Genomic DNA, 72,089 nt, shown 5'->3' on the forward strand with positions numbered 1-72,089 from the left:
TTAGCATAGGTCTAAGCATAGAGGTGCCTCTAGAGCTAGACTAGGCTTACCCTAGTTCAGAGTCTGAACCAAAATCCATCGAGTCTAGCAAGTCTAGGTTCCAGTCTAGTCTTAGTTAAGGTTTTTGCCCCTAGAGTCAGACTAGGTCTACCATAAGGCGCCGAGTCTAGATCTCACCGAGTCTAGGAATCATGACCCAAGATCATGGCAGAGCAAGGTCAAACCCTATGGCCGCAACTTAGTCTAGATCCAGAGAACCTAGTCAATCCGAGTGGCACCATCACAGTGCTCCCTCACAAATCATCAATAGCACCGGTGTCAGTGAGCTGACTTTCGACCCACATAGAACGAAATCTAGCTGTTTAAGCCACCTTCAAGACCACCATTTAGAAGTCACGAGCCAACAGGTTGATAAGGTTCGCAATACCCTGAATAGTCAAGGCATCTGACCGGGGCAATCCTCCAAGACAGGGGTTAACCTCAAATCCCGTTGGTACAACAAGAATAAGGCCCCGACCCAAATCTCTGAGTCAACAGATCTCAGCCATGTGAACCTCGATGATCAATTAGCAGCCCAGCATTCCAGTCTTGACAATCAGCCAGTTAGTAGGCGAGCGGGTTCACATACAACTAGGGAAAGTCTACCTAAGCAATCATCACCAGTGACGATCATGGTTTTGACCTAACTCGATATAAAGACAATCCTAAAGTGCATGCTTACTTTCAAGACCTACTCAATAGAGGTTACACTATCCAACGCATCAATCCATGAAAATCAGGTCAGAAGCTCAAGCATTAGGCCAAGTCCAACATTTTGGCTCAAACCAGGATAATCCTAAGGCTGTTAGCTTGCCAATCTAATGCACTACCGGCCAGACGTCTAGTTCTAATCATCACTCGAGCCCAAGACTACCTAGAGGGCAAGCTTCATTTAGCAGTAGCTATGGCATTCCTTCACTCCTTCAGTCCAATGTTGAGGCAAGAGAATACCCTAACCATAAGGATAGATCATCCAAACAAGGTCAGAGTCAGGTAGACCTAGCCACCCGAGGTCAGAGGTCCAGTCGTCATAGCAGCTTGAGTCGTCCATCCCAGTTAAGTGGTGATCCTATCCCGAAGGCCTCCTTGCGTGGCCAAGTTGTGTAACCTCCAAGTAATGTGTATGCTCTAACCCAACTCAGCTCGGGTGAGTCTACAAGCTGACAATTGGCACTTCAAGTTCAACCTCAGGCTCAGTCCTTAGGGCAACCCACTACATGGGCCCAACAGCCAGTTTATATGAGCCACATACCACAAAGTCAGGTTCAACATACCATACAACCAAGCTAGCTCACAGCCATAACGACGGCTCAATTCGCTTGTATGAAACACCTTCAAGACTCTTTAGAGAAATGGGAATATGGAATTTCTCAACTCCTAAAGCTTATGTACAAGAAATTCTAGGACACCTAGAAGATCTACTAGTGGAATTTGTGATGCCACAATTCAGAAACAAATTTTCAGGGAAAGAGGATCCTGAGGCACACATCAACGCCTACTTATTGATGGTCCACACACTGCAAGACCGACCCAACCAACTTAAGGTCATGTTCTCGCATAGCTTATCAGAAGAACCCTTGATGTGGCACCGAAGATTTATGAAGGAGGAACCTCAAACAACTCCTAACGAAATGTTCAGGCAATTTACCTCTCTCTATAGCGGAGGAAGACCAAGACCTGTCACCCTTGTTGAGTTAACTTCCACTAAATAGAAGTGAGGCGAGTCTCATTCCCTGTTTATAACCAGATTCAGAGAAGCCGTTACGCGGGTTATTGAAACTCCACTCCGTGAAGCCACGAGGTAAGCCTGGCACTAGAGAACATGACTAATGCCATAAAGAAGTTGCTTAAAGTAAGGCTCATAGAATTACCGACAGAAGCCAAGATTCCTCCTTTCTATGGAGGCAATACATCTCAATAGTGCAATTGCATCAAAACTATGCCCATAACACTAATGAATGTCGAGCTTTCAGACATAGAATTCAGGACCTCATTGATAATGACAAGATAAGTGTCAAAAAGAAATAGGCTGATGACATAGAAAAACCAAAAACTCTAGATGCTTCAACAAACAAATCTGATGTCAACCTGATTAACTCTAGAGAATCACAAGTTGTGCCCAAACCTAAAGACCTTCCACAAAGGACTTGGAGTACAAGAAGTAATCAACTTGACAGTCCAGTAGATGAAGAACAAAATGAGCATAGTCTCACCCAGGAGTTAATGACTAAAGATTAAAGCAGCGAGGATGATTTTAGCTCCAAGCCCATATCCGAAGAAAGGGATATCGCATATGGAATTCCACTCTAATATACAGTCTCAAAAGTAGCACAATAAATCCCCATCATCAAGAGCCACACTAGGGCATATGAACCCTTCAACACATACTTCCAAGTTAACACAATAAAGGGTTCATACGTGTGTGGCAATGAATCAAACTCACAAGAGCAATATGAACTCGAGCATAAGCTCAACCAAGGTTTTGAAGCTATGGATTCCCAAACCCATGACGACTGGGACAATAACTCGTGAGGGGACAAATGAGCAAGTATTAAAAGGAAGCCCTTCACCCTACAACCTTGACGACCCACCTAAGAGGGATCAATATGATGAGGACGACATGTTAAAATTGATGTGATCCAGATCGACGAGAAGGGATCATCTTCCAAACAAGGGGTCGACACCCCAAAGTCTCTCATTACGCTTCCAAACAAGGGGTTAACACCTCAAATATCAAAAGAAGACGAACCTTTGGAAATTCTAAGGGGCCCACCTGAGCCACCTTCACCAGACTTATTCGCCAACCCACCTATATGGGATGAAGAGCCAATCTTAGAAGATTTAACCAAGTCACCTCTTACGGTGAACCTAGTTATAGATAATGGAGAAGCACAGAGCCCAAATTTGATTATTCACAAAGATTTTGCATCATCACTAGAGTTGATAGAACTCAAACCTTTGGAAATTCTAAGGAGTCCACCTGGACTACCTGCACAAGATTTCTTGAATGATCCACCAATCTGGGATCAAGAATTGGATATCAGAAATCCGACCATGTTACCTCCTCAAGAGGTAGGCTCTCTAAAAGTCATTAACAACATGAGCACAACTCTGATATCCAGAGCACCACCATGTCAAGAGACTTCATCATGTGAAGAACAAGTTCGCAAATTCCTCTCACGAAGAGGATACAATAGGGGCAACTAATGAGATTGACTGTCAACATGCGGTAAGGCCATCTGATACCAACTTAATCACTCTTCTGGTGCGAGAGTCTCACCTAAGCTCGAGCATTGAGCAAGAGCCTACTACGGAGTTAACCTCTGAAAAGCAATTCGAAATTTGCAATGAAAAAGATTATCGAAAAGGAGTTGGGTGATCACTGACCCCTTTCAAATAACCAAATGAGGCATTCATGCCTCATATTTCAAAAGGCATTAACACCTAATGTGTAACGTAAAATACTTCATTAACGGGAAAACCCTGATGAGACTATCTGTCCATACAGAAGACTGAGGGATTAGGAAACTGAGAGTGATTTGTAGTCCCAAAATCAAGGTTCAAGTTGAGCAGTTTAAAGAAAAAGTTCAACGGAGACTCTGCAACCATTGTCAAAGAGATTTTGGATGCCAACCTGGGTTAAGAGAAATCAGAGGAAGACCGATATTTGAACCTCCCTACCACTTAGAGGAGGGAAAGGTGATCGAATTCTTACATGATCTTAAGGTGAGTTGCTAAAAAAAAAAAGGGCCAACTTTTGACTCTTCTTCTTCCTCCCCCTCTTCCATTGTCACTATTTTCTTTAAAAAAAAAAAAATCCGTTGGGCTGAAAATCTGAAAGGAACCCCAAGCGTTAGAAAAAATGCGACTGGGCTGAACACCCGAAAGAGACCTCGGAGCGATAAAATAAAATAAAAAAATCCACTGGGCTGAAAATCCAAAAAGAACCCAAAGCGTTGGAAAAAGAGGCTACCGAGCTGAACACCCGAAAGGGACCCCAGGGTGATGAAAAAGAAGAAGTTATCTCCGTCCTTCTACTCTCCAAAGTCTTTTCTCTCTAAACATCTTCTCTTCCACCCCCTGAGTCAAAGTGGTGTTAAAAGAAAATCAATAAACATAGCCTGACGGAACATTGTTAAGAACCTAGATCGTTCGAAACTTCGAAAGGTGAGTGGTAAAGGAACGAAATCAAAAATCCAAATAGATTCTGAACACCCAGGGGCGGTATCTTGTATTTTCAAGACTCTATTTCGCTCGAAACTCCAGAGAACTCTCCTTGAATTGCAATACAAAGCTGAGGTTGGAAGATAAAGAAATATTTGATGATTCCTCGTCCTGAGGATTCAAGAAAGGATCTGATATGCTCACATAGGGACCACCAAAGGGACAACGGGTGGCAAAACTGTAAGGCCCGTCTCTTTTAAAAGCGCTTTTTCAATCTGATTGTTAAAACCCTCCATTTTCAAAAACTTTTTTGAAAGGACTTCCTCCATCACTAAAAGAGGTTAAACTGTTAGTTGATGTGGCCTCGTTCTCAAAGCCAACTTCCTACGCCTGTATGAAAGCTTGAAACTAGTTAGGCACTCCATAGTTGTATGATTCTAACTATCAACTACCGCATATCGAAGATGGGTGAACCTCGCCAATGTCAATATTGGCTAGTCTGGGAGTGTTTGTCTCTCGACTGAATCCCCTGAGGCGAAATGAGGCAAGCTCATCCTCGTATGTGCGTATGATGTCCCAAAGTCCAATTCAGAAAAACATCAAACTCGTGCGACGTAAAAAAGTTGAAACAGGATAAACGTCAAACTCGTGCGACGTAAAAGGGCCTAAACAGGATAAGCATCAAACTCGTGCGATGTTAAAAAGCCGAGACATGAAAAATAAACGTAAAACTCGTGCCACTTTAAAAGAGCCAAAACAAGAAAAAAAATGTCAAACTCGTGCGACGTTACAGAGCCGAGACAGGAAAAACGTCAAACTCGTGCAACATTAAAGAGTCGAGACAAGAAAAACGTCAAACTCGTGCGACATTAAAGAGCCGAGATAGGAAAGATGTCAAACTCGTACGACGTAAAAGAGCCGAGGCAGATATCATCTACCCCCATATGACATGAAAGGTCGGGTATATTCAGGGTACAACTACCATGTTTCAATGGAAAGACGTCAAACTTGTGCGACGTAAAAGAGCCGAAGCATGTACTATCTGTACCCATATGATGTGAAAGGTCGGGTATATTTAGGGCACAACTACCCTGTTTAATGGAAAGATGTCAAACTTGTGTGACGTAAAAGAGCCGAGACAGGTACCCCCCATTCCCGTACGAAGTGAAAGGTCGGGTGTATCCTGAGTACAACCACCCTGTTTCAATGGAAAAATGTCAAACTCGTGTGACGTAAAAGAGCCGAGGCAGGTACCGTCTATCCCTATACAACGTAAAAGGTCGGGTGTATCTAGGGCACAACCACCCTGTTCGATAAAAAAACGTCAAACTCGTTCGACATAAAAGAGCCGAGGTAGGTACTGTCTATCCCCGTATGACGTGAAAGCTCAAGTGTATCCAGGGCACATCCACCCTGTTCGATGGACAAACTTCAAACTCGTACGACGTAAAAGAGCCGAGGCAGGTACTGTCTAACCCTGTATGATGCAAAAAGGTCAGGTGTATCCAGGGCACAACTACTCTGTCCGATGGATTCCATCTATCCCCGTATTGATGTAAAAGGGTCTGGTGTAAGGTCCATCGTTACATGACGCTAAACTGCTTAGAGGGCTCTATGGTTGTAGGAGCTAAAACTGCTAACCAACATTGTTTTTCGAAATATCTTTCTTTTTCAAAATTTTCATTATATGTCTTGTGTTTTTCAAAAGCCAGAGAAGTCTCTTCCTATAGAAAGCCTTTTTCTGTAGACAGCCTTAGGAAACCCTAAGGAGATTAAAGAAAATGCCAAAATTAAAAATTCAAACTACAAAAACCCTTGAAGTTTAGTGGCATGGCTAGAAAATCCAACTCGAGTTTCAAGCTTGTGTAACTCGCCGACATCTCACGTCGAAAACCCTAAGAGGAAAATAACCTAGGTGGGTGAGCTCGGTGAGCAGAATGGCTTGGAGGGATAGTTGGTGTGCCCCTTGACCACATGACCTCAAGAAGAAATTTAAAATGTATGTTTTATCTATGACGTTCACTTGCCACTCGAAGGACAAGGAAGACCAAAGTGTCTACTTCTTTATCACTCATTTGTCCCTCAAAGGACAGGGAGTGCCAATGAGGGGCAATTGTGGACATCTCATTTCTATGGTTTTCTGAACCCTTATAACCACATTATCCCAGTAGACCCAGTTTAATTAACCCAAAACTACCCAAATCCTATCCCAACTTGAAGTAGAGCCCAAGAGTTTTTCAACGGTCCAAGAATCGCCAAAATCGGACCTACGGATAAAAAGATATAATTTAGTCCCTGTGAGACCCAATTGTCGGGTCGTGGGTCAAGCAGTAACGGGCCTGACAGGCCCAGACGCGAGCTGATGATGCAATCAACACATCTGATGATGCAGTAAACACGTTTTCTTTAATTAGATAGGGCTAAAGATGCAATTTAAATCCAAAAAAATCCGAAAAAACTCCAAAACATTTAGAAAAAATCACCAATAGAATCTCATGAATACCCCCTCTCCCTAACCCAAGAGGAGAAAGAGACCCAAAAAAACCTTAAAATTTCCTGAAATTAAGAAAATTACCCAAAAATACTAAAAATAGGAAAAACCTTTAGAAAATTCCTAAAAATTTAGGAAAAATCCCCAAAAATTAGAGAAAATCTCAGAATTCATATTCAATCTCTGGAGATCACAAAACCCTTTGAAAACTAAGGAAATTCTCCTCTAGACCCGAGAGAAACACAGAGAACGATAGAGATTGAAACCAAACTAAGGAAATTCTCCTCCAGACTCGAGAGAAACACAGAGAAACAAATAGATATTGAAACCTTAGAACTTCAGAAAGACATAAACATTAACCTCTTGAGACCCTAACCCCAAGCTTAAGAAAACCTAAATCTAGGGCACAACAACCCTAGATCAAAACTAGACTTAAGGCACAACAACCCTAAATCTAACCCTTCTACACCAGAGATCCGTTGGTCAACATCTGAATCAGAGAAGCAAAGAAGACCGGTTCTGATACGCGCGAGCCCTCGAAGGCTCGAGAACCCCGAGCCATCCGGCCCAATTTGTTATTGTTTATTCCTCTCTCTTTTTTATTCTTTTATTGTTTTATATGTATTTTAATACATTTTAATCTGTTAACTTTGTCTTTAAATCGTATTTTAATGCTTTGGATCATGCTGGCTCTGCCAACAGATCTGAGAGTATATCTGCTCGTTTTCGTGCAGATCTTGCCTCAAATCTGAATTCAATCAGTCTCACTTTCTCTACCACTTTATTTACATCTATTTTATTAATTTAAAGTGTTAAAATTCGAGAGATCTTCATTGGAAGATCTATCAGATTTTCATCATAAACACATATGTACTTTGTATGTGGTGGAGTCACATGTAAATCTTTATTTTCAATAAGAATCACTTACTCCCTTAGGTGAAAAAGTTACATAGGAGGATTCTTTGGATCTAAATTTTGTGGTCCAAATAAAAATCACCATATGATTAGTTTCTAGAAAGAAATATTTATTCTAGAAAAAAAAAAACACTTTCAACTTTATGACAGATTTGGCTGTCCAAAAATTGGACAACCTACATTCACTTTTGGAATGATGTTTTTTTTCAAGTTTAAAGAGTGTGTTTAAAAAAATGCTTTTGTTTGAAATTTGTCGCTAAACCCAATATTTGGGGTTCTAAAAGTACACAAATATTGAGATTCCCTTAGGGAATAGTGTACAGTACGCCTCCCGAGGGAGAGTAAAATCTTTTGACTTCCTAAACATAGGAACTGAGTCTCGAAAAATCTGACAGATTATTTCCTTTCAAGAAAAGCAGAATAATTGACCTACAACCTCACCGGGTTGGGACACCATTCCTTTTCATTACTCAGAGAAGCCATCTAAGTTCAATATGCCAAGCCATCAGCATTATGAAAAGCAAAATCACTAGGTGATGCCTTTTATCACTATTGCCACGGATCGAGGAGCATTTGCGATACTCTGTCAATAAGTGTCAAATATATGTAAAACTACTACACAAACTAACTACCTTTTGATATTTTTATGTCACTCAGACATCTATCATTGCTGCATTGGCTTGAGGGTAAACCAACTTCGAAGCTTACAATTCAATAATACTCAGAAGAGTAAACCAACTTAAAAGCTTATCATTCAATAACCACCAAACCCTGGTGATATATAACAATCTCAAGTTTAACATGAGACCAGTTCACATCAGCTAATATTTCGCATGATATTTACAAGAATATGATGAGTAATAATCCTTCTCTCATACAAGAGCATGGTTGTAGTCATGGAAATAGAAATTCTTGTATATGAAATTTGCGAGCCATCTCGATGCGAGTGAGCTGAGTATCGCAGCCGATACAAGTAAAATCCTTGTAACGGTGGATGGTATGCTCTGCCTAAACGCAGCGACTGCACTAATCAACACTATTGACAGCTTGTAGACAAATCTCAAGTGCTTTTAGATATTTCAAGGCTGCATGACAGCTGCTGCAGTGAACCACATGAGACCAGTATCTGGAAGGCACAACATGAATAGGATGTGTGAGGATTTCGTGGTTAAAAAGAGTTAGGAATTCACAAAGGTAATAGTGATATAAAAAAACAGGGATTGATCGTTGGCCAAACAACCATCTTTGTTGAGGAAAAATTGAATCAAAACAATAAAGTTAATGCCAAAATATACAAAAACCGGAATTTCTTTTTTGTCCATGTGGCCAAGTTTCCAAAGGAAATTTTATCAAATTAGAACAAGCATATTGAAAAATGAACATGAAATTCGAGTGATTACCATATGTATGCATACTGTATACACGTAATAAGTGTCCCTGTCTTGGATTCACTTTCACCTCTTGTTTTTCACTCTCTCTTTTCTTCTTTTTTTTGAGAAAGTTAGCTTTGTATTGAAAGGTAGAAATTACAAGTAAAAAAAATAAGCCTCCCATTGGGAGCAGCATACAAATTCACCAAGATGGTGAGCTATGTTCAAAAAGTGCTATACATCACAAAAAAAGAGCGGAACCACGAGCTCCAAAACAGTCAAAAGGTTCCTCCTCTGTCTGGCCTCATTACCCCTTGCTTAGCAAGGGCATCAGCAACGGATTTGGCCTCACACCATATAAGTGTCCAAGAGATAGGAATAGGACTGCAAATATAAAAAATTGTCCAACTAAAATCTTTTTCAAGACTCTCCGAGTTTAAGTAATGATTGAATTCTAATGCCATCCTCAGCAACTAAAAATCACCATTACAATAGTTTGTTATTTACCTGTGTTCTTCTCTGCCCATGTTATCACCATAGTTATCTTAATCCAAGATTCGCCCATGCATTTGTAAATGTTTGGAGTACAAGTATTAATACAATATGGTACTGATATTGATACTGGATATACTAATGCAAATTGAAAAACTAGAGTGTAACCAAATAGAATGATTTCTTGTGCATACTATAACAGACTGAGATCGACTTCCATTCGATATAGGAAAAAATTACAAAAGGCCTTATGGAAGGCTCTCAGAGGCCACTTCTCTAGAGAGTGTTCATTGAACCTTCATACCTCTACTAGTTGTCCGACATCGTATGGGGAAAATTTTTCCCAAAACTGGCTGGTATCAACAGAAACTAAATTTCTTCTCATCTCTCATAATTGCAGATCAAACTACTGCATCTATGGGGTTACATCTGATACGATTTTTCTCACTTCTGCAAATTAACTCTTATCCAGTTGAAGCGGTACCTGGAATAGCAATGAGGGTTGTTCGAGCCCTTTGTATGCAAAGCAAGTTGATCACCATGATCTATCAATAAATTCCTCGGTTTTTAGGAAAATCTACGGACCCTAGTTTCCCTAATTAGGACTCTAGTACCAGGCAAACAACCGACAGCAAGTAATCCATTTCACTTGAAGTTACAACGATTAGATGCAAAATAGGGATTGTATACTATAAGACCATTCAGCTTTAGTACAAGGTCATAATTGTTCTTATACATCAAATAAGAGATCCAACGGCTAGGGGTATGTCACACAGTTCGAAATCAATCACACAACCCTAGCCGCCCGATTTCACAAATTATGGTCAGACCTCCTGTGCCAAAAATAAATAGTCTTTGTATACCTTTCCTTATCAAATTGGTGAAGATTTTAAACCCCTTTATTATGATGACACATTGGTGAAGGTTTCAGTGAAGAAGCATTTCTTCATGGTGAGTTAAAAGAAGAGCTATACATACATGGAGCAGCTCCTAGGTTTCCATGAGAAGGATTCTTCAGGCTATGTTTGTAAGTTGAATAGGTACATCTATGGATTGAAGCAAGCTTCTCGTACTTAGTTTCCAAACCATTATCATGCGATAAAAGGATTACAGGTTCAAGGGAACAACAGTGAATTGTTTTGTTTTCATTCATTGAAGAACTAGACGTATTGTGATTATCCTCTAGTATGTCAATGGCATCATCATTACACGAAGTTATTCTGATCTTATCACAACATCAAGAGATTCTTTGTTGACAAATTTCAGACGAAAGATTTGGGACATGTTCAGTACTTTCTGGGGAAAAGTGGATCAAACTCAGGATGAACTCCGATTATCTCAACATAAATATGCGTATGATTTAGTTGAGAGAATCAAGTAGTTGCATTTCAAAGCATCAACCACTACAACAATGCGAGACAACAGATTGAAAGCAAATGAAGGAAATTACTTGAAGAACCAGAAAAGTCTGAAGCATGCAGACATACTCTATTATGTCACCCTCAGTCATCCTAATATAACCTTTATAGTAAATCAGGTATTCTAATTTATGCATGAACCTAGTGATGTCCATATGGAGGCGTTAAACGTATAATCTGATATATGAAAGGAACAAATAATTAAGGCAAACACACTTGAAAAATCACATGAATGATGTAAGTATTGCTTCCATCATTGGCTACTCCGACGCTGATTAAGCATGACATCTTGATTCACATTTAATGTGGTTATTTAGGAAGAAAACTGATATCTTGGAGGAGCAAGAAGGAAAATTCCATGGCAAAATCAAGTATGGAGGCTGAATGTAGAACATTGGCAAACAATTTAGCAGAGTTTTCTAGATATGAAATCTGAATTGTATCACTTGGTTATAAAGTACAACAGTCAACCATCGGTTGTGATAATTGAAGTGCACTTGCTATTGCAATTAATCCTATTTTTCATAACTTTAAGCATATAGATATTGATTATCGTTTTGTGCGTGATAAGGTAGAAGTAGGAGCAATAAAAACAGATTTATTGCAAAAAAATCAAATTGTGGACATTTCCACGAAAGGGCTTGCTCGTGAGCACCATCACTTTTATAAAGAACAAATTATACATGCTCAAGCATGATGGAAGAGGAGGGATGGGTGTGGGGGGGGGGGTGCCTTACTAAGATTATTTATCATGACTTTGTATCATGTATAAGGGGCATTAATATTACTATTACTTTGTCATTTAAATAATTTGTAATATCCATTGATGCTAAGGGAATTTATGTAGTCTCACATATCTTGAAACCCAATGATGCGATATTTATCATAATGAAGAAGCAACCCAAACACAAACTAATTGGGGATTCACACCAATCTACCTTGCTCTTTGATGGAGGGCAAAATTATTCTTATTTTTAATTTTTATTCCATTTCAAATGATGTATATTATATTTTTAATTTTTATTCAATTTCTTTTTTTTGATAAAAATTTTTATTCAATTTCAAATGATGTATATTATAGTTTTAGTTTTGGGGTTTGTTTCGAAGGTTTTTTAGTTTTTTACGGATTCCAGTACTTTTATATTTATTATTTACTTCAAGAGTACCATCACAAGTACTGTGCACTGTTTATAGGGGTAAAACTGTTATCACGAATTTTAAATTTAAATTGTTTGGACACTTTTTAATTTAAAATATTAAATATAATATTATAAAGAGGTGCATGCGGTCCTAGAAGAAGGAAGTCATGTGATTTTCTAGAATTGAGAAAAAAGAAAAGCTCGAGCTCTTGCAACCTAACTTTGGTGTGGAGAAGAAACCCTAGGTTTATTTGAATTGTGCTTGTGTTTGGCTTTGTATCTTGCTGATTTTACCGTTTTTTCATATTTTCATGCATCAATTTGGCAACAGAGCTCAGGTTTTTTCAGCAACAGAGCTCAGGTTTTTTCAACAACAAAGCTGGGAAGTCACAGCTAGGTCTAGGGTTTACTAATTTCGGCCCGAGTTATGCCAAATCAGCCTAGATATTATTGATTTTAGCAGGTTTTTGTTGATCATCGGCCTAAGGTCTATGATTTTGGCAGAACCATGCCAACAAGAAGGGGCTGTGGGAAGGGGGTTTCATAGACCTGCTCCGGGTGATCCTAGAGATGATAGAATGAGGAACTTAAAAGACAAGTTCAGCAGCTGACGTAACAGTTCGCGAACCTCAATAATCGGCAAGAAGGTGATATTTTGCCAAAGAGGATCTCGAGTACAAACCTTTTCACTTTCGCCTTCGCATGGGGAGTCGAGTGATGACTATAGTGATAGAAGACCTAGACATGGGGAATATCACTCTAGGATTTTCGATTTGAAGGATGAGATTCTTGACTTGACAGAGATTGTATCGAAAATCAGCAAGTAGTAGATTGGGATTCACCACCAATCTTCAATACATACTGCAATGAACAACAATATCATTTAGGAGATCTGATCTTTGACAAGGATCAAGATGATGATGAAGAGATTTTGGAAGAAGATGAAGAATATGCAAAGAAGGAAGCAGGAGGAATGATCCAAATCATGACCTTTGAAGATCTCATTAATATCGAAGAGGTAGAGCATTCAAGATATTGGAATCAGAGTAGCACAGATGAAACGTGGTCAACTCATAAACCACAAATTGTGGCCCTAATTTTAGAAAGTAATGAAACAGATGTTGAGAAAACCTCTAAAGACCAGAAAATTGTGAGTTTTCGACACAATTTTTAATGGGAATTCAAGGATAGCCATATTTGATAAATTTGCATTGATTCCTCAATATACATATCAAGATCATTTCTTGAGGAATTCTTTTTACCACTTTGAGCCGACAAAGAAATAGAAGGTTAAAGAAGGTCGTTTGAAGTTAAATTCATCTTAGCACACTTCAAAACTCAAGGACAAGATTTCTCCAACCTGAGGAGAATGATGGAGGGAAAATTTATTTTTGTTTTTAATTTTTATTCAATTTCATAGGAAGCATATTATAGTTTCAATTTTAAAGTTTATTTTTAGGGTTTTTTTAGTTTTTTAGGGATTCAAGGGTTTTTATATTTTTTATTTACTTCATGAGTACTATTCATGGATATTGTTCACAGGGGTAAAACCATCAACACAAATTTTAAGTTTATGGTAGAATATATGGTTCATCGTCATCATCATCATCAAAGCCTTTTTCCAACTATTTGGGGTCAGCTATACCAAATTCAAGAATCATGAAAAGATTTGACAAAGTTTTACATTTGTTTCCCACCTAATACAATCCACCTCCTTTACTCGGGCTTGGGAAGGGTTAAACGAAAGTTTAAGGTCCTCACCCTTCTTAGACTAATATGGTTCAATGTATTATTTGTTTAGACACTTTTTGTACTTGGAACATTAAATATTATTATAAAAAGGCAACATTCAAAAAAATAATCATAATATTATAAAGAGGTGGGTGGGGGCCTAGGAGAAATGAGTCACATGATTTTCTAGAATTGAGAAAAAAGAAAAGCACAGGCTTTTGGAAGCCTAGCTTGGGTGTGGAGAAGAAACCCTAGTTTTCTTAGAATTATGCTTGTGTTTAGCTTTGTTTCTTGCTGATTCTAATATTTTCTCAAATTTTCTGATATCAATTTGGTATCAGAGCTCCAGTTTTTTTAACATGAAAGCCTAGAAACTAAAACCATGCATTTTCTCTATAATTGTTGATTTTTACTTGTTTGAGGTTCAGGAAAAGATAGATTCAATTTCCCCCCTTTCGTCCATACCTTTTCTCTATAATTGCATATTTTTACTTGTTTGAGGTTCAGGAAAAAGGTGGATTCAATTTCTTACTTTCCCTTCCTGCATTTCTCTCTCTCTCTCTCTCTCTCTCTCTCTCTCTCTCTCTCTCTCTCTCCTTCTTCTTGGTGACAAAATATCAAACCTACATGAAGGATCAAATTATCCCGTCATAACTGTGGTGTACAAGAACAAGATGCAGCACGACCTAGATAAGCATGCAGATATGATACAGCAACCCGAAACGAATTTTTCTCAGGCATAATGATCAAGGAAGTGCCCATGCAACTACCGTAGGAAAGTGATACTATGTTAAAATACCTGTCCATGAGCTGCTCTTTTGGAGGGGTTGGTGGGAGGTATCCATGGAACTTTGTTCCCCAATCAACCTGACCACCACAATACTTCCGTAACCAATTTCGGAAAACAATTACAAGTGCATCTGACTTTGTCGGTACAAAACAAGACTTTAAACCAATTGGACTGGCCTATTTCCATTATCTTATGTTCCCGAAAAAACAATCCAAATTCAGATCCATGCACAGAATAGGATAACAATGTGCTTACTTCTGGAAGTCTGACACTTTATGCAAAATAAATGACTGCATGCTACGTGGACTGCTAAAAGCCTTTGAAATACCAAGTGACCCATAAGTCTGGACAAAATATGCAGACAATCAAGAAATATTGAAGATAAATACACATACAAGAGGAAGCCAATGAAATGAAAACTACTGTTATTGAACAACGATCTCTATTTGGAATTTCCTATTGCATTTGTTGTAGGATGGAATGTCAAAGAAAATAGAAATGCTGATGAATTGCATGAACAAAAACATTCTAAATGTATGAGTAATTTTATTGAAAGGAAATACATGAAATATCCTATCAATTTTGAACATCAACAAAATCAGCTTCCTCATTGAAATCTGGTGGCATTTATTCAAATTAAATTTCAACTCCACCTTTGGTTGGCTGGAGATTGCAGAGAGACATACCTCAAGGATCTAATAGGCAGAACTTTATCAGATCATCATTGCAACCACAGGTGTATATGTTAAGTCTCAGCAATGCGCATTCACATAGAAGATTATTTTATGTTCAAATGTTTTCCTTGGAACATATTATACAACAATTATAGCAGTATATAATTGTGTCCAATGTTTTTAAACTCTGCTCAGGCCTCGGACTCGGCCCTGGTCTGAGCCTAATAACTCAGCTGAGTAGTGTACAAGGTCCTAAAGGCCCTAAAAAAATTTAAAAAATTAAAAAATTGTCAAAAAATAAAATTGAAATTGTAAAATTGAAACAAAACCAAAGACAACATAAAAATTCCAAATAAGTTTAAAAAATATATAAAACATGGATTTAGAAAAATTGATTTATGGTTGGACTTTGGAGACATTTCAAAAATCTCAAAAAAAGGAAAATATAAAAATAGGGCATTTGGCAAGAAAAACTCACAAATCATTGTAAAAAAAACCCAAATTACATATAACAATTTGATACATTGATTCCATACTATTGTATAATTTTTACAAATTTTTATTTTTTTGGCAAGGAGCCAAGTCCAAGTGACTCAGCTGAGTCCTAGTGGACTCGAATGAGTCCTTGAACAATGATCATGTCAGGTTATGTAATATATCACGATAGGGTATCTACTAGAATTGTAGGTAATATTTATGTAGTAACACTGTGCTACCAAGTGGTACAAAGAAAAGTATGACGCAAAGACAAGGAATACTTGGTTTTAGGAGAATTTGTGAGAAATATATTCAGGCTACTGGTTAGTGATTTTCTCAATTTTAAATTATTTTAGAAAAGAAAATTTAAGTTAAAGAACATAATCAGTTACTTCCTAAAATAATCCTCATTGACTTAATCTGCAAAAGCTTATGATCCACAAAGATGATTTGCTTGCAGCCTTTGAAAGTGCTTGGGATGACATTTAACAATTCAAATGGGAAAAGAAATAGTTTGTGAAGGTGGCCTGGATTAGCTAGAAGATGATGTACAAGTAGATAGAAGTAAGAAAAAGGAGAAGAACACGAGTGCTTTATGGCTTTTCTGATTTCAGCAACTGAAACAAACTTACATTCTTTCCTTGCAGCAACATAGTAAGGAAGGACATCCCTAGATATATTCTTCTTTGAAGCAGTGCACTAAAGCACTGTGAAAACACTTAAGCCACTCCCAAAGGAAAAAAACCATAAATAAAGGAAAAAAGTGGCCTATTGCCTTACAAACAATAACTGGGTAACAACAAATCATCTGCTTGAATAGCTCAAAAATCTCAATGAATGTTCGGCATGCCTCAAATGAAGAAAAACGTAAAGACTTTCTAGGTCGAGACTAATGGATTTTGGCTCAGATCGAATCCTAGTCCAAGTTCAACTTTATGGAACCAAGCCCCTGCCACTAAAATTAATCATGAGCTACTTCTGTGGAAGATTTTCGAAAAAAAAAAAAAATACAATTGTATGTAATCTTCGATTAAGGCCCAAATAAAATCCTACAATATAAAGTCTAGTGCAAAGTCCAAGATTGACTCAGAAATCTAAGTATCTAAAAGCATTAGCTCGAGTATTGAGTATGACACCATGAAGTATATTGAAATACACACTAGATCACCTTTATGACAAAACCCTGGATTCCTGATACCTTAATGTATAATTTATGATTTTTATCTATTACCTGCTACACTCTCCCCCTGAGGAGTAAAACTTTTCTTTGCAACAGAGTATTATCCTCATTGTAACATTCGTAGTCTATGTCAATAATGTTAGGTGGAAACTTGCTAGCCTAATACACATAAGAAATACAATAGCAAGCAATATACTTCAAATTTGCAATAGTCAGTGTATTAAAATAGGTAAATGAAAAAACAATTCATCACACCTATATGAAAAATGGAAATAGTTTAAATTTTGTATGAGATATTAAAGAAATCCATCAAACAGTATGATGCCATATAGGTTCTTATACCTCCAAGTGAACAAGGTAAAGGTCTGAATCAAGAATCAGATTTTGTCCCAAGTGAAATATCCATCTTGGAACCAGCTTATCTATCCAAACTGAGAAATTCCTCGGAAATGACCAAATTAATCTGCTTCTGCCTGGAGACACGGGTATACATACAAAGATCAAAAGAATTTGTCGTTGTGGCTTATGATCATCTGCAGCTGGTTTCTGAAACTAGCAGCATGCAATATGACATTGTTAGAATGTAAGATGGAAGAATAAACACACAACTATGTGGCATCCTTCTTGCAAGATTATTAAAGAACACGAACCACAAAAAACTATGCACAGTTTTCATTTCTTACCTGGCTAATAGATTCGTTAGCTGAGCCAGAAAATGGAGAGGCATAGAAAATACAGGGGGCTATAAATTTTCTATATCCATATTCTTGCTTTGCCAGGAAACCTGAAATGTCTTGGGATAGTATAGATATGTCCAATGGCCGCCCACCTTCTCGATCAACCTTAATAGTGACGGAAATGAACTAGTCAATAATACAAGCTCAAAATCTTTAAGGGAAGAATAACTGCTTCAAAAACTGTGGAAAGGAAGGAAAAAAAATAGAAACTAGTACACAAACTTGTGGTTTGCCCTTTATACTGAAAAGCCATCTTTCGGATGATAAATTTTCTTTGCTAAAAATATCATGACCCTAAAGGATAAATTTAAAAGTGAAAGGTTACCGGTCTGGGATTACAGACTGTACGCATTAATCCATGGTGGGCATATGGAACATGAGCAGGGTCCATAAGATTTTCAAGGAGAACTTCATACCTGAAATGCCATCGGCACGTTGACTCAATTGTAAGTGCTCAATATTTAGAGCATTCCAATGAACATTTAACGTTGTCCAATGGCTACAAATCTTGAAATGCAAATGAACCTTACAGAGAGCAACCAAGGAAACCATGTTTTCTCCAGAAAACAGAAAACTTGAGTTTAGACGGAGAACCAGAAGCATTTCCAAAAGACGAAAACCAAATGAATGCAAAATGTACAAAGCTCACAAAATATTAAAGGGCTAAAGAATTGAGTCCCAGTCCCCAGTAAATCAAAGTAGTCTGCATCTGGTTTTAACTATAAGCCAAGTGTGTAGGTTTTTGTAATGGAGTAAGAAAATCATATAAGCGTAGAGATGACAATAAATATTTGTAATGCATATTGATGTAGTTAAAATCAAATGGAAAATTGTTCAATATATAAATAACTTAGTACATCCATGATAATCTATATAGCTCATCCAAAAAGACAAGTCAAACTGGGGAGGGTCGCAGAACATCCAGATAGAAAAGCTCAAGAATGATGTCTGATTTTACAGTTGTATTAGCAAAGTAGCAAAGACTAATATTAGTCAAGTCTGAAAATGGCAAGGGTAAAAGCACCAACGGTAACATTAATATGTGCTACGTTTCTAACAATTCCTTTTCCATAAAAACTGATTCGAAGGGATACAGAATACACAAAAGCAATAAGCACAAAAATAAATCATTCATCCAAAAATGTTTTCATGTCTAAAAGATAATCAGCACTTCAGTATACAAGAATTAAGATACCTCATTGTAATAATTCTTTTCATCTTCCTAAGATACACTTTAATAATTACCAAAAAAAACAAAAGAGAAAATAATTACTGTAGTGCTTCTGCATGACAAAGTACTTCTGTGGTGACTGAATCGAGCAAGAGAAGAATAAGGAATGATCAGAAACACTACTCACATATAATGATTAATTTATACATTGAAACTTTTTACAGTCAATGCATAAGGAAAATTGGAGGTCATGGAAGCGGCTAACATCTGAAACTTGAAAAGTCATGGATGGTCAGGAGGACACGAATAGAACGTAACGAATTGCAATGTTCACAAGTGCTTTAGCAATAAAGCACCAAAAAGAGGAAGAGTTGGGAGACTTAAATATATCATAAGAATGAAACACAATGCCTCTTAAAGTGGAAAACTCAATCTTGGGGCAGAAAATAGATACCCATATGGAAAATCCGTCATTCACATCAAATGAGTGTATGATGGATCATCTAACTCAGAAATGAAAGGAGGACTCTTTTTCGATGAAATATCTTTGAGTTGACAATCAGGGTTTGGCCAAAACCATACAATTCCATTCTGCTCAAGACTAGGATAAACAGCCACACATGCCTTTCTGGATTTATGAACCTGGAAAAAAATTAAAATGTCAAACTCAAGTAATGGAGTATTTGACATAATAAGCCTACATGCTGTACAATAATCACCAGGGTGACAAGTATGACAAAATTTGAGATCATAATAAAGCATTTATAGGATCCCATTTCTATTAGACAAAATTCTTCACCTATAGAGATATCCTAGATAACAAACCAATAATAGGAATAGAGTGGTCACATCTCAATTTAAGATATGAAATGTATATAAGTATTCTTCACCTACAAAAATATCCTAGATAACAAACCAATAATAGAAATAGAGTATCACATCTTAATTTTAAGATATCAAATGTATATTAGTATATAAATGCATATATCTTATTTATTACCTATGGTTGAAGTGCCAAGTATTGGGACAATTGATTAATATCACACATAGAAAGTTTTAGCAAAGTTTTACATTGGCTGCCTACCTAACACAACCCACCTCCTTTACCCGGGCTTGAGACAGGTTTAGGGAAAGTTTTTAAGGCCCTCACCTTTCTTAGATCAAATGAGTGTGTGACCGCCGGAGTTTTATGCGATCGCCGCATACTAATGAAGTTGAAGGATAAGTTCTATAGAACAGCTGTGAGACCAGCTTTGCTTTATGAGGCAGAATGTTGGGTGGTCAAGAAACAACATTACCCATAAGATGAGTGTCTCGCTGAGATGATGATGTTGAGATGGATGAGTGGCAAGACAAGAAGGGATGGAATTCGAAATGAATACATTTGGGAGAACTTAGGTGTAACTCCAATAGGCGATAAGATGACATAAAGTAAACTTAAGTGGGCTGGTCATGTGCAGCATAGATCCAGTACAACGACAATTTGGAGATGCGACTTGGTTTAAGTGGAAGGCTCAAAAATGGCAAGGGGTAAGTCCAAAAGGACATGGTTGGAAGTAGTGAGAAAATATATGGGGACCTATGGCCTCACTATATATATATATATTTTTTTATTTTTTTTTTTTTATAGATCAGTGGGGAGTACAGGCTCCTACCCGTTTTAGAAATAGTTAGTGGTTTTCAAATGCGTTAGTGGGAATGCAAACCATGACCGTTAATTGAGGCTCAAGTGGTGCTACGATCACGATCTCAACATCATTCCCGAGGGTATGGCCCTTGATAGAGCAGAATGACAGACCAGAGTTCGTTTAGCCGATCCCAAATAGTTTGGGAAAAGGCTTTGCTGATGATGATGATGATTAGTATCACACATAATATGGAGTCCCTGTGAATTTGGCTAAGGACACACAATGAGGTGACAATGTAATATGAGATTTTGTCATAATAAGACAATTTTTTAAAGAAGCAGCATGAAAATCAGGCAATAGAAGTAATAAAGAGATGTCTACTTCCCCAGATTCTATGAAATGGATTAATGAGTGTCTGCCAAAAGGACATTGCCTCAGCTAAGGATGAAAGGAAGGAGGTGAGATTTCCTAGCATCCCTATCATGTAGTTGGACACCCTTGGAATGATGATAAAGGAGCATGCGGATAAGCTCAAATGACAGTTAGAAGCAAAGACACTAACTACATTCAGTGTGCTTAAATTAGAATTAATGGTCTCAATTCCTTGAGGAGCGACAAAATCAAAGAGGCAGAATTTTCGATGACAACTTTCTGGAGACTTTTCCAAAATGTAGTATCACTGGAATGTTTTTCAAATACTTGAGTTTGGATTCTAGGACAAGAGGAATGACATCTATGCTAACAAGCACTGAAGAATCTAGCAGCAGATTTTTGTCCCATTACATAGTGAAATTCTTGTAAAATCTAAACAACGACGACAAGTAGAGGAAAGACCCAGATACGTAATACAAATTCTTCCAAATGGAAACATTTAGTGTTTGGCTTGAGAAAGAAATTATAGGTAAAAGATGAAATTTATGCCCATAAACTTGAGGAAATTGGATATGATTTTATCTCTCTCAAGTATTCTGTAAAATATCAAAAAATTCCATAAATTCTTCTGAGTATACATGTTCAAAATCTCGGAATTCTTCCGAGTATAAATGTTCAAAATCTCGGGGCAGTAAAATAACCCCCTATTTTATCTCTCTCAATTATCCTCTCCATGGGTGGAACCCCAATCTGGTGCACAAGACATTGTTATCTCCTTGAATCCTTGCTCCCTCTCATTATGACTTGAAAGAATCTGCACACAAAGTTAGTGCTTCTCCCCAAAGTATTCTCATGTCTAATATGGCATCAGAGTAAGTTGTCTTATAAGCCCTCCAGCATTTACCATGCAGCCCTAAGCATATTATATACAACATGTTACATGGACATTATACCCTTACAATAAGGAAAACTTGCCCATTGCGACAATGGAAAACATTAATGAATACTAAGGAACTGATATTCCCACTCCCTAGATATGAGAAATCAGTGAATCCCATTCATCACAAGAACACTTTGGTTATTCAACTAGACGAATTCATTGAGAGATATAAGCAAGGTAATATAGGTTTGTTGTCCTACAAACCTTGAGAATTTAGCCATGCACATTAACAGCCTACTTCAACAATTATTTTCATTAGAGAACCTAAGGAATTGAAGTCTCCCAGCCTATAACGGTGCACACTCAGTTCCCCATACATGTCAAGATATACCAAAAGACTACCCCTTGTAGCCCTAGGCTCATGACATGCCACCATCAATCTTTGGCCAAGCATTTAAGTTTTGACTTAACACCAAAGCACACCACATCCCCCCCCCCCCCACCCCCCCAATCAACCTCCCCATTCATCCATGGGCTGGTATTTCGTTCGACACTTAAAAGGTGCACAAACACGTTTTAATGGTTCAAATTGAACCACACTCATCCAAGGACCAATAATGAATCTCCTTTTTTTATTTTTTAAAAAAAATTATATTAATTGGTTTTAGGTTCATTTTTATAAGTAAGAGTACAATTTTTATTTAGTTATATTTAAAATTTTATTTAGTTATATTTATATAAATACACCTATATACCAAAATTCAGAAAAGTATTTTATTTAAATAAAACATAAAAAAATAAAATACAAGTAATTTTAGGCCATTGGATATGGCCATCTCCACCATTGGAAGGGTGCTTGCACACCCTTCGAATACTTTTCCTTCATCCAAATGCTTTTACCATCCCAACTATGATGGTGCCCCACATATCTAAGGTGAAAGCAGGATCAGGTATGCCCACACATGCCCGAGAATAAATTAACCATGGAGAAGTCAATCTTAACCTATATTCCTTCAGATCACTAGTGTCCACCCTATTCCTCTATACAAATACCTTGCAACAACGTTTTGTCTCCTTGCATTCCCCAATCCACCTGTTCCAAGATAGAGTCTCCATCTTGGTAATCTACATCTCAATGATTCAGTGAACACATCTCCCCTTCCCCCCCTCCAACCTCCTCACAACCATTAAGTGTTCTTTAACGGCCATTAGGTCCATTGAATTTATTTTGTTAGTAGTCGTTCGCATAAATTTCTTTAACTCCCTCACACCTTTCCCCTAACTATTCCAACTTCTGCTGGGTCCTAAGATTCCTCAGTATATCTGCTTCATGAGATCCAAACTTCCGAAAATTTTAGCCACATCCTCAGCATGGCCCTCCAACAAGAGCCCTATAACATTTTTCAAAGCATGATCAGCTTAAATTCTTCAACCGTTACCTTTTATGCAACACTCTGCTTCATGGTGGAGTCATCTCTTCCCAAAATCCCACTGCCAAGGAAGGACACTCGTGTAAATGAATTTCCACATGTATATATAACAGTAGAAAAATTATAGATTAGCCTTGGAAATTTCAGTTTGTTTTGCTCAAGATAGAAGGAGATTCAAAGAATTACAGTATTGAATGGTGAAATATGGTTTCACCGGACCACGATGACATTTTAATACAAAGCTTAGACAGTAAAAATAACTGTGTTAACATGAAATGAGCCGAAGAAGCTCACAATAAAAGCAAAAGCTTTAGCTCATAATAAAAGTAAAAGTTTATTGGGTGCCAGGCACGCACGAGTACAACCTTTTTTTCCCATGGATTTGGGATCTAGAACCCATCCTAAATTATTGCGGATGCAATTTCAAATTTGATCCATGAATTTGCAGCTCAACAGATTTGATGATCGGCAAAGAATTGAAATGAACTGTCAAAAGAAAAAGTCTAAAATAAACCATTTTTGAGGTGTTCAAAAACTTATTTTTCTTTTTAGATTCGTGATCACAGTGGTGAGCTTATTGACATGTGAAATTTTGGATCTAGTTTTGAAAAGGGGATTCATCTGAATAGGTGTTAATCCAAATATAAAGGAAAAGGTTTATATAAGGATGCAACTTTACCTGTAGAAGTAAGGTTGCATTAATCTACACCATCCATTTTATTTCACATTTGATCCAAGAATTTGCAGCTCCAACAAATTTGATGATCCGCAAAGAATTGAAATGAACCATCAAAAGAAAAAGTCCAAAATAAACCATTTTTTAGGTTCAAAAACTTATTTTCCTTTTTAGATTCAAGATCACAGTGGTGAGATTATCAACATGTGAAATTTTGGATCTAGTTTTGGGAAAGGGATTCATTTGAATAGGTGTTAACCCAAATACAAAGGAAAAAGTTCTCATAAGATGCAACCTTATTTGTAGAAGTAAGGTTGCATTAATCTACACCATCCATTTTATTTCACATTTGATCCATGAATTTGCAGCTCCAACTGAGTTGATGATCTACAAAGAATTGAAATGAACTATTAAAAGAAAAAGTCTAACATAAGCCATTTTTTAGGTTCAAAAACTTATTTTCCTTTTTAGATTCATGATCACAGTGGTGAGATTATCGACATGTGAAATTTTGGATCTAGTTTTGGAAAAGGGATTCATTTGAATAGGTGTAACCCAAATATAAAAGAAAAAGTTTATATAAGGATGCAACCTTACTTGTAGAAGTAAGGTTGTACCAATCTACACCATCCATTTTATTTCACATTTGATCCATGAATTTGCAGCTCCAACAGATTTGATGATCTACAAAGAATTGAAATGAACTACCAAAAGAAAAAGTCTAAAATAAACCATTTTTGAGGTTCAAAAACTTATTTTCCTTTTTAGATTCATGATCACAGTGGTGAGATTATCGACATGTGAAATTTTGGATCTAGTTTTGGAAAAGGGATTCATTTAAATAGGTGTAACCCAACTAGGAAAGAAAAAGTTTATGTAAGGATTCAACCTTACTTGTAGAAGTAAGGTTGTATTAATCTACACCATCCATTTTATTTCATATTTGATCCTTGAATTTGCAGCTCTAACAGATTTGATGATCTGCAAAGAATTGAAATGAACTGTCAAAAGAAAAAGTCTAAAATAAACCATTTTTGAGGTTCAAAAACTTATTTTCCTTTTTAGATTCATGTTCACAGTGGTGAAATTATCGACATGTGAAATTTTGGATCTAGTTCTGGAAAAGGGAATCATTTGAATAGGTGTTAACCCAAATATAAAGGAAAAAGTTTATATAAAGTTGCAACCTTACTTGTAGAAGTAAGGTTGCATTAATCTACACCATCCATTTTATTTGAACGGTGTAGATTTCATGATAGTCTCAAAGCCTAACAGGGTTTGTCAAATCTAGACCGTCCAACTAAAATGGATAGTATACAACACCACAATTTTACTTCTACAATTAAAGTTGCATCCTTATACAAATCTCACCCAGATAAGAATCACTAAGAAGGCCATGGTTGAAGTTCCCCTGAATGCAGAACAGAACTTACAAGAATACCACAATATATTCAACTGCCCGTACATTTGATGTAACACATTGAGGGAGAGAGGGTATAGACATGCCAAGAAAACCAGTCCCAAGCCTGCCTGTTTATTGGACCCTATTAATCACGTTACTGCATAAGCATTATCGACTCACCGCAGTACATACATCAGAGAACAACTGACCAACATTTATAAGACTTATAAAGAACATTCGTTTCTCATTCTTCACAACAAATACATTGTCCTCACAAAATGAGTTTCCAGTGTATCAATCTCAATCAAATCATCATTAGACTAACAAATTGGCATATATCAATCTCAATCTACTCATCAATAAATCAACACAAGAATGAGTGAATTCAGACCATTTAGCAATTAAGAGAGAGAGAAGGGAGGCATTAAGGTACGAGAGTAAGCACCGGAGGTCCATCAGGAGGGGCCCGCAGAATCAATTTGCATTCACCAGATCCTCCAAAGCACCACCCATGATAAACACACTATAGCCGACCCCACTGATCGATCCTTCCCTCTGACAAAGGAGCCAATCTGTGAGGACATTTATCATCAAAAACCTGCCATTTCCGCTCAGCTTTATCCCACCAAACCACGACATCAAGATCCAGTACCCTCGACGCATGAGGAACCCTCTTATCAAGATCACAGACGGGAGTTATTGGATACCAATTAGAAAACCAGTCGAACTCATTTTCCTCCCTCGCTACTTTAGTCTCAGTGACAGGAGGGAAGATATCAGAGGATGAGGGTTTTGGGGAAGATATGGTGGGTGAGCTCAACAAAACACGAAAGCTCGAGTTCCTTACGAAATTCTGAGACCGAAGGAAGTGGAGTGGGGTTTTTAGAACAGAGATTGGGCTCTCTGAAGAAAGAAGAAGGTCGCAGGTGGAGTTGAAGAGAGAATAAGTGGATTAAGAGGAGAGGGAGAGGGATGCCATGGCTGAATCATAAATTCCACAAACTCGGAAGAGCAGGAGTAAAACCGTGCTGTGCTCAAAGAGCGAGGGGTGGGAAAAAGCAATGCAGAGAGCAAATTGGGCCCGGGAGGGCAAGTGTTCGCAAAATCAGATCGCTACCAGTGGGGGTGGCGAGTCCGGTTAGGCCGGTTTTATGGCACACCACATGGCGGTACTAACGAAAAAAAAATCGAGACCAAAACGCGCCTGTTCGATGTCGCGGTATTTAATCAAACCGGCCGGTTTTTGTAACCGGTCTGGTTTACGGTTTTAACACTCATATAACATCGTTTTAACGCATCAAATAATAGTCGTTATTTGATAGAAGCCCATTATTTTTCATAGAACAATATTTTGTAGATTAATTTTTACTCTATTTTTCAGTTTTTTTTGTTTTTCAGTCAAATATTAATGTTATACACCTGAAAGTTTCTATAAATCATAGATTATTGAATCAAAAATCAAAAAACAAAGAGTTCTCGACGGATTGAAATGGGGATAATTTTTTAATATTAGAAATTTTCGTCATTCTATCAAATGCTGCTTCAATACCTCATAAAGTTTCATAAAAATAGAGGGCTTTGATTAATTGTTGAATGATTCTATGTTTACATATTTCAATTTTTCCAAAAAAATGAAGATTTGAGGTTTTTTGGGGCCCCAAGTACTGCTGTTCGAATAACTGTTTTTTATCCAAACAAATTGATTTTTGATCGATAAATTGAACGATTTTATCGAATTGATCACTAAAGTTTGATCATAAAGGCATCATCTATCAAATAAAATAGTTACTTTGATTTACTATTGATTAAATGCTTTTATATCGATATTTTTTTTGCTGCGTTCTTTTCCTGAAACTTTCGTGACGTAAAAAATTCACACTTTTTTGAATAAAGATCTCACTAGTCAATTAATCTTCATGAAATTTGGCGCATTTGAAACTTAATTGAAGTATCTATCATATCCCCATGTCAATTCATTCAAAAAATGAAAGATTTGGGGTCGATTTTGACTCTAAAATTTATGTATTCTTTGGCTCGATTTTAGGGTTCTTAAAAAAAATTTGTTTTTTTAATAAATTACGTTTTGTTTTTAAAAAATATGTTATGTGTAATGAATATGATAAAAAAATATATATATATATATATATTCTTTTTTAAAACAATATATATATTTTTTGTGAGCTTGTTGGATTATTTTTATGTTATATTTTTTTTTTTTTAACAAAAACATGTTTTTTTGTGATGAATATGAGAAAAAAAAATATTTCTTTCTTTTTTATGTTATATATTTTTGGTGAGCTTGTTGGATTGTTTTTTATGTTATATATTTTTCTTATAAAAATATTTTTTTTGTGTTGAATATGAGAAGAAGAAATTTATTTGTTTTTAAGGATATTTTTGGTGTATGTTATTGTTGTCAATGTTCTCAACTTCTTGTTTAGTCGTGACATTTTCTTCTGATTTGTTTTTTTATTTGTTACAAGCTATCTATCATTTGTTGCAACTTTATACTCCTTAAATCTATTTATTAGCCTCTATAAAAAAAAAAAAAGAGGTAGAAACTAAAAAGTGTTTTACTCATCTCTCATGTTTCCACATGCTGACATGGATAAAAAATTAACCTGTTTTTTTTTAAATGTATATATGCATTTTGATTCTACATTTTAAAGTTGCCATATTATATAATTTTTTCTTTTTTTTCATGTTAAACTGAACTAAAAATATTGCTGAGTAAATGAGGCTTAACCATCTCAAAATCAATTTGGCGATCCATTTGACAATTGACCTGGCCATATTTTTAAAAAATATGCAATTTGGCTACTTGAAGCAGCAATTGATAACCAAGTTACCGAGTAAATGATGTCCTCTCTCTTACTACCTTGACTCATAACCCTTAGAAAAACTGGGAATATCATGCTATAGAAAAATACGCTCTCAAACCCAATTCTAAACCATATTAAAGGGTTTTTCAATATTAAAACAACTTTTTTCAACATCAACATTAAAACAATATAGAAGCATAAATTGTTGCACCATCCATTGTTAGTTGGACTTTGTAACTTCATCAATTGCATTTATGTGAAATTATAAATTGTCTTGCATATCTCCAAAATATTCAAATATTAAATTATATAAAAAGTTGTTTCAAATTTTTTTTATAAGATAAATGTATGTAATATGATATTGATATTGTATGCTTAATCTAGGTTTTTTTTTCTTTTTTTGGGGGTGGGGGGGTTGACCGTTAGTGTTCGATTTTGCGAACACTGAGTAGGAGTAAAGCTGCGTTGTGCTCAGAGAGCCAATGGTGGGAAAAAGCATTGCAGAGAGCAGCTGTGTTGTGCTCAGAGAGCCAGTGGTGGGAAAAAGCGTTGCAGGGCCAGTCCGGAAGAGCACGAGTAAAGTTGTGTTGTGTTCAAATGAGTGTTCTCAAAATTGAACGGGAACGGTTAATCGGATAGCCTCGGCAAGCGGTTTAACCGCATAATTGGTAAACCCGACAATTTAACCGCTCTAATCGGAGAAGCTGGTAAAAAAAAGCGTTAAAAAAAAGATAAAAAAAATCTACAAAAATATGAGAAGTATATAAAAAATTGATTAAAACAAAACACATTCAAATAAAGTTGAAAATTAATGAAAAAAATAGATTTTAACTCATTTTATATTTTTTAAATGCTACTTATTTAATTTTTTAAAAAAAGATGAAAAAATACAAAAGTGAATATTAATGAACAAAACAAGTTTTAATCTTTACCATAATGTAAAGAATATTTAAAAATGCATTACAAATCAAATTTCTTATTTTTGATAATTTATATATATATATATATATATATATATATATATATATATATTCTTTTTCTTTTTAAATACTGGTTGATAACCCTAACTGCCCAAAACCGAAACGGCCAATGGCCGGTTCCAATCTAACTGGGCGGTTAGCTGTTAGATCTGGCAATTTTGCAAACAAAGGAGCCAATGCAAATCAACCAGAATCAGCTAATGTGCGGTGGGGCCAAGAGTGTGTTAAACCGGTCAAAGCACCGATTTAAAAAACGGATCGATGATTATGATGGGGCATCATAAAAAATGGTTTAAATCGGTGAATCTGCAGTTCGGATCATCATTTTACTATACAGAAAAAATAGTGAACCAACGAAAAAATACGTGCAAAAACAACAAACCAATTAAGAACCAGTCCAAATCATCATTTTACTGTGCAGAAAAAAATACTGAATCAGTGAAAAATACATGCAAAAACAGCGAACTAGTTAAGAACCGGTCCGGATCAACGAAGCGGCTTTTTTATTGTAGCAAAATGTTTTTCTACTATAGCGAATCGTCAGTTCTTTTCTGGACCCGTATGATTTTCTATATATTGACAAAATTGGTACGGGGTGACCAACTCCCAGGTCGGATCGGGCGATTCAACCTCTTTATACTAAAGGTAAATGGTCGCAGTATATACAACCTCGAAAAGGAAATACCCTTTTAAACGTTATTATTGTCAAAATCATTTAGAAGATAGAAGAGATTCTATAGAATGAAATCATTTACCTTTAGTACAAGAAAGTCACAATTACTTATACCCATCTAATGTGAAATATGATAGCTTGGGTGTGTCACAATGTTTGAAAAAATTTCTTTTAGAACTTTGAGCATGATCAATAGAATAAATTCAACCACCCAATTTCATGTCTAATAGGCACGATTAATTGTGACCACCTTGTACCAAAGATAAATGATCTAATTGTAGACTTTTACATTATAAAAATATTAGTATTTTTTTTTTTTGAAGTTAACAAAAATCTTTTATAAGATAAAAACAATTAGGTTCATACTCATCTTGTGCGGTTTTGATTTTTTTTCAAAAATAGCTTTAGATTTTGAGAATTCGAATTTTTCAGCCTATTTTCTTTTTAGAATATTTTGCCTCTAATATGCCTAAAAAAATTATAAACTTTGGATTTTAAAAAAATGAAGTTTTTACTTTACAAAAAAAAAATGCCTCTAAAACTTTCACCCAAAAACATAGTAAAAATCAGATTCCCGAAATCATGTCTTACTTGACAAAAAGGCAAAAAAAAAGATGGTATCTCAAACTTTGAATTTTTAAAATCTAAAGTTGTTACTCGAATCTTAGTGTTACAACAGAAAACCTTCAAATTTCGAAACAAAGAGACCATTTCCTTTTAATACAAGGTCATCACAATCATTCTTGTACATTAAATTTCAAATCGGGTGGTTGTAAGTAATGTCGTTGATTAGACTCAAATCTTCAAAAAGTTTCCCTCGATTTTTGTGGCACCCTAAACCGTCCAATTTCACATCTGATGACTATGAGTAATTGTGACATCCTTGTAACAAAGATAAATGGCTTCATAGTATACAAGCCCTTTAAAAAATTCAAAGTTGTTTATGCATTTTTCTTCAATAGGAAACCCCGGACTTTGAAAATTTAAAGCTTTTACTTGACAAAATAAGTAAAAAAAATTGGTTACTTTTAATTAGTTAAACTTCGGATCTTCAATGCAAAGGTTTTTTGTCCTCTTTAATGGTACAATATGATTTTTGACCCTCGGGCTTTGATAAACATATATAAAAAATTTGTATATATTGAAAAGCCCTCTAATTAATAATCTCAACCTCATACTATATAAACCTATTGAAAAAATTTGTTTGATGTTAAAAATCCTTCTAATTAATCATCTCAAGCTCGAGATATATGATTATAAAAAATAATGTTTAATATTAGAAGTAGCGTATCATGTAGTAAATTATTTGGACCATCCTCACTATTTTTGGAGCTTTGAATTTCATAATTAGGGCCAAAAACATAATTTTTGGGTATTATAAGATGCTTTGGAACCAAAGCTGCAGATTGAAACCATTATATTAAGCCCTTACAAATGAATAAGAATAATTAAGGCGCATATCCTCTAAAAAAAAAATTTATTTTAAAGGCCCCCCCTTTTTAATGTTATTATACCCATATCCAATTTGTTCACTTTTTTAAAAAAAGAGAAAGGTGCCCTTAATAGTCTCTTCATTTTTTGTGTGGTTCTTTGTACGGCTAAAAGAAATGTAAAGCCCTTGAAGTGTATCAATATTTTTTGTTTTTTTGGTCCACCTCCTTAATTATTCTTTTTTTGCTAGCTTTTATGATAAGGATTGTCTACGAAGAGAGCACTTATCTTTTGTACATGGAGTTCACAATTATTCTCACTCATTAAATGTCAAATTTGATGGCTTGGGATGAGTAACGAAATCCAAGATTCTTTTTGAAACTTTGTATCTATTCAATGATACTCTTACAACCACCCATTTTGAAATTTAAGGGACAATAATGATTATAACCTTCATATACAAAAGATAAATGGTCTCCTTATAGACAATCCCTTTATGACGATATTTTAGGACGGGAATGAGAGAATGTTATGAAAGAGGAGAAGAGATCAATAAAAGGTTATTGTAGACAGAACTGGAGAAGTTACGGATAGGTTGAAATGTCCCAAACAGACCACCTGGATATTTTGAACCATTCACCCCACCTGAACCTTTACGTAACCTAGCATCCACTGATCCGATATTGCCCCAGTGGGATCAAAGGCACCAAAAGTCGGGATAAGGCAAATAAGCTCAAGATCGCCTGGCTTAGAAGCAGATTTAGAAGGAAATGCTTTGGTGTTGCTCCAACGGCCGCCAAAGCTCTACCAAAACTCGAAGACAATGCAACAAAGGCACCACAATCGTAAAACAGACGATGAAAATGGACAGAGGTCTAACGACATTGCCAATGTCACCAGCTCCATGGACGCTCCGAAAAGTGAATTCCACAAGAATGGGATATTGATTTTTAAAAAGAAAATATAATTTAAAACATGTTGAGACTCCAATTAAATATTTTACCAGATGACATCACACTCGGAGCCAAATTCGCCTATGTATTCCATATAATAGAAATACAGGTTTTTATATCATATACTGGGAACAGAATAGTTTCATGAGTCTAATCCCCTGTTATGATTTACATTGATCAAATAATACAGTAAAAGCAAATAAGGCCAATTACCCTTGCTTATAGCCTCAAGACCTATACTTTCATTTCTAACAAAACAATACGTACAAACATATTAAATAAAAAACGAGATACTATCAAATGAGATATCAACCCATGTACCTGATCTATAGCAAGGATGTTAATCCTATGTCTTTGTCCCTTTTTAGAGAATGAGCCTCAAGCGAGTATTTCAGAGTATGGAATCAATTTTTTTTCTTTTTCTCTCTTTCTCTTTTTCTTACTCTATCTTAATACTGCACTCAATACTTTGATCAATCTATGGCAATGAGATATGTCCTCTCAGGGAATGCCTATCTCAAAGAAAAATATGTGAACCCCCTTCGTCGATTTCTTGAGAGGACATATCTCATTGCCATAGATTTCTTGATGATGGATTCAAAAAATATGCTTATCATCTTTCTAATCTTCACGTTGAATCCTCACTTTGTTTTTATCCTTTATAAGTATTTGAATCTTTTAGCTGATCTTCTTTTAACTTAAACGAGCAGATTTTGCAAATTTGAATTTGAACTCAAAGCTTCACGCGAATTTAAATATTCGGGTATATCTCTTGAGCCCAATCTCAGTTACGCGTAAACTTAAATTTGTGCTTATCATGTGTGGTCAACCATTAACCATATGCGAATTCGAATTTACACCTATCTCATGTGGTCAACTAGCCCTCTTTCGAATTTTAAATATGTAGTTTTGCAAGTCAGTCAAGCTATCTGATGAGAAAGACTAAGACCATATCCCGCCCCCCCCCCCCGTCACTTCATTCACTTCATTATTCGTTGGTTCACATATTTATTCATCTCGCTAAATATACGCTTTTTTCACTTGTATATAAACATTTCCACACCTTTTCAGGGTGATAATATATCGAACCGAGGGATCCAATGGTCCCGATTTCATGGAAAATACATCACATTTAATAGAGAAATCACAATATCAATAGTCGAATGTTGTTATGTCTAGAACGCGTGAGACATGAGGGTTTAAAGCTCCGATCGTTGAGCTATCAAACCTTTAACTAATACAAAACTTCAAGGAAATGGTCACAATACCTCGGACATGATTTTCTGAAAGTCTCAATTCGATCCCAAAGACATCGAGTTTCGGGGTATCAGTTAGGGCATATCCGAACCGAAAGTGGACATAGGTTAAGCCAAGTCCTAATATCGCTCAAGTCATATCACCCTTGGACTTTAAGGCATATGAGGCCTTAATATATACATTTTAAGAATTCACCTCAATATATGATAACGAGGTTTAACTTAAGCTCCATTGGTTAAACCCCACTATTTCAACGTACGACATATCATTTAAATAGTCATATCACATCTTACCTAAAACTCCTTCAGTACCCAGTGGAGAGACATTTATATGTCGGGGAATATATGAATTCCGGAGTTCTGTCTCAAATATAAATGCATTCATGATCTCTTATCGTAAACCGTAAGTTATAGCACATGTGCATAACCAACAGTGAATGTCAATGTTAAGCTGTATTTTTTCCTCCATAAATCACATGGATAGGCATACATAGTGTTTTAGGAGTACATGTATCATAGAACTTGTCTCAATATGAGATAGCTTCACCATTTTATGTCAACCTTTACTGTGTTTAGCTGATGGGCTCTTAGCATTATCAGTCGTGAGTTAGGGCTAACTGACGAGTCAATATTCTTTTAAGCACATCAAGCCTCTCATATGATGGATCTTGATCTTATTATATATTTTGTATCACATGCGGTTTTTTATCTCCATTGAGCCTCGAATGAAGCTTAGTTGACATATCATTATCCAAAATGCATCTGGTCCTTGTATGTGACTGAAAACATACCCAACACTCCACTATGAATATCGTCGGACCCAAGACCCCCAACAAGCGACCATAACGGATAGAAGTCTGGCGACATTGGCAATATTGTCATCTCCATTCCCCGAGACCTCCAACAGGCGGGAAACAGCTTGGCTAACGAGACTGGAGCACATATTGACATGTCAAACCGTACTAGCAAGTGTGGCAGGGTCCGTACTGACAAGTCAGATGTCAGTATAGACCATAGTTATCGAGTTTTGATAGGTCGAGGTTCAGAAAATAGTACAACCAAGGCAGCATACCAGCTAGTGTATGGTGACATTGCAAATGTCGGCGACACAATTCAGAGTAGCTTCAAGTTGTGATTAGTCTGTCATAAACATATCATAATCACCAGAACATGACACGTATCCAAAAGGAACGTTGAAGGCAGTCTGAAGGTCGTTGGGGCCATTGCCAATTATGTTAGATATTGACAGGGCCATATCAACTGCATTAACAGAGCAATTAATAGTTGTTGATCATCATTAATACAACATTAATGAGATAGCGATGTTTCAAATGTCACTAACATCATTTCAAACGTCGTACAAATTTCACACAATACTGACTTACAGGCTATGAAGGGACTGCTTTGCCTATAAATACCCTTTTTTGCCTTAGGCTTAAGGTCTGGATCTTCATGATTTTTTAGCCTAAGCTATGTAAGGATTCTCTTTGTCTTTGAGCTTAAGAAATATCAAAGTTTAAGCTTAAGGTTGTGTAAGAAAGCCCCAAGTGTGAGCCCATTTGAATAACCTCCATCGTTCTTAAACTCTTGAATCCAAAACTAACCCTTTAAGTTACCCTATCAAACTAAAGGCGGCTTAGATAATCTGAATTTTTTAGCCATTGTCCTCGTATTTCTACTTGCCCTATTAAAAACCGAAAGCTCGGGATTGACTGTGTAACTATTTGATCTGAATCAACACAGACTCTGGGCACCGGCCTTAGGGACCCGGCCTAAAGCATCATTTTCTCTTTTCCTTTCTTATATTTATTGCATCTATTCCCCTTTTAGTTATATTTATGACTCCCCCCTCTATTCTCTTCATTTATGATGTAATCTCTTATTCCCTCTTCTTCTTCTAATGTTGCATTTTCTTGTTTGTTTGCAGTTAGTCATCTTTTTCATCATCTTTTTAGTTAGTATTTATTTCCCTTAGTTTGTTGTATTTATTTTTACTTCTCTTTTTCCTTATCTTGTAGTTTAGATCTCTCTCTTTCTCTTTCCCTCTTCTTCCCTCTTTCTCTTGTATTTATTTTGATTATTTACTTTATATTTTATTCAATAGCCTCTCTCTTCCTTTTATTCTTGTATTTATTTTCCTTTATGCTATTTATTATCTTTCATTATTATTTAATATTCATCCCTCCTTCTCTCTGGCTTAATGTTTCATACTCATTCCCTTCCGTATTTACCTCCCATCTTTAATGTTTATTCATTCGTTCTCTTCATCTCATTTAATGTAACATACCAGCCCCTTTTCTCTTTACATCCATTTTCTCATATTCATATTCTCATTGTTTTTATTTAGATATTGCATGTTTAGTTTAGATAGTGGTTTAGATTTCATAGTCACCATGCTCTTTGTCTTCTTGTTTCTTTACATTTTATAGTTAGATTCTTCACTCTTGTGTATATTTATTTTCCTAGCTTGTTAGTTTACTTGTGGCTTTCTTCTCTTCACCCTTTTTTAAACATATTTCTCTAAAATCTCCTTTCTTGTTTTCAAACCCTTTTGAAAATATTATTGTGGAATTCCAAGGTTGAAATAAGAGGGAAGCCAGCTTTGCCGGTGGCCCAATATGAATACGACGTTGTGGCCCTACTCTCCATCAAAACGTAATTTGACGGGACCTACTATCTTCCAACTCTTCGATTTGTTTGCTCCCGAAACAAAGGGGAGGGAAGTCACTTGCCCACGTTTTTTAGTATAAACAAATATAGAATGAATTTTGAGAAGGGCTACAATTATCCACAGTTTCCCTCTAATGGTACACAATGGATTCCTTGACATCATTGTGAAAAGTGGAGCTTGGAGTGCTTAGCTCATGCTCAAAGGGGGCAACTTGACTAGCAAGTATGGAGGGTGAGAGGCTTTTTTTTATCTTTGGATAAATATTACTAAAGGGCTTAAATTATTTTTATAAAATTTCTAAATAACTCAAAGAATCTTATTTGTCATTCCAGGTTTACTTTTTAAGTTTCATTTCATGAAGGTATCTCCTAAATATTTTTTCACAAAGTTTCAAATACCCCAAGATAGGGTTGGGGACATTAAACAAGTAGGATATTTCGGTGATTTTCTTACTTCAGTGGCCAAGCTAAGTTACAAAAATACTCACAGTGGTTTAGGGTTGAGAAAAAAGAATTGTCAAATTATTAAAATACCCTTGGTTGCCTAGGGTTCGCAATACACCATAAAGGGTATTTTTGTCATTTGGCATGTTCATAGTTTTGAACAATCAAGTGTATTTTTGTAACATGGATCAAGTATATTGAATAAGCTAATTATCAAAATACCCCTAGATGTTCAATATTCCCAAATTAGAAACAAATTTTTTAAATAAGATTATTAAGCCAAGTTTCAAGAGTTGCATTATTTAATATTTTTACCTATTGATTTTATCATAATTATCAAAACCCTCAAAGGACATGACATAATAAGTCAATAACAGGGCATAAATTGTAGGATGGGCAATTTCAAGAGGGCAGAATTGTAGGATGGGCAATTTCAAGATTTACCTCTCTCAAACTTAACATACGTTTTAATAAATCGACCTATGTTAGATATAATCATATTTTATAATATCATTATCTCACTCAAAACACAATATGAGATATTAGTATTTTTGCATCCCACAATCATATTAAGTAAAATATTGTGACAGTAGCATTCAACCACGAGTATCTAAGTGACTTGGTGAGACTTAATATTTTGAATACTATTTTTTCATCATCATTATCATCATTGTCAAAGAGTTTTTCTAACTAATCAGGGTTGGCTACACGAATTTTAGTCCGCTATTATGCTATGTTAAAGACTATATCCTTAATTAGATCATAAATCCCCTTATATTTTCTCACTACTTATAACCATCTCGTCCTTTTTTGCCTTCCACTTGAACTAACTTGTTCCTCCAAACATGTATTGTATTAGATCTGCACTGCACATGGCTAGCCCACCTAAGTCTACTCTCGCCCATCTTATCGCTTATTGATGACACACCTAAATTTTTCTAAATATATTCATTTTGAATTCTCTATCGTTTATTGTTTTACCACCCATCTATCTCAACTATATCACCTCCACTACACTCATTTTATGAGTATTTTGTTTTTCAACCACCCAACATTCCGCCCCATATAGCAAAGCTAGTTTCACAACTATTATATAGAACTGCCCTTTAGCTTCATTGGTATGTAGTGATCATATAAAATTTTGGTTGTATATCTTTACTTCGCCCACTCAATCCTAATTCTATGTGCGACATCTTCCTCAATCTCTCTATTTTTTCTAAATTATTGACCAAGTTAGTGAAAGTGCGTTCTTTTTGGTATTTTTTTACTGTTAATCTTAACTATTTCCTCGTCTCTAGGATATCAATATGTCGCTAAATTACCTTATGAGATTTTCGTAATTTTAAACACAAATATCTCACTAAGTCACCATAGAGATACTGGTATTCTCATGGAATCAATTGTGATGTGGTACCTTGATGGGGTATTTGAAATAAATACCTATGTGATCTTTTGCCAGGGAAATCCAATTTTTTTTTTTAATAATAATCATCCCTTATAAATTTGGCAACAAGATCACTCACAGATGGTCTTATTACAAACAATAGAAATTCTAAAAATAAATAACACATTAATAAAATAAATCTCAACTACTTGATGCCATTCATACAACCTAATATTGTGCTCGAGAATATGAAATAAAGAATAAGTAAGTATAAAATAAAGATGCCGAAAATTACCTCAACCGGGCTTCTTACACCCCACACCGAGTCACTACATCCAATGGCGTGGGCTGTGAGGTCTAGCTTCAATCTTAAATCGAGAAAACTAATTTCGACCAAACTATGAAACCACCCTTAATTATTCACAAAATCCTAACCTCCAAAAATAATTTAACCTTCCTTCTAATTTCTACAACCCTTAGTTTCTTCTTAGTTATAGGGAGAAAAAAGAGTAGTAGTTAGAGTTGGGGCGTGGCCCCCTCTTTGAAACTTTGGGATAGAGATGGTTAAAGAGAGAAACTCAGAGGAGAGAGAGTGGAGCGTGCCCCACAAAGAGAGAGAGATAATTGGAGAGACAGAGAGAGATTGTTATTATTTTAGAGATGGGAAAGAACTCATCTATTTATCGAGAAAATAAGATCTAGGGTTTCTTTAGGGTTTCTCATAGTTTGCCTCTTTCATGAGATTGAATATGTACCGTTGATCAATGTGACTTGTGGGGTGGGAGATCTGAGCCATCCATTTCATAGATGGGCCATCAACATTTTGGAAGGTGCTTGGACCATTATCCCCCGTTCCTTAAACTATTTTCCCATCAATATATTTAAATAAAATAGATATCATGCATTCCATAAAAATAGCATGATCATATCACATATTCCACAAGGATATGCAAATATTATCAAGTAAATAAATATTACCAAAAATTTTAAACAATATAAGGTCAATGTTTACCATTAATTCAAATTGACCATATTCCTTTTAAAGCATACTTATCATATTACAAAATATGTTATGGCCGCTATATCCTTTCCAAGATTTTACCACATGCCTTAAATCAAAATTACTATAATCTTAAATACCTTGACCATAAAGAAACAAGAGGAATCCAAAGGGTGGGGCGTGCCACCCCTTTGTGGCACATGTGGGCCCCCACCCACATGCCATATGGTGGGCCCATGTGAACTTTGGGCCCACATGGAATTTTATAAAAAAAAATTTAAAATTAAATAAAAAGAATTAACATATATTTGAATTTTTACAACTTTGTAAAATTAATAATTGTATTTTTATAAGTCAAAAAATCATAATTAAAATATTGAGAGATTCATAAAAAATAAAATAATAAAATTAAAATCATTTCAATAATAAAATGAACACAATTAAATCAATATGATGGGAAAATGATCCATATGGTTTTAGGAATTCAATCTGTGATAATGGAGTACTCCACCTTCAACTGTGGACTATATACCACATTAGCTTTATCGAACAAACCCAGTATTTCCCATGACCCACAGTCCAAGCAGGGCCTCATTAGCAAGTCACCAAAGTTAGGTCGATGAATCAAGGGTTTGTAATCTCAGTATGTGGATTACAAGTCCTCCCCTAAAGAGGAGTCAAGGTCACCACAACCTGATACAACCACGACTCAATGATGCACAGTGGTATCTCTCGCACATGCATACGCTTCACCCAAAGATGGATATCTAGCTTTCCCGAACGATCTATCAATGTGCATGGCTTGTGATGGAACATGGATGAGGTTTTGGCCCCCGTCTCAGTAGGCCTACCATCACACACAAGGGTCACACAGTCCCTCGACTCTTTCATCTAGGCATAAGCTCCGACTTCATCAAAGGCTAACCCAAAAACCCTCCTCGGTAATTCTTTATGCCCAGGTACCTTGGATTTTACAACCGACTGGCCTAGATCGATAAACACAGTCCGGTATAAGCAAACATCATTCGCTTAGTATGGTCCTTAAGGGATCACATTCCCATTAAGTTTACGTTTCACTATAATAAAAGTATTTCAATACACATTTATAATGCCTTTAAAAGTCACAAAAACCTAACAATATTTTACATTAGAACAAAATAAATAAGTAAAATATTAGGCATTAACATTCATGGGTTTGTTTGAAATATTTTCCTTTTAGGATTTCCATAAAGGATGTCATTTGTATAAAGTTGCAACTTTAAACAATCAAAATAAGGCACACCTCCTAACTTTGTCATAAGGTGTCGAAAATTCTTATAATGGCATGAGAGTATGTTTTCATTTCAAATTATAAAATTTTAAACTCAAAAAATGGTTTAAATCAAGCAGATCTACAAACATATAAAGATCTTAAAAATAAACGATCTAGATAATATAACATGTACTATTTTTAGGACTTGAAAATTTTCTTTTCTCCATATCCATACATTTCAATGTCGAGATGATTAATTAAATATTTTTTTAACATCTAAACAACATTTTTCTAAGGATTTTTGAAGTGAACTTTATTTCTACATTTTAAGGTGCCAAACTCGTAAACTTTTTCCTCTCCTTAAATGGAAGTCTCTCAAACGAGTTATACTTCTTGATGGTTTCTCTCTCACATCGAGATTCGCAATCTCTGAGATCTCAATCTTAGCACCAGTCATACCCACCTTCCTTAAAAAGGTATCTCCAACCAAGTGCATGCTTTTGTAACAGTATGCTTACTCCGATGATCACCTTCCCAAGTACCATAAACCACATTTCCAAGTGAAGTCCTCCAAGGAAAGATGTGGTGCGTGCGTGCACCTACTCATTCATTTGTTCTGATAATTTGAATAAATTATTAAAATCACTTCAACTCTATTTTTGCATCCCATAATTTGTAGCTCTAAAAAGATGCAGATGCGGTCATCGATAAAAATCAAAAGAGTGAGGCTTGTATAAGGTGCACGCCTTATACTATACAAGTTAGGCACACCTCGAGAAGATGCAGTTATGGAGTTAGAAACCGTACGATAGGCTGAAAATCCATATTCAACTCTTACTATGAAATTTAATTTTTTAAAAATATTACAAATTACACATATATAATAAGATACATTATTTTTAAAACTTGAAATTGTTTAGTTCTTTATATCTATAGTTCTCAATGTCGAAAAGCTCAACTAGATGGTTTCTAACTTCGGAACACTCTTTTTATTTTGACTTCGAAACACTCTTTTTATTCGATTTTTGAGATGCACCTTACTTCTATAGAATAAAATTGCAACCTTATATAAACTTTTTTCAAATCAAAATGGATATCTACATACTTAATATCTAAAGGAAAACGTTTATATAGGTCGACACTTTAAATTGTAGAATTTAGGTGCATCTCAAAACTCCTTCAAAAAATGTTGTTTCGACATTGAAACATCTAATAGATAATATTGACATCAAAATGTATGGATATGGAAAAATATGTATTTTTCAAGCCACAAAAATAATATATCTTGGAACACATTATCTAGGCCTTTAATTTTCAAGATTTTCATGCATATTTAGATATGCTTGATTTGAACTATTTTTGGAGTTCAAAATTTCATTAAATAGATACTCGGACCATCTTAAAAATCGACACCAAGATTGCTTCTTGCGACAAAGTTTCGAGGTAGGCCTTACCTTGATTGTTTAAGGCTACAACCTCATGCAAACCTCTCCCCTATCTAAGTTTCAATTTTCTTTTCTTTTTCGAGTTCACGACCCTAAATCCTAATGCCCAATGGGTGTAACGAACGAGCGATGGAGGCGATTCCCAAAGGGCCTGTTTGGTTCCCTAGAAATGGGAGTTCTGAAGTCTCATTTCCATTGTAACAGTCTAGATTGACCTATTTTGTTCTCTCTGAAGACGACATTCTTGCAGGGAGTATTTTAAACCAATTTCTGTCAATTCCATCCAAATAGGTGGAATTGATATTTCTCGAAAATCAAAAGTTAACTATGCATATCCTAATCTTATTATTGTTACTACTAATATTACTATTACTACTTCTGATATTATTGTTATTACTAATATTATTATTTAACATATTTATTATTAAACTAGTGATCATTTAAACATATTTTTATTATAATATTATGTTATTATCTGCTTATAATATTATCATATTATATTATTGTTAAAATATTTTTATTTTATTATGATATTATAATTTTATATTAATAGCAATAAAAACTATTGTGTTATTATATAAGTATTATAATTAGCCAATCCTAATTAATTGAGATGAGGCTTGGATGATGATGATGATAATTATAATATTATATTATATATAATTTTATATTAATAGAAATAAAAGATATTGTGTTATTTTATAAGTATTACTAGTAATATGCACGTCTATTGCACATGATATTTATTATTAATCAATGAAATATATTTATTATTGAAAAATATTTTTAATGAAATATTTATAAAATTAATATTATTTATGTTTTTTCCTTTCACATAGCAAAGTTTTTTGTTTTTTGTTTTATTTTTTGAACTACTTTTTGGGGATCGAAATTAATTATAATTATATGATTCGAACAAAAAATATATGATTTTTACCAATATCTAATTTTTATAGTTATTATACAAATATCAAGGAGAAATTATAAATATACTATTCGAATAAGAATAAATTATTCTCACTTAAATTTAAATTGTTGTTTATTATAATTATAATTACATTATATTATTTTAAATTTTATTTATTATAAAATAATAATTGTAAATATAATATATGTCATATTTATTATCCAATCATGAAGATAAAGAGGAGAGAGAGTACTGTTATATTTATTGAATCTAATAATAACAGTAACATTCTTATAAAAATAAATTATTCTTATGATACTTACTTTTTACAATTATTAAGAACCTTTCACATAACAAGGTTTTTCCTTCTTATTCTTTTGAATTTCTTTTTAAGGACAAATATTAGGTATAATTATAATATAATAATAATATTTTAACAAAAATATGATTTTTATCAATATCTAACTTTTATAATTATTATAAAGGGGAAAGTTTATATAAGGTTGCAACCTTAAAACGTAGAATCACATATGCATCTCAAAAATCTATCGAAAATGTTGTTTTAATGTTGAAAAAACCCTCTAATTGATCATCTCGGCATCGAGATGCATGGCTATGAATAAAAAAACGTTTTTGAGTCCCGAAAATAGTGCGTCTTGCAACATATTATCGAGACTGTCAATTTCAAGATTTTCATTTATTTATAGATCTACTTGATTTAACCATTTTTGGAATCTAAAATTCTGTAATTAGGTATGAAAATAGATTGTAAGATGATACTAAGAATTTTTTACAACAAAATGACATGTTATGATAAAATTTTAAGGTGCGCCTTAATTGGATTGTTTGAGGTTGCTAACCTCATATAAACCGCACCCTATTATAAAAAGGGAAAAGTTTATCTAGAGCCGATGCTCTAAACAATCAAATTAGAGCCTACCTTCAAATTTTCAACATAAGAGGTTGTTTTGATGCTCAAATATCCTAAAGTTGATCATCTCAACATCAAGATGCATATCAAGATGTATGAACATGAGAAAAAAAATAGATTTCAAGGTTTGGAAATAATGTATTTTGTAAAGCATTTTTTTACCGTCAATTTTCAAGATTTTCAAGTTATCACATATCTTTTGATCTACACTATTTTTGAAGCTTTATTACACTTTATAAATAAAGATAAAAATATATTTGAAGGCTATCACAAATATTTCCAGTATTGAAATCACATTTCTTGATACTATTTGAAAGTAGGCTTTAATTGTTTAGAGTCTAGGCTATATACATACCGCACCCTTATAGAAATATATGTATATAGAAATAAAGAGGAGAGAGAAGTTATGCATGGAAAAATAATAAAATTTAAATAAATTTTTTAAAATATAATAATAATTACAATTATAGAATCTAATTATAACTACAACATTCTAATAAAAATAACACCTACTGGGTACAATTATTATAGAAATACAATACAAAAAACTCATCCAAAACACAATAATACACTTATTTCCTAAATTCATATCCTACACAGTTGGAACTTTAAACCACATGGGCCACAGAGAGCAACTCTCTCTAAGAGAAGGCCATTATCATTGAGGACTCAAAGTCCTTGACACTTTGATACGATCTGGTGATATAACCACCATTCGTTTCACACAATCACATAAAGAAGAAAATGCATTGCTCACATTAACCTGTAAACCAATCAAGAACAACAACAACAATTAAAAAACATGGAAAGCCCAAAGTAGCTGCCTACATTTGAAATCTAGTTAAGAAATCATTTATGAAAAAATTCTAGGGCATTGGATACAACCAGGAAGCTCACAAAAACATAAAAATATGAAATATTAATAAAAAAGTTATTGGGAGAGCAAAAATATTTAACATTAAGAATGAACAAACAAATTATGCAATATAAGCTGCATTACCCATTATCAAGTTCAATTTGGATGGGTGTTGATGGTTCCGATGCAGCAACACCGTTGGAAGTGGAACTTTAAATCATAGGAGTCGAGGTAGCAACCAAAAAGCTTATTTAACTACAATAAAATAGAGAATGAGTAAATCAGTAGAGAGAGAATTAGAGAATGAGAAATCAATAGAGAGGGAGAGAATTTGAGAAAATGATCATATAAATAAGAGAGATAAAATGAAATAGATGATGAAAAATCAGTAGAGAGGGAGAGAATTTGAGAAAACGATCATATAAATAAGAAAAAGAACAATGAAATAGAGAATGAAAAATCAATAGATGGAGAGAATTTGAAAAAACTGTAGATAGAAGAGAATGATCGAAAGAAAATCCCATATAAATAAGAAGATTCGTGGAGAGAGAAGGTAGAGAGAGGGAAATCCCATATAAATAGGAAGGTTCGTAGAGGGAGAAAGGTAGAGAGAGGGGAAGAGGTGCGTGGAAAGAGAGAGTTATTGAGAGAGAGAGAGGTTTTAGAAAAGAGTTTATACCTTGTTATTTTGGGTCTGGTTTCTATAAGGACCTTAAACAATCCAATTACAACACGCCTCTAAATTGTATCCTAATATGTAAGGGAAAAGTTTATATAGAGCCTAGGCTCTAAACAATCAAATTAGAGCCTATCACAAAAACTTTATTAGAAGAGGTTGTTTTGATGTCCAAATATCCTCAAATTGATCATCTCGACATCAAGATGTATGGACAAGAGAAAAAAAATGGATTTTAAGTTTTGGAAATAATATATTTTGTAACACATATTTGGACCATCAATTTTCAATATTTTCAAGTTTTCATAGATATGTCGATATACAGTATTTTTTAAGTTTTAAACTTTATAAATAAAAAAAAACATATATTTCAGGCTATCACAAAAATTTTCAATATTGAAACCACATTTCTCGCCACCATTTGAAGGTAGGCTCTTATTTGATTGTTTAGAGCCTAGGCTCTATACAAACTGCACCCTAATTTTGGTGTAAGGAATTTTTAGGTTTTATCTGAAAATATATTTTTATATCTAATTATCAAATTTTAAATTAAAAGAATGGTTAAAATCAATTAGATCTATAAACTTATGAAAATATTGAAAATGGACGTTCTAGATAATGTGTAGTAAGATACACTATTTATGGGACTCAAATTTTATTTATTTATCATATTTATTCATCTTGACGTCAAGATGATCAATTAGAGGGTTTTTCAACATTAAAACAATATTTTCCGATATATTTTTTAGGTGCAATCTTTACTTCTACATTTTAAGGTGGCAACCTTATATAAACTTTTTCCTTTTATTTATCACTATCTCTATCAATATTCTCTCTCTCATGCACCAATTTTGAGAAAAGAGATAATGGATTTAGGAGCCTTAGATTGGCATTGGGAAGAGAAAGAGAGAGAGATTGGATTTTAGAAACCTTATATTATGGAAAGAGGGAGAGAGAGATTGGATTTTAGAAACCTTATATTGTGGAAAGAGGGAGAGAGAGAGATTGGATTTTATAAACTTTTGATTGTGGGAAGAGGAAGAGATAATGGAGAGAGAGAGCAATTATGGAATAAAAAAAGACACATGATGATGAGAGTTGAACGACGTTGATGATAATTATCATAATTATGATATTACATTATTATAATATTTTTATATTATAATAATATTATAACATTATATTAATATTAATAAAATAATAATATATTATTAATGAATTATTATAATAGATAATAATAACAATAATTATGATATTATATAATAATAACATTATAATTACTATAATAAAAATATATTATGATTATTGTATCATTATTATATAAAAATATTATTATAATATAATAATACTATAATATCATATCAAAAATAATAAAATAATAATACAATGAAAATTTTAAAGTTTTTTGAAGACACATCGATGTATCATCCAGTCTTCGTGACATACTATCCAAATGGCATACACCCATCTTCTAGAAATGCAAATTTTAAAAGATATCAATTCTAAGGTACACATTTCCCTAGCAGTTCAATTCTCAGGAACCAAATGCAACGTTCCGTCACGGCCCACCATTCCCGCCCTTCCCATTTCAAGAAAACAAAGAAATTTATGATCCTCCGCTGCAGCGAGGACGCAAATCCCGGGAGGAGATACATTCCACAGAAAATGGACCGGATTCGATGGGGTTGCCATTTTCATTTCTCCAATCCAACGCCATGACGGGCAAAAATAAAAATAAAAAAATCAAAAGAAAATTATAAAAAACCCCCCTAATCTATAATATCTATGCTACTTAATTCCATCTAACTTTTTTGTCTCACTTTTTTCCCACAACAATATTTTTTCGTAAAAAAAACCCCAATCCAAAGGAAAAAAAAAAGACTAAACTACTTTTTTTTTTTTTCACACACCCTTCTTTCTCATGTTTCCCATTTTCTTATTTACCCAATGCGTTCTGGCAGTACAAAGGTGTACTCCAGTAGAATAGTTTTTGGAGACGACGCGCTCCGGCAGTCCCAAATAATGCTCCGGCAATATATGCTCTAGAGCCATAGCTCTCTAGCAGTGTAATTGGGCGATCCGATAGTGTGTTCAACGCTCTAGCAGTATATGAACGCACACCGACGGTATGCCTTTTGGAGACATTTTGCTCCGACAGTCTATAAAGGCACTCCAGCAATAGAGGCTCTGGAGCCACAACGCTCTAGCACTGTAATTGCACGCTCAGTATATTCAACGCTCCGATATTATATGAACGCACTGCAACAGTGTGTACAGCGATCCGGCAATTCTTACAAAGCACTCTAACGCTCGATACATATGCGTTCCGGTATTATGTTCTAAACAATTCGTTCTGGCAGTTGCATACTGCACTCCTGCAATACGCTACTTGGGACTGATAGTCAGTGCCAATTAATTTTTTTTGTATGGAAAAGATTGTTGTGGGAAAAAAAAATAACACTTTTTATCTTGGGGGTTATTGCTAAGAAAGGTTGTTGTGGGGAAAAAAGTGAGAAAAAAGGTTTGGATGGGGATAAGTTGGATAGATAGTGCACAATGTTATTGTTATTGTTATTGTTTTGTTTTGGTAATTTTTCCAAAACTCAACTGATGAAGAAAGTAATGGATAGGAAGAGACCTTTTTATTCCTATGGGACTATAATATCTATTTACTCCCTTAGACAAAACTTAAACTCTCATAATGCCTTCTTCGGGAAAGGTTTTTATCGTTCCTTTCCATCAAGAGAGATGAATGTTTCCCTTCCCATCCAGCGGTCTATTTTAGATCACGTGAGCCACAGACCGTTTGATCTAGATCCGACGTCTCAAAGTATTTTATTTTTAGGTTTTTCAAAGAAATTGTATGAATATGAAATTTGGTAGGTATTATCTTCTTAATGGGTTGCACCTACGAAAAATAATTTTTAATTTTTTTGATAAAATATAAAAACCAAAATACCTCTTGAAATTTTTAGGAGTATTTTAGTTATTTTATTTTATTGTAATACTTTTTTACAAATGCGAGTTTAAGAGAGGAGTAGACGCTAAAAATTTGATGTCAAAATAATTTCTAGAAATTTTTTTTTTAAAGTAATGTGGAGACGTGACATTGTGATTGGGACGATTGGATAAAGAAAAATATATAGATTTTATGAAGGGTTGGATAAAAGTAAACATATAGGTTTTATGATATAGAAAGCTTAGCCTATTTTTTTTTATCTTAAATTTTGGGTTATGATCGTTAGTATCTGACTTAAATTTTTTTTTTTTTTAACTCATTCATTATGTGGTTAAAAAATAATTTTTGGATAAACTAAAAATCTAAATTTTTTTATTTGAAGATAATGATCTAGTCATAACCAGATTGATGATGGATCCCGAATTTCACGAGCCAGTGTTTTGAAAACATAATAAATGAATAGTATGATCTCGAGGGAGCATAGTATACGCGCTCCATAAAATGAACTGGTAAGAGATTGAGGAAAGAACTCTCTTCCCTGCTACTCTTCGTCTTCTTCTACCTGCAAAACCTTGCGACATTTCAGCTGCCTGAAAACAACTCCTTTTTTGCAGTATTAAACGCTACCCCATTAAATCCTACTACTTTGCACTTCCATATTTTCATTGTCCTCTCTCTTTCTCACTATTTTTCTCTCTCTCACACACTTATTCCTTTCCTTCCCTATTCTCTCTCTAGTCTCTTCCTTTCCTCGTTGTTTCTGAGCTTTACTGTGTCGAGATCTACTGGACTGGTTATCTTTAAAAAACTGGTCTTTGTCTTCCTTTTATGTGAGAGATTTCATGGCTTGAAAAGTGGGTTTCGTGTCCATTAACTCATAGCCATAGTTCCTTATCCTCTCTCTCTCTCTCTCTCTCTCTCTCTCTCTTCTTCCCCTGTGAGTTCTACTGTTTCTTGATCTACTGGTACTGGTAATCTTCCTGAAAAATCAAAACTGGTCGTTCTCTATCCTTTGATGTGAGAGATTTCTTGGCTTGAAAAGTGTGTTGGGTATCCATTAACTCCTACCCATAGTTCCTTATCCTCTCTCTCTCTTTCTCTTTCTCTCTCTCTTCTTCTCCTGTGAGTTCTGTTTATCGATCTACTAGTACAAGTAGTCTTCCTGAAAAAGCGGTTGTTACATTGCATCGGTTGATGAGATTGAACTCGTGATGGGCTTGGATGATGAGTCAGGAAGCTCGCTGCCTTCTGGTACGGATGCGAAAAAGAGGAAGGTTTCTTATTTTTATGACTCAGAAATTGGTAATTACTATTACAGTCAAGGTCACCCCATGAAGCCCCACAGGATAAGAATGGCTCATAATCTTGTGCTTAATTATGGCTTGCTTGAATGCATGGAGGTTTGCAAACCCAACTTGCTAGAGAGCAATGAATTTAGGGTTTTTCATGCCGACGACTATATCTCGTTCTTGCAATCTGTTACACCAGAGACTCAGCATGAGCAGCTAAGGCAGTTAAAGAGGTTTAATGTTGGGGAGGATTGCCCTGTTTTCGATGGTCTGTACAGTTTTTGCCAGACCTATGCGGGGGGCTCTGTAGGGGCAGCTGTTAAACTCAACAATAAGGAATCTGATATTTCTATTAATTGGTCTGGTGGCTTGCACCATGCCAAAAAGTGTGAAGCTTCTGGTTTCTGCTATGTCAATGATATTGTACTTGCCATACTTGAACTCCTCAAATGGCATCAGGTATGTTCCATCTTCACCATCTTTATTTATTTTTTGTTTTCCCCCTTATAGGCTATAAGCACCCCACTGTTTATTTCTCCTAATCTTTTGATTTTTTTGTTTTTTTTTTTTTGGAGATCAAGACCTCCTTCCGTTTCCGTTTACCCTGTTCTGGTTTTTCCATGCTTCTTATGTACGAGAACATGTTTCCTTTGCAATTGATTCCAAAGGAAAGTTAAAAGAGAAAGGACAAGAAGCATGCTTTTTAATAATGAACTTCAGCATGCTTTTTAATAATGCACTTCATCAGCCTTAGTGAAAATGGTCTAGGATAGATGAGGACTATTAATGCTGTAGAATGTAGCTGCAAATGTGGTTGGGATGTAATGCTCCTTTAGGAGTTTGAGTGCTATAAAACACTTAAAATCTGGTGGGCTGAAGCTGAGCTCAATTACATATCAGGGGGTATCGAATGGAAGAATTCTAGTCAGAGAGGTAGATTGTGGTTGGTGAATTCTCACTTTTAGTCCAGATTCTGAGGACTGGAGATGGATATGTAGGCTTTCACAACTGTGTACTCCTCCAACGTTTTGCATAGGAGATAATCTTTTTTGGGCAAAGTTTGATTCACTTTGTAATTTAGTAAATTTCCTGTTAGGTGGCAAAATTTTGCCTGCTATAGCTACTAGGTCAATCTGCTGATATGTCTGCTATAGTTACTAGGTCAATCTGCTGATATGTAGAGTCATGTTCGTATTCCCAATAAAATTGGGAACTTGTTTTACCTTAGGCTGACTCTTGATGTTCTCCCAGAATTGGCCTAGGCCATTCACGTGTTTCACTTGGATATGTTACTGGTGAGTGGAGAGCCTTGTTCCTTCTGACTTGAGAACATGTGCCTAGGACACTTAGGCTCACATGAAATTATTAAGTTCGGAAGTTCCTTATGCTTTCGTGGTGCCCTGGTCTTTCCTGTTAGGGCGAGGAAGAGGAGTCGTATACGAGGCCACTCCCTCGCTATCGATTAAGTGAACTCCATTGTTGAGCCTCACACGAACGGGGCAAACTTCCTTTCTCTCACTGCCCGGATTTTGCCTGGCTTTGCAAACCTCCCTTCTATTAAATTAAATAAAGATGCTTGAAAGATTCCACGGTCCAGGCATGGCTTATCTCTGCCTTTAGGAGAAGCTTTAAGAGATAAAGGGCAAGCTCAATGAGTAGAACATCCCTGGAAAGAGAAAAAAAGAGAAGAACATAGCCAATATTGAGAATGTTGGAGAGAAAAAGACCAAATTTCTTGATGAGATCTTTGCCCTTGATAAAAGGGAAGAATTTGCACTGTTGAGAGTGGAAGAAAGAGTGAGAGGAACATCATTGGCAGCAATATTAAGCTTGTTAGTTTGGAGGAAGTAATCCCAGAAAGTCAAGGGCCTGGTGGTTAAAAGGGGGTGAGAAGAGCACAATGTTCTTTCACAAGATGACAAGATTGCCATTACAAGGAGGAGAGAATATGAGGACGAGTCAGCATTAACCAAAGCAGTTGTGAGCTTCTTCAAAAGTATAAATTTGATCATTGTTGTTGGCTGAATTCATGGAAATAGGTTCCTTATCCCATCCCATCCATCTCGAGCCAAAGTCTATTCGCCGCCTCAAGTAGTCATTGTAATGTAGATGGTCACTGACTTTCTTAAGGTCAACTTTAACCACTAAACAAACTCTCACTACTTAGTGACTTGGGCCTAAAACCAATTTAGTTCTGCGGAATTGGAGCTCCATTCATGATTTGTCTTTTCTGGAATTAAAGTTTCTTGGGGATTGAAATGGACTGGTTACGTTCTATATTGTGGCTAGGAATAAACACTACTAGCCTGTAATGTAGGTTTGCACTTGCTAATGTCCATTCCCCCAAACCCTCCCTTTCCTCGTCAGCTTTGTCAATACGCTAAACAAACTTTGCATTGATGTCTATGTTCAGTCTCTCTCTCCTATGGAACTTGTGGAAGCATCAGCTATATGGTCGTCCTTGACTAGTTTTGAAAAGTCTTGATTTCCCTATTTTCTGCAAATGAGAAAACACTCATTTCCATTTGTTCAAATCTGTTTATATATTATGATTAAACTTGTCAATGACAGTATACACCCATCCTCTATTGGGTAGTGTTTAAAGGAATCTTGCTTTTGTCTTGAGAATGTCCCTTTTTCCTGCACATTTTCTGGAAAACTTAAGGAGTTGTCTTCAGAAAAGTACTTTAAGCAAGATATAGAAATGGGGAACTATCAACAAATTAGCTCACCTACTTTGACGTTGTTGTGGCCTTCCTAAATCGGCATACACCTCCCTGACTCCTTTACCCAACCTAATCTCCTATGGTCAAAACCTTCCTTCTTGGGTACCTTTCCTGCATATAGTTGTCTGCTGTTGCTGTTGTTTATCCCATGCCAGGGTTCCATGACAAAATTGACTAGGATCCGCTTTCCTTGGAATTCATTTCATGAACTATTGGAACACTGCTCTTATGGGAGTGTCAATGCAGCATCTTGTTTTTGTCTGTTTTTTGGTTTTGCTCTTCCAATTGAAGAGTAATATCTATTTAATTATCTATGATGCGATCAGTTGGAATTGGATTTTGTGATGAGTTAGTTTTATAAATATTACATAACATATAGGACATACTTATTCAATAGCTTTCAAGGTTGTTCTTATGGACAACTTTATTATGAGTTTGAAATTAAAACCTAGTATGATATGAATGAGTTGTTTGTTGATGTTTTTGTTGCTTTATAATTGCAGCGTGTACTCTACATCGATATTGATATTCATCATGGTGATGGGGTGGAAGAGGCCTTTTACACCACAGACCGTGTTATGACTGTATCTTTTCATAAATTTGGTGACTATTTTCCTGGCACGGGTCACCTTAAAGATGTAGGATATGGGAAAGGGAAGTGCTACTCACTCAATGTGCCACTCAATGATGGGATTGACGATGAGAGTTATAAAAACTTATTTAGACCTATCATTCAGAAGGTTATGGAAGTATACCAGCCTGAAGCAGTTGTCTTGCAGTGTGGGGCAGACTCTCTTTCTGGTGACAGGCTAGGGTGTTTTAATCTCTCGGTCAAAGGGCATGCTGATTGTGTGAGGTTTCTTAGATCCTTTAATGTACCACTGATGCTTCTTGGAGGTGGAGGCTACACCATTCGCAATGTTGCTCGCTGCTGGTGCTATGAGGTTTGCTCTTCTTGTTCCTTCACTGCCTTTATTTCACTGAGTTTGCTGTTTCTTTTCCTGATTTCCCTGGAGATATGTTTTGTCTAAAGACTTTAGACTTCAACTCTGAGACTGTTAAAAAACTTTTTAATTCGCTTTAAGAAGAGATTCTCTGCTTGTGTAATTCTCTCTGAGAAATGAAGATAGTAGCCCAGAGTTCAGCATTAGGAAAGATCAAAGGAATCAATATTTGTATGTCTACAGAACTTTGGTTACATACGCCATTTTCTAGAAATACTAAAATGGAACAAATTTTTAGAGGTGGCATAGGAAGCATGTTTAAGATGTAATTTGGTTACTTTCTCTTGTGTTCTACATTATTTTGGAGAAGAATGGAGTAGAATCTAGCTTTTGTAAAAAGTAATACAAGGACTAGTTCACTCACATATGACATTCATAATTCAGATAACTGCACCAATCTTCAAAAGTTGTTTTTTGGGTAGTTTCCAAAGAGTCTTATACATGTAAAATTAATTTGATCTACGTGCTCCCCAGAATGCCCTTAGAGACATGCAGCATATTTAGAAATGGTGATATATCATTATGTGACCTGAATATTGCTTGATCCATATTTTTGGGCCTGCATATTCATTTTATTTGCCCCATCCATCCTGCTGCTGTAATGGGGTAGGTGGTAGAGTGGGTATATCATTTTTTGTGATGCCAAGAAACAATGTCTCTATCAAAAATTGCCAATGCTATGAAGGAATTCATCACCCTCTCCCTATCCGCTGAAATCTCATTCTATGGCATTTTTGGATTCAGAAATAGGTTAGCGGATATCTGATTTGTTTATTTTTTTTTGGGTAACATAGGTTAGTGGATTTCTTATAAAAAATGTCTGCCGTCTTTTAAGATCACTTGCAGTTAGGGTCTTGATTGCGTTGTATTAAAAACTAACTTCTTTTTTAATTGTTCTATATTGAATCTATCTGTTTTTTTTAATTGTTCTATATCGAATCTATCTGTTTTTTCCTTTTGGACATTACCTGATTCCTCTACTTCTCTATAAATTTCTGTTTGTTTGTATAATACGTTTGTTGTTAACCATTAATGATAGTATAGTTTTCCTTTTTGCTGGGTTATGTAGAATACGTGTATGCTATATTATTTATTTGCTTTGTCTATAAACAACTTGTCTATTTACATGGGCCACATACAATGCAAAGTATAAAATAAAACCTACTACAATCTAAGGATCGCACATTTACTACCCTAAAATGTAAACTTTATTCATAAAAAAAGCATCAATTGCAGTAGACAAATATGAATCAATAACTGGGAAGCCACTTACCAGAACAAACTAATGCCTTGGATCACGTCCATAGAACTTACTATACCCTACTCTGGATCACGAAACTAATAGTGCACTTATCTTGTGGTCCCTTCTGAATCCTCTTTAAGATAAGAAGCAATTATGGAAATTCTATAATTATATAGGGGTAGAGAGCATAACCATGGCAGACACAAAAGGACATGGTTGGAAGTATTGAGAAAAGATATGGGGACTTATGGCCTTATTGAAGATATGAGCCTTGATAGATCATAATGGTGGACCAGGATTTGTGTAGCCAATCTGTTGGGAAAAGGCTCTGATGATGAGAGAGCATAACCAAGAGAGAAAACATTGAAGCAATTTAGGGTTTCTTTTCAACCCTCAACACAGTGTGGCTGTGGTTTCTTTTCAACCCTCTATGTGGGGCGAACAAGCACTTTTTGAAATGGAAAAAAAAAAAACCCCTCTATGTGGGGCGTACCACACTTGGGCTGACGTTGGACCTAGGCATGGCACCTCCCTTTAGCCATGGAATTGGTGGGGCGTGCACCTCCCTAGTAGACCTCCTTGGCGGTGCCCGATAGCTAGAGAGAAAAGTAGAGAGAGGAAAGAAATAGGGTGTGGAGGAGAGAGAGAGAGAGAGAGAGAGAGAGAGAGAAGAAAGAGAACTAAGGAATTGAGAATGAGATGGATGACCCCCTATTTATAGTGCCATTTGGAGTCTACGGTAAGCCATATTAGGTTAGGAATCAATCTGGACCATTAGATCAATGGTGATTTGTAGGGTGAAGAGAGATTCAATTTGTGCCCTCCATTCACTGGATCAACTTTTATGATGAAGGGAAGTAATCTAGAACTCTTATTCGTTAGCTTCGATGATCTTGGTTCTTCTCACGAGGATTAGGTTTATCCGAAACTTAGATTAGGATTATCTTATTAACTTCTAGAAACCTTATCTCATCTTGAAATGTTATCTTCTAGAAGTCTTATCCTATTCTTTCTGGAAACCAACTTAAGATAAAACCTTATGCAAAATATTTTACTATTCTCAAAATAAAAATAATCCATAAAATTAGGAGTCCCAACCCCTTCAAACTTCTCTTTTCCATAACCAACAATGTATCCTAAGGGGGGAGAGAGAGAAAGAGAGAGAGAGAGAGAGAGAGAGAGAGAGAGAGAGAGGGGTCTTGGGCTTGTGGGCCAACATCACACAAGGTGGGTCCTCCCATGTGTGTCATGTGGGTCCACAGTTTTCCTATAACCCTAAACAATTTTTTAAATGAAAAAACCATTTTTGTTAGAAAATAAATTGAATTTTGATTTTGGAAAATATTATTTTCAATTAAAAATTCCCATGGAATAAATAAAATACATAACAAGATTTTACGAAAATTGTTCTAGTGCTCCATAATTTTTCTAAACATAAACAGAGGATTGGATCTAATGGGTAAAGAACATGCAAATCACTAAGGCACTCTACTTATGATAAAAGTCTATGATCCTTGGACTGTTATTTCACACCAACCCAATGGGATTCATGACCCATAGTAAATCACAAGGGTTTATGATGGGCCCATCAAGGTTACCCAATAATCAGTAGGGACATGAATCTAGTGTGTGGATTATAGGTTCTCCCTAAGGACAGTTCATACTATGCTCATAAGGATGAATGCACAATATCGCAATATTACAAGGGGTACTTTCTTCATCTCATGCACATGCACCCTCTTTGGTGGCTTCCCATAATACGGCTATCATATGGACATGCCATGTGGTGGTTGTTGAAGATTTGGCTTTTGCCTCACAAGCCTCCAACTGCACGTAGGAGACCTTTCGTCCTCTTGGTTTACAAAATATCATCCTTGGGCGTCTCGCCGTCCTCAACAAGGGATGACCCTACAATAGAAGCCTCTCCGAATATGCCATATGCCTATGGGTAAGGGTTTTGGACTCGTTGTTGGAAACACCTGTGATTGCGATTAGCTTTAGGAATCGGAATTGCTTAATCGTTTGTGCTAGATGATTTCTTATCTTGGAATCGCCGTTCGTACAATGAAATCATTGGAGGCATGATTCCTAATAATTGGAATCACGATCCAATAAAATAGGAACTGTGATTCCTATTTGTAGGAATCAATTTACCATCATGTTGTAATCGAGCTTCCAACCTTGCAGGGATTGCACATGACCCCATACTGTTCAATGGCTCTTGGAATTGTGACCTGATGAGATAGGAATTTTGATTCCTGCATTACTGGAATTATTGTCCCCATCGATTTAAATTTGAAGTTCCCACAATTCAGGAATCATGTACCAAGCCCTTCTGCTATATAAGAGAAGTATCTTGCAAGAAAAGATTTAAATTTTTATATTTTTTATAAGCTTGAAATCTGGAGTCCATATTTCTAGTACATTTCCCAAGGGGAAGCATATTATGCGGATCGAGATCTTTCTCAACACTCCCATACATTTGGGCTGCCACCAAAACGTCTTACCTTAAGGTGGGGCTGCCACCCACTACGTGATTTATAGATTGATAAATCTGTCGGGTAACTTGGCAGAGATTATTGTACATGGATTCATCTCAAAAGTTTATTAAGGCTTTTTGTCTCTCACAACATCATAGTCCTGAAACCCAAATATAATACTACGAAAGGGTTGCTGGAACTCCTCAGGCAACATACAATTTGTGAACATATTTCATTCCACATTTGCGTTTGAATATTGATTCCAAGCCATTAGAACTTAATTCGATTTTTATCAAAACGTTGTTCAGTGCTTCTGCAAACCGTGCCTTTTGACGATATGGATCTGGCTTCCAAACAATAGGGATTCACAATTCCGAAAAAATTGGAATCAATGTCTCGCACAAGTTGAATCACATTGTGTGCAACTATGAATCGTAAATTCTGCAATATGGAATCTTGATTCCAAGCTTCCAGGAATTGAGATTCAAATAATAATCTGGAATGCGTTTCGTGAAACTTGGAAACATGATTCCTATCTTCTGGAATCGTGTCTCATCCCGGGAACAACTGAACCGTGATTCTAAACCGGAATTGCGACCTCGGTACACAATTTGGTAACTAAGGTCCTAGGTCTAGACCGCTCAAACCTGGGTTAGTCAACGAGCATTACATCACATGCCTCTTTGGTCCTACATGGACCACAATTCCACTGGAGTACATATTCACTATGATCATGAGTTTTTACATGCTCTGAAGGCCTTTGAGGGCCACAAACTCCAACATAAAGGTCCGTAGTAATTGGTATTTTTTAAGGCCATCTCCACCAATTTGCACTGGCAGAGCCAATCAGTGTTTCACTTTTCCCTCTCGCCTCAAAGTCTTTTCACCACTGCCTTTGGAATCTATCCCTGTGGCTAGTAATTCAATGAAATAAACCAAACTCGAACTAAAGAAATTCTACATGATTGTAAATCATGTGGGATCCTTTTGATGTTCTAAATCTAATCCACCAGAGGTAACACACCATGAACCCATTGTCGCTTTTCATAAGAGTTTGAGATTTTGCATGTGCAGACTGCAGTTGCTGTTGGTGTTGAGCTCCAAGACAAGTTGCCAATCAATGAATACTATGAGTACTTTGGCCCTGATTATACACTTCATGTTGGCCCCAGTAACATGGAAAATCAGAACTCTGCAAAGGAGCTAGCAAAGATAAGGTAAATTTTGTAATTTGTATGCCTTATATAAACACACATGTATTGTAGTCAGATACTATTGTTGAACATGACATCATTTAGCAAACCTATTGCTTCACTCTTTTTATCGATTGTTTCTTCAACATGCTAATGTATGGTCTCTATTGTTAGCTGCCATCTTACTACTTCGTAGAACTCTCCAGAAGTGCTTCATTTCTGCCAATACTCTCTTATAAACCATGGTACCTATTGTATCTTGTGATCCCTTTTAATTTTCTTAATCATGTTATGTTTTGTAAGATTTGTTCAAAACCTGTTTTCATTAACTAAAACTATTGTGTGGAATATAAGCACATATAAACAGAACTCATGCAAGCACAAATAAGAAAAAGAAAAATATAAAAAGAGACCATTTGCTTTTGGTATAAGGAGTTCATAAGCGCTCTTGTCTGTTGGGTTTCAAATTTGGTGGTTGTGAGTGCATCATTGACTAGGTTCAACGTTCAAAAAAATAAAAATAAAATCTCGAATTTAGTGACACATCCCAAGCTGTTCAATTTGAATCGGATGGCTAGGGTTGGATATTTGTGACCTCCTTGTAGAAAGGTAAATGGTCTCATAGTATACAATCCCATAAAAAAATGTGATTCATGCTATTATATCATTGGTAAGGACTATTGATTAGCTCTTATTCATTGTTTTTCCTTTCTGATGCTGAAGAAATACCTTGCTGGAGCAATTAAAAAGAATACAGCATGTACCAAGTGTGCCATTTCAGGAAAGACCTCCTGATACTAAATTTGCTGAAGAGGTAGATCCCTGGATGTTGCTCACGAGATGTTACTGACGGAAATGGGATTTGTCTTTAAGAATCTTAATTTCTTTATTACTTTTAGGCTACTCTTTCACAATTTAACTTCCGGCTTGATTGTTCAATCTTTAGGAGGAGGAAGATTTGGAAAAGAGAACAAAATCAAACAAGTGGGATGCAGAAAGTCACAGTTCTGAATCTGAAGACCAGAAACCTCAGATTCATTATACAGATGCATCAGAGAAAGGTGTAGTTAGGTTAGTCTTGTGCTCAATTACCGGATAATTATTATTCGTTTGCAGAAACTGTATCTTGTAATTCAAGGTTCACTTATTTAAGATTGCTTGTTGGATCTTTTTCTTCTTTTTGTTTAACTTCCAATGAAGTTGCCCCCTTACATTGCAAGCTGTTATTTGCACAGGAGACTGGTTTGCTCCCCAACCAAACAAATTAAGTCAGAGGAAGAAAATGGAATTGGAGTAATGGTATGCAAATACTATCACTCTCTCTTTGCTGAAAACTTGTTTCTTGTTCAAGAAACTGTTGTATTTATTAACTGTTCAATGCACTTGTGGTGGTATTGTTGCCGTTCTTGGGTGGTATAAGTTATAATTGGCTGTTGTTCCAGATTCCTGACCACGTCCCTTTGCACAAAATCCACAATCAATTATATTCTGAAAATCATTCCTGGACTGAGTTGAAAACTGGGCCAGAAGAATTCTTGAGAGTAACTTCATGGTCCAAATCCGTTGTTTCTTCGCAAAACTCTTAGCCCAAAACCTTACACTTTGTGGGCACCTGAAATAGGTTTCCATCGTATTTATATTTTGGAGAACAGAATTTAGGTTAAATTCCCCAAGTGTTGCCAAGTATTTTCATTTGAAAAGAAAAAAATGCTTTGCTGTAAAATTTTTCCATCCTAAACCCTTTTTCCTAGTTGATTGTTTTAGATGTTCAGAACAGAAGTAGCTTCCATGTTAGACTTAATTTGGTGAGAACTAGTGAATGAAAATTTGGCCGCCTGGCCGCCTAGGCGGCCCAGGAGGCTGATTGAATTGAATAGAGTCAGGTTGCACCATACTCGGATGCCCGCCTAAGTGGTTTGCCCAGGTCGATTAGGCAGCTCGATGAAATGCCCTTGGCTGAGGGCGGAAAAAGGCTCTCAGCCAAGGGAAAAATTGGACATTTCCCCCCCAAAAAGAGGGAAAGGGTTTTGGGGGGTATTTTTTGCCCCCAAAACCCATTCGTGTTCATTTTTTGCTTGAGAAATACCCTAACAAACAAGTATTTGTGATTTCTTTGAAGATAAAAGTTTTTTTTTGAACTCTTTGATTTGTGCTAGTTATTGAGATGTCGATTGTTGCACAATGGATGAATTTTGGGCAAATTTCACTCATTCAATGTTATAGTCATTCAATTTCAAATTTCGAAGTCATGTATGAACTGTACAATAAGATACACTCACAAAAAAATATGAAACAGTGTTCTTTAAAAAAAAACCGATGTTCTATGCACTGGTGGGTCAGTAACCCCCCCCCTCCCTTCCCTCCCAAAAAAGGAAACAATATCATCCTCAAGGCTCTGGTGGCACCCCTTCGTCTATAGGCGGCTGAATCTGATTTTTGAACATTAGTGGGAACCAAAATATGTGATGTGGTAATCTTTCCAAAAACTTATTCATTGAAAAGAATCTTTCCAAAGCTTCTTTACATGTGACTCTCTTTGTGCTGTGATTCAAAACTAATCTAGACCACTTGTCTTAATGCCCCTCAAACTTCTGCAATGACTAAAGTATACTCTTGGCCAAACATGACAAAAGATTCAGCCCATGATGCTTCGTATAGTTAGGGTTGTGTTTAGTGCTTAAGAAAGCATGAGGCAGCACCTAGGTAGCCAGGGGCTTTGCCTGGCTGCCTAGGCAGCTCAATCTAGTAGACTATACATAAATATATATAGAGAAAAGATTTAGTAGAATAAATATGTAGATGAAAAAAGATATTGTGAGCCCAGGCTAATACTGTAAGAAATAGCCCTCGGCCAAAACACCCAGTTGGGGGAATGTTTGCAACCTAATGTTTTCCGAAGCATTCATCCTTCACAATGAAAGAACAGGATTTTTGAGCTCTAGGAACTCTTGATCTGATATAGAGTCATTCTTGGAATAGGAATTGATGTGGATCATTTTTACGCTCTAAATCCTTTTCCTTTGGTTGATCTTTGAGATGAAGACGATGACTTGAAAATTTTGGTGTCAAATAAATTTCCTCAATTAGGTGTTTTGGCACGACTGCCAGTTTCTACAACATTAGACTCGTGCACACATATAGATGTATATATTAATACATATGTATGTGTGTGTGTATCGAGAGAGAGAAAGAGAGAGAGCTGGTTTGGGGGGGGGGGGATCTATTAGCTAGTGGGTAATTGCCTGGTACAGATTAGCAACACCATCCTTGGGTCCTTCTTCAGGCTCCTCATCATACTTTGGCCCTGCATCGTATTCTCTTCGTAATCCTCCTCTCCATCAGACAAATGTGTTATGATGACCTGCCTTTTAGGGGACTCGAAAGAGTAATGCCTAGGTTCGCCACACTTAAAGCACTTAGGCCCGTACTCCCAAGTTTGAAAAGACGTATTCGTAGTTGGGAACTTATGTTTTGATGCATCAGTGGGCCGAGAACTAGAGCCAATTTCTTCTATCGGTTTTTGATTCACAGTATGCCCTTTTTTGAACCAATATTGCTCTCTTACCAAATGAACTATTTATAGTACACCTCTTCAATTTTGTCTCCACTTTTAGGGCTAACTTATATGCGTCCTCAAGACTAAAAATTATAGCAAAATTAATTCATCTTGGATTTCCAATTTCACACCTCTTACATACCTTGCACCAATGTGATCACCACTGTTTTTTGTTTTTTTGAAACATTAACATTGTATTAAGGGAGAGAGTCTACAAAGTGCAAAAGATGGGCATCTCACAGACTGGGTGCTGTATAGAAATCCTCTCTTGGGGTTCTCAAATCATAAAACCAACAGTACTGATAGATACAAAATTAGGAACCATAAGCTCAAAAAAGTGCCAAAATGATTCCACAAGGATCTTTTGGAGTTGCTCCTGCTTTAGCGAGGTTGTTAGCCATAGTGTTTGCATCACGCCAAATATGCCTCCATAAGATTTGATTAGGCCTACAAATATGGAAGATCTCATAAAAAACATGTGCTAATCTCCAGGGACAAGCCGTGGACTGTGGGGCCCAATCGATAACGTTTTGGAGTCCTCCTCGATAAGCAAAACTGAACCCTAGGAAGAGTTGAAGTTTCTTAGGCACTCGAGAAGCAAAGGGCCTCTGCTATAGTGAAGTCAACATGACCAATAGATTTGGATTAGGAGAAGAGGATGGAGCCATTGTGGTCTCTAAAGGTTCCTCCAATCCTTGCCGGCCCTGGATTGCTGAGAGAGCAACCGTCAAATTGGATTTGCCAGATTTGGGTAGGGTCTTAAGAACAGTATGGCCTACCAATTTTAGTGACAATCTGTGTTAGCAAAGGGTCTGAAATAGTTGTGGTTTTTGGCCCAAAATATGACCATCTATTTTATGCGATCCTTCAAGGTGTTGGCTGAGGCCTTCTCTCCTCAAAAGATCTGGTTATTTCTCTCAGTCCAAATTATCCACCACGTGGTGGAGATTGAGGCTCACCAAAGCATGATTCCCGACTTTGGCCAGGGGAGGGTGTGGGACGGTCCTGGGGGTCATTCAATACCATTCGAACCATTGTAGTATGTCTCCCCAAGGGGCTCTTGCCATGTTGCAATAGATGAAGAGATGGGAATTGTTTCAGCCTCCACTATGCACGCGGCACATCTGTTGGGGATCGGCAGGCCCCTTTTTTGGAGTTGGTCCACTGTTAAGGCTCTTTCGATAGGGTTATCCAAAAGAAGATCTGGACTTTAGGGGGGATGAAGGAGAACCAAGTCTTGGTGTGAATGGAAGGTGGAGGCCAGGGAAGGTTGGTGGCATGAGGAGTTTGTGGTAGGACACAGTGACAGTACATGAGCTGTTAGGGGACCAAATGATTTGGTCCTCACTATCAGGGGGAAGGAAAACAGAGTGGGGAGGGAGGATAAGGAGATGAAATCGTCGATCTCATGGTCAGCGAGATATCTCCACAAGTCAAGGTTTCAAGGGCAAGAGGCACCCATTGGGTTCGGAGGGAGGAGAAACTGGTCAGTGAAGAGGTCCTTTAGAGGCTTGTTCCCAACCCAAAGGTTATGCTAGAAGTTAACCTTGTTGCTGGGCCCAATAATTGTGTGCTCTATATTGGACAAAGTATTCATATCCATGATGACTGTGAACTTTTTTTTTTTTTTTCAATAGTATGAATGTAATGATCAACAAACATCCAGACAGGCAAACTAAGAGTTAATAGTTACTTATTTTTATAAAATACTAAAGGAAAAATAGACAATGAGACCATTTATCTTTGGTACAAGGTGGTCACAATTAATATTGACCATTCGATGTGGAATTAGATCAAGCATATCTATGACAAATGTGGTTTCAATATTGGAAATCTTTGTGATAGCCTTAAAATATATTTTCATCTTTAAATATAAAATTTAAAGCTTCAAAAATAGTGTAGATCAAGCATATCTACGAAAGCTTCAAATTCGTGAAAATTGACAGTCCAAAAATGCGTTACAAGATGTACTATTTCCAAAACTTGAAATCCATTTTTTTCTCATGTCCATGCATCTTGATGGATGATCAATTTGAGGATATTTAGGCATCAAACTTGTAGTGAGATTTTTGAGGTGGGTTCTAATTTGATTGTTTAGAGCCTCGGCTCTATATAAACTTTTTCCTTTATTCTATTGATCAAGCGCAAACGTCAAATTTTTTTTTCTCGAACTTTGTGACACACCCAAGCTATTAGATTTCACATCAGATGGTTGTAAATAATTGTGACCTCCTTGTATCAAAAGTAAATGGTCTCATTGTATACAATCCCAATACTAAAAGTACATAGTACACATCCCCCATTTTTTTATTGAAAATTTTAAAACACAACTTTTAGGGATTTTAAATGATTTTTTGAAATTTTTTTGGGGCCGAACTGGCTGATTCACCGAACAGAATCGCCAATCCACCGATCCAACCTAGTTTTCGGGATGGCCGATCTGGGTCATCGATCCGTTTTTTTAAACCTTGATAGGAACTATTTATTAAGCTAATGGGTTGAAAGTCTTTGAGTTCCTCAAGCCCCTCAATTTTGGGAACCAGGGCAATGAATGTGGCATTCATGGCCCTATGGATGATAGCTCTATCATGGAATTCATCAAAATAGCATACAAGTTTGGCTGCAGCAAGTCTAAAAGTTTTGAATAGAGCCACCAGATAGCCATCAGGCCTGGGGCATGGGCTTGGCCAAGATCCTTGGTAGCATTGATTATCTCCTGTTAGGAGAAAGGGAGCTCGAGCTAAACTGCTTTTCCAGGTGGGATAGGTTGGCCATTCTAGAGTCTCGGCCCAAGAGGCGCCACAAAAAACTTTTTGAAGAAGTTGGTCCAGTTTCCGTTCTCAACTTTGGTTTGAATAATGTTTGAGCCATTTGATCCTGGAGCGCTAGGATTGATCATCACTCCTGTTGATCTCATTCCTACTCATCAAGAGATACAACTCACGAGTATCTTTTTTTCATACTCGATTCTTTTTGTTATAGATGGTGAAATCTTTTTTTTGGGTAAGTATAGATGGTGAAATCTTTGATACAGGCTCTATGCATAATCAGCAGGGATGAACTTCTCCTTCAAATATGGTTTCATCTTCCTCTAAGTCGTGATTTTCTATTTTTCTTTATGAGCCCTAATTGCTTGTAACTGTTGTGACGTGATTACAGAATAGCACTTCAACCAAGTAGCCACGAATTTTACCTTCTTTTCCTTTGGTTAATTCTTTCAATTCAAACTCAATGGCGAGCCAATCCAAGAAATCATCGAGTTGCAAACTACCTGAAAAATCAGGAACATTGACCTGATTGGCCTTATCTGAACCTTCCAGAGCTTGAACTAATTGATTTTCTAACGTGTGAGTTTTCTCTCCCCTGGTTAAAGAATGGGTTCACCTCCTCGACTTCAGATCTATCACTGTTATGAATGACAGAATCCCCTTGTTCAGAGCATATGGTGCACTCTACTCGAAATGCCTATTCCTTGACTATCCTCATCAAATTCTCAAAATCTTCATGTATTGGTATCACCATGTATTTCTCTAGCTGCCATCGAGCAAAATTACATAGAGACCACGGGTGGTTGCTTTAGGAGATATGACTTTTTTCTGATACGAGATGTTGCAAATTCGTACTAGAAACTCATGAAGATCTCTAAAAAAGAAATTGATGAGTTGGTTCAAAGTTAGAAGATAGCTAACAAGCCTATAGCTTCAATGGCTCTACAAAATTTGAATTGGAGGGAACAATAACACAAACTCAAATTTGAACCAAAACCCTAACTCCACTCCTATTTGTGGGCTTAATTGAGACCTCCTAATCCTTATTCTAAGCAATTAATACTTCTAATTAAAATTAGGCTTGATCTCGTCATTTTGGCCCTTGACTAAATAAATTCAGGCAAACTTGTCCTTAAAATAACTACGAAAGAGCCCTGGGATTTCGCATGGGAATAACCTTCAATATCGAAATCGCTATTGTGACCCCAATTCAGAAATGGTGTAAGCTCTATAATGAAATCCGCTATGTGGATTTTTTACCAAATTAGGCCGAAAATGCCTTCGGAGGCTTGAATGTCAGCCCTGAAGTTCGTTGCGTGTTGTTGGACTACAACACACACACGTATTTGAACATACACATAGGCACATGAATGCATACATATATGTCTTAGTTATCAGATCTCCTAAAAATGGTAGTTGTTCCACTCCATGAATGCGCTCCTGTGCTCCCAGACCCAGAGTCGGATTGTGGTGCAATTGTGTTGGGAGCACAATCCTAAGACAATAGGAGTTGTTCAATAGGTTAACACATCCTTATTCTTTGCATTTTTTAAAGATAAAAAAAAATATATGCATATCTAGTAAAAAAAAAGGAAGCAATAATTGCATATCTAAAAAAAGAAAATAATAAGGATTCATATTCATATTTTGTGGCTTCTCAAAGGAAAGGAGATTCTTAAATCTCCATCAATAATAACGAGAAAGTTTTAAATCGAATGCATCAAAAATTGCTTTATTGGGTCTAACTCTAACATTTATCAATGTTTATAAGAATTTGACATATCTCTTTAAAATGTGTACAAAAGAGAGAAGGATCTCTCTCTCTCTCTCTCTAAATTTATATGTATTTACTTGATCTACCTCAAGCATTATTATTATTATTTTTAATTAAAATGATATGTAGGGGGATAGGTTCCTTTATTATTATCAATGGAACCTAGGTGGCTTGTGTCTAGGCGCTACAGTCAAGGTGGCTGCGTAGGCACCACTTGATACTGACATTCATGCCATCTGTCTTGATGGATGTGTGAGCCACAACTGGGAAATACCAAGGCAATCTAATCCTGTAATAGAATGAACTTTAACTGATTTAATCCTGCAGTCATTTCGCTGCCAATCTGAGTAGTTTTCTCTATTTTTCCATCTTGAACTTCCATTTGTAAGAAATAGGGCCAATCATATGAGTATTTAGTTCCTAGTTGAAATCTCTCTTCCATTTAGAAAGGGATGTTGTTAACATCTCTTCCATTTAGATGTTGTTATGTGCCTTGGGAAATGCCTCGTTATGCCATTTCCATTCATGACAACGCTAACTCTTTTGGCAATAAAACCTTATGCCAATGGTTTCTTGTGTTGCAATTTTGTGTATTTTATTTTAAGCCTGTATGTTGTGAGCTTCCTTGGTGAAGTTTGGGGACAACTATAGTTGAGGACTGAGTTCTTCTTAGGCAATGAGTGATTCTAGGTTAACTCTATTTTCGTTGCCTGGATTCCATATTGGCTTCATGTTCTTGTATTACTTAAGTAGCAATTTTGAAATCCTTAAGCTTGAAAACTTTCTACTGTTTTCCTTTTCTTAATTTCTTGGATACTTATCAAAATAAGAGATTGATTATTTAACATTATAGCCATATCGTTTGATTTAATATCAGAATAATTATCTAAAGGCACATGTTTGGGACTAGGGATAGTTGGACAACGTGTAAAATGTTTAGTGCATCTCTTGTGGGCAGTTTTGATAGGTTTTCCCCCCTTATTTAATGGGGAAATCTCACCCATCCTGTTATTGAATGCAGAATGGGTTCGACACTACAAAGTGGCCCCAAATGGATGGTACTTGAGGAAAAACCAGCTTGAAAGTTGGAACGAAACTGATGAACTACTATTTGTTTTCTGCAACTACAGGTAATTAATTGGCATTCTTAGTCAATTTACCAAGCTTTTTGGTCCGTCCATATTTGAGGATGTCGAAACCCTGCTTTCTTTGTTCTTTTTTATTGAAGGCAGAGAACTGATGCACTTTGTTGCTTACCAAATAGAAATAGGGAAATCATACAAGTGGAGGATATTCTGTTCATTTCCAAAGAATCAGGAGTATTGTCACTGTTTTGAGAGGAAGTGTTTTCTATGAGCTTATACGAGGAATGTGGTGTTGTTCAGTTGTTCTTTCGCATGTTACATTTATTTATTTGGAAGAGTAGAGGCCCCTGGTTATTCCAGGTAGAGAATTGGCAACTGTACTTACTGAACTTATTGGCACGTGGGGATCCATGGGAAATATATATTTTTTCTTTTCCTCATGTATCAAACTCCTTTTTGTTATGTATATTACTAAATGACTTTCTTATATCCAATTATATATAAAACATGACATAGGTTTGTGCACATGCGGCGTGGCATCTACGGATCACTTCACGTTTCATTTGCTATTCGGTGTAAATAAGCATTATATATGTGTGTGCACGTGTGTGATGGTTTTGCTCTTATGTATTTTTTACTCAATAGATCCATATTTCAAAATTGAAATTGAAATTTTTTTACTTTTGAAAATACTTCTGTTTTTACAGGGATCAAAAAGATTTGAGATTGGAAGAGTACAGGCAAAATACGCTTTTTACGGAGAGTAGGCATTCTGCAAGGTACTGTGGGTGCAGGAGCGTATTGTCACAAATTCTCCCCTCCTTGGAAGGTGTAACTTCGTGTTGCGAAGCGTTGGACATATCACTATATTATATTAGGAAAAGTTTACAATAAGACCGTTTATCTTTGGTACAAATTGGTCACAATTAATCTTGACCATTGGATGTGAAATCAGATGGTTACATTTATTCTATTGACCAAGTTTAAATTTGAAAATAAATTTTTTCGAACTTTGTGTCACCCAAGCTATACGATTTTACATCGGATAGTTTGAACATGCAATGATTTAAGAAGTATATAATGTAAATATTTACTTTTGATACAAGGTAGCCACAATTAATCTTGACCATTGAATGCGAAATTGGGTGACTGTGTTTATTCCATTGATGAAGTTCAAACCTTAAAAGAAATTTTCTCAAACTTTGTGACAAACTCAAGTTATCAAATTTCACATCAAATGGTTCTAAGTAATTGTGGTCACCTTGTATCTAACGGTAAATGATCCTATATTTTAAACTTTGATGTTATGGATTCATAGATAACAAAATCTTACATTTATAGAATAAGGAATGATCACTAAGCATTCAATATCAGACCACCTATGATCTTGGACTCATAGATAACAAAATCTTACATTTATAGAATAAGGAATTATCACTAGGTATCCAATATCAAACCACCTATGATCTCGTGCGTGAAAAAGCTACTTGGTAGATTCTTTTGATCAAAATTTTGGGATCCACCTAAGAACCATAAGATGATTATTTTTCAAAGAAAAAATTTGGATTTTGAGTTCAAAATTTTGATCTCACCCTCTAAAAATCAGACGGTTTTCGTACAATCTTTTGATGTTATTTTCTAGGCATATATGCAAAGTGAGTTTCTCTTTTTTTGGAAAAATTTACTTTTAACACAAAGAGGTTACAATCACTATCGTACTTTAAATTTTGAATTGGGTGGTTGTGAGCATGTCATTAACTCGACGCAAAGTTCAAACAAAATTTTCTTCAGTCTTCATGACACACCCAAAGCCCTCCAATTGGACATCTAATGTCAAGGAATAATTATGACCTCATTGTAAGAAAGATAATCAGTCTCATATTATATACCCCTTCCCCCCCTTTTTTTTTTTTTTCTCTTCCTAAGCTATTCTTTGCCTTTTTTTTTTTTTCTCTTCCGAAGCTATTCTTTGCGTTGAAGAGGTTATATATATCTCTGGTTCCTGAAAGAAACCCATGAATTGGGTTTTCCTAAGAGAGCAAACAAGCAATATGCTCCCACAGGAGCACAAAGTCTTTTGGCTTTTCAAATTGCAACACATTTGCGTGCTCTTAAAGAAATGTCCTTAGTATCCTACTTCAAGTAGGCCCAATGTTCATTGTCTTTTTATCGATATGCCATTCACCTCGTTAGATTTCCCAAATGAGTTATGTCTCCACTTGTAGAGACCAATAATAACTCATACCATGCCCCAAAATCATCATCCCATTCCTCATCGAACTGTACAAGATCGGATCACTTGCAATTGAATCCTTCACCACCATCCCTTTGTATTCTGTGCCCAAAGCAACATTCTCTTCTTGATTGTTATTGGAACTCCATTTCTCACTTAAAGCCTACCTAACAAAGTACTTCATCATTCTTTCTCCATAATAATGTCTCCCATAAGAAGTGAGAAGACATTTTCCCCTTAAACATTGTACTATTTTGCTCTAAGAGGTCAGTTCAAGCCTCCTACATAGTGGATTCTTTGGCTCACTTGGGAGGATGGTCCTCGAGGAGCGGACCAGGGATGTGGCCGGGGCCCATCCAACATTCACAAATTAGATGCACCCGTTATGACTCATGGGTGGTTTAAGATTGGAAAGTGGCTAGGGTCACAAAAACGTATGATCACAAGCATTGGAGCTGATGAGGCTTATTTTTAGAGAGCGTTTTGAGTCATTTTTTGTTGAGGTTGGAGATATACTTGTGGGATGCTGGGAAGAAGACATACACTTGTCTGGGGGTTGGCGGCCTGTGAGGACGAGGGCCGAAAGCCTTGACACAACCGCCCCATGACATGTGTATATGACAGACATAATATGGGAAGGCACTCCCTCGTGTATTACTAAGGAGGGCATACATATGTGCCGAATAGAAGTCCCCTGCACCTTCTTGTTGTGGTGCACAGGCCTGAAAGGGCCATGATCCTGTCCTCGGGGGAGCACTTATCACAATGGTGTCCTAGTAACCTCATTGCTTTTGCTAGTTGGCTTTAATGGACTTTTCATGAACCTCTAAACTTGAGTTCTATCAGACAATTTGAGAACGGGCCGAGGGTTGCTAGGTAGTTTGTGTAGAGTTCCTGGGATCAATTTTCTAGCTCTAGGCACCTATTCCCCTTTAATGATTTTTACATGAGCATCATCATTGTTATCATCAATTTTTTAAGATTTTTAAAGAAAAAATTTATGTAATGAAAAAAAAGACAAAAAAACAAACTATGAAAAAAAACTAAGGACACAATATATGTACCCAGGCACATATGACTCCCAAAGGGCCAATGGGCCTCACATGGGCATTGGAAGCCAAACCCCAAGTATAAGGGCCCACGTGTGATGACATCGCCATGGCCCATATCCTCAAGTAGTCACTTTCCCTTGATTGAAATTAATTGAATTAGTGATGCGCATTATGATTCCGTGGCATACATGTCCCCAAAAGATTTGAACTCATGGAAGTTAGATGAGGGAAGTTCCGTATTTTTACGTCACTCTTTATCTCTTTTAATGTGTGATCTCTCTTTAACTTATCCCATGGTCCAATTTTAAATTAAATAAAATTGTATTTGGAATTAAAGGGGTATTAGGTTTACAAACATGGGTGTGTTATCCAACCTTGATATACAAGCAGATAGCTAAGGAATAGATGGCTTGACTGTAATCTTGTCTTCACCACATAGATTACTAAGATTTATGACCCATGTTAAGAAGAAGAACATTCTAAACTTCTACTAAACTTTAATCCAACTCTCTTAATAGGAGCTATGGTCACCCTATTTTCACTACTTTTTAAAGTAATGTGCATAGTTTGATAGACTCTCAACTGTGGACCTCCATACCACCCTCCTCATTTTGCCCATATTTTCAGTTACCATTTGCTTGGTCCTCGGTCACCATTGAGTTGGTCCCCTTGAGCCCCTTGTATGCTTATTTACCTTGAGTTTGGAGCATTGTCCAGTCTCATTTTGTGGGAGAGTTTCAACCCATATCTCCCATATTTTCTTAGCCCATTGGTGAGTTCTTGAGTTGGTTTTGGTAGCTCTTACTGGTGCTTCTCACAATTTGAGCAACAGGGGCCACGATCCAAGTGCTACCAAAGGAAGTGATCTAGTTTCGGGTGTTGGGAAGTCCCATTGAGATAATCTTTGCGCATTCGCCTTATTTTTGGCTTTCCATGGCCCTATAGTCTTTTCAATTGTGTTTTTGTGTTAAAAAGAGTTCTGATTGTAAAAGCTGATTCTATGTAACACATATTATTAAAATCTAGTATTATTGACATGGTCTTGTATATTGCAATCTCTATAATTGGGCATTGTTTCAGCAGTAACTGAGTTTGTTTTGTGGCCTATGTTTTGTATTTCTTGTTGAATTGTTTGTAATTGGCGTGTAGACTCGTTAGAGTTTCCATACCAAAAGGAGCTACATCTAAAGCCATCAATCCCCATTTTTCTGTCCTACTTGCTTGAAATGGGGAAGAAAGAGTTTATTTTTTGCCCTTTAGGTTGTGCAGAAATATTAACATGAAAGCAGAGGTGGAGGAATGAGACTTACTCCTGCTAAGCTTGAGCATATCAATTGTCACTTCTTTGCTATTTCGAAGTAAGTGAGGACAACAGGTCTTCTATCCAAAATGGGCTTAAATTGAGTCTACTAGACCGGGTCTAGACCAGATTGGGACAGGACCGAGCCTAGGCAAAGGTTTCTTTGACTTGGTTCAGCCAATCTCAAGGCGGCCTTATAACGATCAGGGTTAGGCTAGTGCGAGAATATTATGAAATATATACAATGGGACCATTTATTTTTGATATAAGGAGGTCATAGTTATCATTGACCATTGGATGAAAAATTGGGTGCCTAAGGTGTGGCTTGTATAGAGCCTAGGCTCTAAACAATCAGATTAGATCCTACCTTCAATTAATGTCGAACAATGCGGTTTCAATACTGGAAATATTTGTGATAGCCTTAAAATATATTTTCATATTTATTTATAAAGTTTAAAGCTTAAAAAATAGTGTAGATCGACAGATCTATGAAAACTTGAAAATCTTGTAAACTCACGGTCCTAAAATACGTTACAAAATACACTATTTCAAGTTTCCAAAACTTGAAATC

The 72,089-nt window shown here is 36.0% G+C and overlaps 2 protein-coding genes across 35 annotated transcripts; one reads left to right on the plus strand and one right to left on the minus strand.

Annotated features, from left to right (window-relative positions):
- Positions 1–8,339: 8,339 nt before the first annotated feature.
- Positions 8,340–26,376, minus strand: LOC105421781 (protochlorophyllide-dependent translocon component 52, chloroplastic-like). 27 transcript variants are annotated; one of them, XM_088863346.1, is made up of 9 exons: positions 25,622–26,297; positions 23,108–23,159; positions 19,243–19,430; positions 17,943–18,033; positions 17,564–17,722; positions 17,223–17,432; positions 14,805–14,893; positions 14,559–14,626; positions 8,340–8,735 (listed from the first exon to the last, which is right to left on the minus strand). In XM_088863346.1, the coding sequence occupies exons 3-9, from the start codon at positions 19,260–19,262 to the stop codon at positions 8,689–8,691; spliced, it is 684 nt and encodes a 227-aa protein (XP_088719472.1). In that variant the 5' UTR covers positions 19,263–19,430; positions 23,108–23,159; positions 25,622–26,297; the 3' UTR covers positions 8,340–8,688. The 27 variants fall into 27 exon arrangements, with proteins under 27 accessions (XP_088719472.1, XP_088719476.1, XP_088719473.1 ...); XM_088863350.1 differs by lacking the exon at positions 23,108–23,159 and adding an exon at positions 18,976–19,055 and having other exon boundaries at positions 17,223–17,426; positions 25,622–26,159; XM_088863347.1 differs by lacking the exon at positions 23,108–23,159 and having other exon boundaries at positions 17,223–17,426; positions 25,622–26,376.
- Positions 26,377–48,851: 22,475 nt separating this feature from the next.
- LOC18448871 (histone deacetylase 19) lies at positions 48,852–67,943 on the plus strand. Of its 8 annotated transcripts, none has more exons than XR_016053030.1 (8): positions 48,852–49,563; positions 52,334–52,774; positions 57,632–57,774; positions 58,474–58,564; positions 58,697–58,821; positions 58,986–59,049; positions 66,870–66,978; positions 67,641–67,943. XR_016053030.1 is itself a non-coding variant. In XM_088863371.1 (7 exons), the coding sequence occupies exons 1-7, from the start codon at positions 49,027–49,029 to the stop codon at positions 67,698–67,700; spliced, it is 1,461 nt and encodes a 486-aa protein (XP_088719497.1). In that variant the 5' UTR covers positions 48,852–49,026; the 3' UTR covers positions 67,701–67,943. The 8 variants fall into 8 exon arrangements, 2 of the variants coding, with proteins under 2 accessions (XP_088719497.1, XP_088719499.1); XR_016053031.1 differs by lacking the exon at positions 67,641–67,943 and adding an exon at positions 67,077–67,458; XR_016053029.1 differs by lacking the exon at positions 67,641–67,943 and adding an exon at positions 67,113–67,458.
- The last annotated feature ends 4,146 nt before the right edge of the window (positions 67,944–72,089 follow it).

The sequence above is a fragment of the Amborella trichopoda genome, chromosome 3 (genome assembly GCF_054954075.1).
Source record: "Amborella trichopoda isolate Santa Cruz 75 chromosome 3, AtrichopodaSantaCruz75HAP2 v2.0, whole genome shotgun sequence".
Lineage (NCBI taxonomy): Eukaryota > Viridiplantae > Streptophyta > Magnoliopsida > Amborellales > Amborellaceae > Amborella > Amborella trichopoda.

Excerpts from the sequence above, each read along its gene's own strand:
- LOC105421781 (XM_088863345.1), bottom strand. The coding sequence starts at position 19,262 with ATGACGGATTTTCCATATGG. Across the intron at positions 14,894-17,222 it reads TTTACCTTGTTCACTTGGAG|ACTTATGGGTCACTTGGTAT; the intron begins GTATAAGAACCT and ends TATTTTGTCCAG. Across the intron at positions 14,627-14,804 it reads AAAGTGTCAGACTTCCAGAA|GTTGATTGGGGAACAAAGTT; the intron begins GTAAGCACATTG and ends TGTGGTGGTCAG.
- LOC18448871 (XM_088863371.1), top strand. The coding sequence starts at position 49,027 with ATGGGCTTGGATGATGAGTCAGGAAGCTCGCTGCCTTCTGGTACGGAT. Across the intron at positions 49,564-52,333 it reads AACTCCTCAAATGGCATCAG|CGTGTACTCTACATCGATAT; the intron begins GTATGTTCCATC and ends TTATAATTGCAG. Across the intron at positions 57,775-58,473 it reads AAGGAGCTAGCAAAGATAAG|AAATACCTTGCTGGAGCAAT; the intron begins GTAAATTTTGTA and ends CTGATGCTGAAG.